Below are 70,362 nucleotides of genomic sequence, written 5' to 3'. Positions count from 1 at the left end.
TCCAATGTTCCTTCTCTGAGTGGCAGTACCTTCCTTCTCTGTAAAGAAATTGCCCCCCTTGCCCACCAAGAACTGTCATTTTGCTACTTTATCATGATTCCAAAGTTCTGATCTCTGCCAGTCTTGTTATGTATTTTCTTGCTGACTGTATCCTCTACTCGAGAATATCATCTCCATGAAGGCAAGGACTCTGTCCCACTTCCCTAGCACCCGGCTGGCACATAGTAGGTGCTGTAAACGGCTAGTGCATGATGCTTTTTGTGAAATGGAGGCATCCAGGAAGGGTGGAAGTGGGAATCGGTCTCAGCCCCTCATCAGGATGGCCTGAGACTTTCTGTCTCAAGGAAAGACACCTCCCCTTCTTCGGAAAGGACTCAGGAGCCAGCCTAGACATTGTCTAGGACATCACAGGTGTTTAGAACTCCCAAAGGGAAAGAACTAATCCTGTGATGTCAATCAGACCTGGGGTCCTGCTCTGGGAAGAGGAGCTAGAAGGAAAAACCCAGAAATGACAGAGAGGAAGGAGAGCCATTTGGAGAGGAAAGCAGAGCTGAAGAAGGCTTTGTTTGAAAGAGTAGAAGGGGGTTTCCTCCTGGGTGAGGACACCTGGAAGGCCCAAGAGGAAGGGACCAATGGCCCTGTGGATGCCTGCAAACTTTCCAGTGCGTGGGTAAGTTGACACAGGAGCAGAAGGGACTTGTACAACTTAAAGGCCAGTTCATGGTTATAATATATCATTTTTTAAAGCTTCATGGAGAAGTAAATGATATCACTCTCATTCTCTCCCCCAGGGTCATTCCCTGGACATCTCTCTGTATTTCTCTCTCTGGCCTTTTCTGTCCCTGTCTGTCTATCTGTCTGTGCCCATCTCTCTGATGTGTTTTGCCCTTGACATCTCTCTTTTATACTGCATTCAAATGTCTGTCTCTCCTTCTGAGATCCTTTTACAGTGGATGTGGGTAAACGGATGGCTTTACACGTGAGCACATCAACAGCCATTTGAGTGGATTCCATAAAAACTTTCTGAAACCAAATCAAATGAAAAACAACCCATAAACTGGGTAAAACAAAAGGGCTCTTTGGACTTGAAAAGGTTAGAAAAGACTGCAGGGGCTGTGCATGCCGTTCGATAGTGTTCCGAGCTGGGGTTTTAATTTAGTTTTCCTATTTACCCCATAGAAGTTTCTCACTGCTCAACTGCTAATGCATTTCCAACTGAAATTTTGTAAATTATATTGGGAAACATTCTCAGCGAGAATAGATTGTGCGAGCTCTCATAATGGCTTCCCGCTGCTGCTTCTGGCAATACGGGGCTCTTTGGGAGTGAGGCGTGTGTTGGCGCACATCTTTAAGAACTCTCCATTTTCTCTCTCTTGGCCGGCGGCTTTGCACTCTCAGTGCCTGACTGTGAACAGACCCAGACTCTCCATCAGCTTTAAAAGCTGGTCCTCGGCACTTCCCCTTTGCCGTCCTGCCAGGGCGTCCCCTAAACCCTTTCTTGTCTAACTTTAATAAAATCACCTTCCCCACTTGTCTGTAAGAGGACACGAGGCTTCCATGCCATTCCTCTGCTCTAAAGCCTCCAGTGGCTCCCTCTTGCCTACAAAAGAAAACTCTTTGTTTACTATTATTTTATTAAGGCATATGAAGCTATGCAAAAATTTTACCTTAATTTATTTTCCTAACAATACATGCCACCCTTCTTCTTCATGGATAAAATGTATCTCGTCACTTCTCACCTCTCCCTGCTTTCACCGTACACTTAGGGCCTTATCTTAGTTTGCCTACTCTGCTATGACAAATACCACACAATGGGTTTTTATTGGACACCCGCAATCAAGGTATCTGCCCGTCTTGCTTTCTCCTGGAGCCTGTTGTGTCTTGGTGCTGGCTGCTGGCAGTCCTTGGGGTTCCTTGGCTTGTAGCTCTGTTTCCCGTCACACGGCAATAACCTCTCCTTGTCCCTGCTCTTCTAGTTTTCCTCTGAATTCCGGCTCCTCTTGTGTCTCTCTGACTCTCACTTCCGGTTTCTTCTCTTCATAAGGTCTCAAGTAATATGGATGGAGACCCACCCCAATTCAGCTGGCCACACACCTTAACTAAAAATAACGTCTTCAAAAGATCCTATTTACACGTGAGTTCACACACACAGGAGCTTGAATTAAGATTAGGAACACACCTTTGCTCCTCTTTTACCTGGACAAATGTGCAGGCTCCTAGTGGCTTCTGCTTCAAGCTTGTGCTGTATGCCCTGGCACACACACACACACACACACACACACACACACAAACACACACACACACATACATGCAACCACTCTCCACACAGCAGCCGCAGGGGCCTTTTGAAAACATGAGTCAGATCGCATCATCCAGTGCTCTCTGACCTCCAAAATAAAGCCCTCCCCCTTCCTGTGACCCCAGGCCCTTTATGATCACCTCTTGCTGCTTTTTTCAAACTTGACAAGCCCATTCTCACCACCAGGGTCTTTCATTTGCTCTTTCTGCTACCTAGAACCCTCTTTCCCCAGAGAGACTCAGGGCTGGCTGCCTTACTTCATTCAGCTTTCTGCTCAAATGTCATTTCCTCAAGAGAACTTCCCTGTCCCCCTCCTAAAATAGCAGCTTCACTTCCATCATTTTCTACTCCTTTACAATACTTTGTTTTTTTTTTCACAGCATGTACCCCTACCCATCTTAGGAAAAAAGGCATTTATTTATTTTTGTCTTCCCCCTTGTGGCAGAGAATACCATCCTCAATCCATTCTTCCCTTCTCCCTTTCAGTAATAAAACTCCCAAGTTTTATCTGGGCACATGGGCACCCAGCTAGAGACTACCGTTCCCAGCAACCCTTGCAGTGAGATGTGACCATGTGACCAAGATCAGACCAATGGGATGTGCGTGGGAGGGACAAGGTCTGTATCCCCACAACTTAGACCACTGACTGGCACAGAGTAGATGCCAAGAATGTATTTGGTGGCTGAAGTTGTAGGGTGCAGGTGGGAAGAGAGGGCAGGCTCTGTGGGCTCAGGAATGGCAGAGAAGCAGCATCTTAAAGGAAGCTTTCCTCTGTCCACCGGCTTTCTCACCTTGGACACCTGCAGTTGGGGCAGGAGGGCCCTGGATTAGGGGTCAGGAGAGTCTATCTGGGGACAAATGTCTCCCAGCCTGGGCAGCCTCTGTCAGGTGTTGTTACCCTTCCCAGTCTTATTTAGTCTCCCTCTGTTCAACAGAGGCCACGGTTGTCATTCAAGCCTCATCAGGAGGTTGTAAGGACCAATTTGGGGCACCCACCAATGCCTAGCATAGAGTCACCAGGACTCAGACTCTTGACTGCATCCACTAGGGCTGTGCACGTGACCAAGATGCTTCCTGCAGCTCCCTGGGGAAGACTTCCCTCCCGCTACCGCCCACCCCACAGACTTGGCCTCGACTCGGATGGTGACAAGGGCCTGGCTGCGAGGGAACAACCAGGCTTCATTCCCCAGGGAAGGAAAAGGAGTATGGGGGAAAGCCAGGCTATTGCCTCGTGTGCTTTGCTTCAGAGGCAGGCAAGGAAAGCTGGCAGTATTGATACAGGGCAGTTTCCCCAAGACCAGTTGCCAAGAGCCACAGGGAGCTCTAAGCTGGCGAAGGGAATAAATATCCTTCGGGCAAACCAAGGCTTCTAACAGGAGTGAACTCCAGAGCACAGGGGGAGCTCTGTCTACATCTAGGTAAGAAGGGAATTTATTCATGTTTTTACTTGTGTATCTATTGATTTAGGAGGCTCAGCCACTTAGAGAGCAGTCAAATGAGCTTCAAAAAGGCTTAAATGCATCCAGCATTTATTAGGTACCTACTGTATACCCTGCACTGTGCCAGGCAAGGAAAAGAGGAAGAGAACAGGCTCTTACTGAGTGCACATTTGGTCCCAGACATTGTGCCAAGCTTTGCATGTATTTTCTTATTTTGTCCCCAAAGCACCCTTATGAGATACATGATATTTGTACAGGCAATAAGGCTGAGGCTCAGAGATGTTAAGCAATGTGTCCAAGGCAACACAGCAAGGAAATGATGGAGTCAGGGCATGTGTCCTGGGCTAGCTGGCTCCAAAACCCATTAGCTTTTCACAACAAGCTCCTCCCTCCCAGAACTTGCTATTAGTCATTTATTAATAATAATTATCATTCTTCGGTATGTACTTTCAAAACTCTTGTTGAAGTATAACATCCATATAAACAAATGCATGTGCCATGGGGGTGTGGCTTGATGGATGTTCACAAAATGAGCACACCAGTGTAGTCAGCATCAGATCCATAAGCAGAACCTTGCACCCCCATGCAGCTGCCCCCCTCTTTGCAGTCACCACCCTCCTCACTCTGCAGGGAACCGCTCTCCTGACTCCCAACAGCACAGATTTGTTTTGAACTTGATGCCAATGGAATCATAACGAATGTATACTTTTGCATCTGGCTTCTTTCCTTCAACCTAAGGCTTGTGTCATTCGTCCCTGCTGTTGTGTGTGGTCCCATCATTCCCGTGGCTGTGTAGTATTCCATGGTGGGAATATGCCACAAGCTCTCCACCACTGTCGAGCATCCGGGCACATTCCAGTTTGGAGCTATGATAGAGTGCTTCTCTGAAAAGGATCGTTCCAGCCCCTGTCTTGGGTGGACACATGGATGCACTTCTGTGGGGTGGACCCCTAGTGAGATGTGCCCAGTACTCTGAGCACTGAAGGCCTCTCACTGAGTTCCCACAGGGACCCTATGAGCTGGTGCAATTATCAGCCTTTTTACAGATGACGGAGCTAAAGTTTGAAGAGTTTCGGTGACATTCGCAAGGTGCCTGGGGTAGAAAGTAGAACAGCCACCTGTGAATCCAGGTCTCTGACTTCAGCACTGAACCCTTAGCCACTGCATTACTCTACAACATTCTGCACCTCAGTGTCTTCACCTATTAGGTTAAACAAGGCACCCTGAGCAAACCAACCAACCCATTGTAAGAGACGTGGTGGAGCGGAGCGGCAGTCAGCATGGACTTACCACTTACCGGCAGTGTGACTTTTGGCAACTCGTTTCATCCTCTGTGCCTCAGTTTCCTCACATGTAAATTAGGGATTTTTGTAAGAAGTAGATGAGTTGATTCATTTAAAACACATAGAACCTGCCAGGGCTTGAGAAACTCAGAATAAACGTTGGCTGGTATTAATAACACAGGGTGAATAACACTATGTGGTTAGTGACCAAAGCAACAGAGCCCTGAGTGTGGGTTTCACATGTGTGGTACACACTGCATCTGGTCATTCTAGCTGCAGGGAAGCTTGGTGGTTCCCTGAGTCCAGAGTTCCCACTTTATAGAGGGGAAAGCTGAGGCAAAAGGAGGGAACCTCTCTAACTCCAGGTCACGTGGCCATTTTCATGACATCCCACAGGGCCATAAAATGAGGGAAATAGCCCTATTGATCTGTTTGCCCCATTTAAAAGCTTTTACATCAATGGCAGAACTCTTTAGCCCTCTTTTCCCCTTCCAGCCCCTAATGTAAGTGACCAGAGAGGGTGACCAGCTCATTCCCGTTTGCTAGGGTGGTCATCTGCCACCTGGCTGCTATGCTCGGTTCCCCAAATTAACCCCTCCTTGGGTCTGTGGGTTTGTGTCAAAGCCTCAGTGCTGCTGGAGAGCAGGAATCTGGCACCCAAGACTTGAACTGCAAAAGGCATACACTACCTTTCAGAGAAAAGAGGAAATGCAAACCATTTCCAGAAAAATGTAGGTGAACATATGCTTATTTGATGTTTGCACGGCCTTCTGCGGTTTATAGTTACTTCACAGTGTGTTATCTCAGGTGATGCTCAAGCCAGATCAGTGAGAATGACTGTGGGTGCTGAGGCACATGCGTTTGCACACACATGCACACACCTTCACATACACACACCTATTTGTTTTCACCACTCCCCATCTGTCCCAGCTTCACACAACAGGTGCTCAGTAAATATTTGTCAGATGCCTGCTAACCTATAATTTTACATGTTCAGGCTTGTGTCATGACCCAGTGACAGAGCCTCAGAGTTGGCATCTGATGACCTGGCTTTGAGTCTCAATTTTAGAGGAGCTCAAACAGAAAAGCCCATGGGAGCCAGCAGGTACTATAAAAAATGTGAAAGAGGGGGATTAGACTAGGAACTGAGGTTTCCCACCAGGGGAGCAGCCTCTACTCATTTCCCATGATTGCTGCCAAAAAGCAAATCTGGAATTTCAGAAGGTCAGGTTTTCTGATTTTTAAATGTTGGAAGCTAATAAATAAAATAAGATAAAAAATACCGTGTGTGCCAAATAAACCAGAACTGAGGTCTTGCAACGTCTGCCCTACACTTAACAGAAGCTCAGGCACATCACTGAAATTCTCGAAGCCTCAGTTTCCTCAGCTGTAAAGCAAGAAGACTCTTCCCTGCCCTGCTTTGTTTTCTGAAGTGCTGTGAGGCACTCATGTGAAAGCACACGTAAGGTATTATTACTCTGTGCCACCCAGGGTAGCAATTGACTTTTGGCATTCTGGAGGAAGTGATACACTTATTATTGACTGTCTAAATATATTTGAAAGCTATAGTGCTTCTCCTACAAAGGAAACTTGTAGTGGGATAGTTTTCTCCTTATCTGCAATTCAATAGAAATGTTGAGCTGCTGATTTTAGGTAGTAAATATACCAGCTCAATGGCTTTGCAAGGAGTTGTTTTGTTGGTGTTAAAACTTCTCTGAATTTAAAGCAAACCCATCTGGTAGACGGAATGGAGAGAAACTTTATATTTTTAGTAAAATCCAGTCCTTTGGGTCAGATGTGGGAGCAAATAGGTGTTGCCAGGTCTAGGAGATCTCTCTTTCTCCATCCTCTCCCTCTCCATTTCTGTGCTCTCTGCCTCTATCCTCCATCCTCTCCATCTCCAGCCTCCCATCTCCAACTCCCTATCATCTCCATCTTCATCATATCCATCTTCCATCACCTCCACTCCCATTATTTCCATCCCCATCATCTCATTTCCTTCTTTTCCATCATCCTTTCCATCTTCCATCTTCCATCATCTTATCTCCATCCTCATTCCTGTCCATCTCCATCTTGCATCATTTTCTTTTTTCTTTTTTCTTTTTTTTTTTTTTTTAACTCTATATCTAGTTTTCTAAGGAACTGCCAGACTGACTTCCAGAGTGGCTGAACCATTATACAGTCCCACCAACAGTGAATAAGAGTTCCAGTTTCTCCACATCCCCTCCAGCATTTGTAGTTTCCTGTTTGTTTAATGGCAGCCATTCTAACCGGTGTTAGATGGTATCTCATTGTGGTCTTAATTTGCATCTCTCTAATAGCTAGTGAAGCTGAACATTTTTTCATGTGTTTCTTGGCCATTTGTATTTCCTCTTCAGAGAACTGTCTTTTCATATCTTTTGCCCATTTTATAATTGGGCCGACTGTACTATTGTCATTGAGTTGTAGGATTTCTTTATATATGCAAGATATCAGTCTTTTGTCAGATACATGGTTTCCAAAAATTTTTTCCCATTGAGTTGGCTGCCTCTTTACCTTTTTGAGAAATTCCTTTGAGGTGCAGAAACTTCTAAGCTTGAGGAGTTTCCATTTATCTATTTTCTCTTTTGTTGCTTGTGCTTTGGGTGTAAAGTCTAGGAAGTGGCCGCCTAATACAAGGTCTTGAAGATGTTTTCCTACATTATCTTCTAGGAGTTTTATGGTACTTCCTTTTATATTAAGATCTTTGGTCCATTTTGAGTTAATTTTTGTGTAGGGGGTGAGGTAGGGGTCCTCTTTCATTCTTTTGGATATGGATATCCAACTCTCCCAGCCCCATTTGTTGAAAAGACCATTATGACTCAGTTCAGTGACTTTGGGGGCCTTATCAAAGATCAGTCGGCCATAGATTTGAGGGTCTATCTCCGAATTCTCAATTCGATTCCATTGATCTATATGTCTATCTTTGTGCCAGTACCATGCTGTTTTGGCAACTGTGGCTTTATAATAAGCTTCAAAGTCAGGGAGTGTAAGTCCTCCCACTTCGTTTTTCTTTTTTAGAGTGTCTTTAGCAATTCGAGGCATCTTCCCTTTCCAAATAAATTTGATAACTAGCTTTTCCAACTGTGCAAAGTAGGTTGTTGGAATTTTGATTGGGATTGCATTGAATCTATAGGTGAGTTTGGGTAGAATTGACATCTTAATGACATTTAGCCTTCCTATCCATGAACATGGAATATTTTTCCATCTTTTAAGGTCGCCTTCTATTTCTTTTAGTAGAGTTATGTAGTTTTCTTTGTATAGGTCTTTTACATCTTTGGTTAAGTTTATTCCTAGGTACTTGATTTTTTTAGTTGCTATTGAAAATGGTATCTTTTTCTTGAGTGTCTCTTCAGTTTGTTCATTTCTAGCATATAGAAACATTATTGACTTATGTGCATTAACCTTGTATCCCGCTACTTTGCTAAATTTGTTTATTAGCTCTAGTAGCTGTATCGTCGATTTCTCAGGGTTTTCTAGATAGAAGATCATATCATCTGCAAACAATGACAGTTTTACTTCTTCTTTTCCAGTTTGGATGCCTTTTATTTCTTTGTCTTGCCGGATTGCCCTGGCTAGCACTTCCAGCACAATGTTGAATAACAGTGGTGATAGCGGGCATCCTTGTCTTGTTCCTGATCTTAGAGGGAAGGCTTTCAGTCTCTCACCATTGAGTACTATGCTGGCTGTGGGTTTTTCATATATGCTCTTTATCATGTTGAGGAAGTTTCCTTCAATTCCTACCTTTTGAAGTGTTTTTATCAAAAAGGGATGTTGGATTTTGTCAAATGCTTTTTCAGCATCTATTGAGATGATCAATTGATTTTTTCCTTTTGACTTGTTAATGTGTTGTAATACATTGATTGATTTTCTTATGTTGAACCATCCTTGCATGCCTGGAATAAACCCCACTTGGTCATGGTGTATGATTTTTTTAATATGTTTTTGGATTCGATTTGCAAGTATTTTGTTGAGGATTTTTGCATCTATATTCATTAGGGAGATTGGCCAGTAGTTTTCCTTTTTTGTAACATCTTTGCCTGGTTTTGGTATTAGATTGATGTTAGCTTCATAAAATGAGTTAGGTAGTGTTCCATTTTCTTCAATGTTTTGAAAGAGTTTGAGTAAGATTGGTGTCAGTTCTTTCTGGAAAGTTTGGTAGAATTCCCCTGTGAAGCCATCTGGCCCTGGGCATTTATTTGTGGGAAGATTTTTGATGACTGATTGGATCTCTTTGCTTGTGATGGGTTGGTTGAGGTCTTCTATTTCTTCTCTGGTCAGTCTAGGTTGTTCATATGTTTCCAGGAAATTGTCCATTTCCTCTACATTATCCAGTTTGTTGCCATACAGTTGTTCATAGTATCCTCTTACAATTTTTTTAATTTCTTCAGGATCTGCAGTTATGTCACCTTTTTCATTCATTATTTTGTTTATATGGGTCTTCTCTCTTTTTGATTTTGTCAGTCTAGCTAGGGGCTTGTCAATCTTGTTGATCTTCTCAAAGAACCAACTTTTGGTGCTATTTATCCTCTCTATTGTTTTTTTGTTCTCTATGTCATTTATTTCTGCTTTAATCCTTGTTATTTCTTTTCTTCTACTTGGTTTAGGATTGGTTTGCTGTTCATTTTCTAGCTTCTTCAGTTGATCCATTAGTTCTTTGATTTTGGCTCTTTCTTCCTTTTTAATATATGCGTTTAGTGCTATAGATTTCCCCCTTAGCACTGCTTTTGCTGCATCCCATAGGTTTTGGTATGTTGTGTTCTCATTTTCATTCGTCTCTATATATTTAGCATTTTCTCTTGCTATTTCTTCTTTAACCCACTGATTGTTTAGGAGTGTGTTGTTTAACCTCCAGGTATTTGTGAATTTTCTAAGTCTCTGATGGTTATTGACTTCTAATTGTATTCCATTGTGGTCAGAGAATGTGCTTTGAATAATTTCAATCTTTTTAAATTTATTGAGGCTTGTTTTATGTCCCAGCATATGATCTATTCTGGAGAAAGTTCCATGAGCACTAGAAAAGTATGTGTATCCTGGTGATTTGGGATGTAATGTCCTGTATATGTCTGTTAAATCTAATTCATTTATCAGATTGTTTAGGTTTTCAATTTCCTTATTGGTCTTCTGTCTGGTTGATCTATCTATAGGAGAGAGTGATGTGTTGAAGTCTCCCACAATTATTGTGGAAACATCAATTGCTTCCTTTAGTTTTGCCAGTGTTTCTCTCATGTATTTTGTGGCACCTTGGTTGGGTGCATAGACATTTACGATTGTTATTTCTTCTTGCTGAATTGCCCCTTTTATTAGTACGTAGTGGCCTTCTTTGTCTCTCAAAACATCCCTGCATTTGAAGTCTATTTTATCTGAGATTAATATTGCTACACCTGCTTTCTTTTGGCTGTAGCTTGCATGAAATATTTTTTTCCATCCTTTCACTTTCAGTTTCTTTGTGTCCCTGTGTCTAAGATGAGTCTCTTGTATGCAACATATTGATGGTTCATTTTTTTTGATCCATTCTGCGAATCTATATCTTTTAATTGGGGAGTTTAATCCATTTACATTCAACGTTATAACCGTGAAGGCATTTCTTGAATCAGCCATCTTATCCTTTGGTTTATGTTTGTCATATTTTTCCTTTATTGTATTAATATCCTTTATTGTACCCATACCGAACCTCTTTAGTACTGAACCTTTCTCCAAGTCTCTCTGTCCTGTCTTTGTTTCTCTGTCTGTAGGGCTCCCTTTAGTATCTCCAGTAGGGCAGGTCTCTTGTTAGCAAATTCTCTCAGCATTTGTTTGTCTGTGAAAAATTTAAGCTCTCCCTCAAATTTGAAGGAGAGCTTTGCTGGATAAAGTATTCTTGGCTGGAAATTTTTCTCACTCAGAATTTTAAATATATCGTGCCACTGCCTTCTCGCCTCCATGGTGGCTGCTGAGTAGTCACTACTTAGTCTTATGCTGTTTCCTTCGTATGTGGTGAATTGCTTTTCTCTTGCTGCTTTCAGAACTTGCTCCTTCTCTTCTGTGTTTGACAGTGTGATCAGTATATGTCTCGGAGTGGGTTTATTTGGATTTATTCTATTTGGAGTTCGCTGAGCATTTATGATTTGTGTATTTATGTTGTTTAGAAGATTTGGGAAGTTTTCCCCAACAATTTCTTTGAATACTCTTCCTAGACCTTTACCCTTTTCTTCCCCTTCTGGGACACCAATGAGTCTTATATTTGGACGTTTCATATTATCTATCATATCCTTGAGGTCCATTTCTATTTTTTCAATTTTTTTCCCCATTCTTTCTTTTATGCTTTCATTTTCCATTCTGTCATCTTCGAGGTCACTGATTCGTTGTTCAACTTCCTCTAGTCTTGTACTATGAGTGTCCAGAATCTTTTTAATTTGGTCAACAGTTTCTTTAATTTCCATAAGATCATCCATTTTTTTATTTAGTCTTGCAATGTCTTCTTTATGCTCTTCTAGGGTCTTCTTGATTTCCTTTGTCTCCCGTACTATGGTCTCATTGTTCATCTTTAGTTCTTTGAGTAGCTGCTCTAGGTGCTGTGTCTCTTCTGGTCTTTTGATTTGGGTGCTTGGGCTTGGGTTATCCATATCGTCTGGTTTTTTCATATGCTTTATAATTTTCTGTTGTTTTTGGCCTCGTGGCATTTGCTGAACTTGATAGGGTTCTTTTAGGATTTGTAGACCAATTGAAGTCCTTATCTCTAATTTATCAGATCTACAGCTTCGTGGAGTACACTTTCTCTAACTAACCAGCAGGTGGCGTCCACAAGCCACCTGTTCTCCACAAGCCAGTTCTCCCCTGCTTAGCCTTTTTGGTGAGTGGGGGAGTGAGTCTTGTGGGGTCCAATTGGTGTACCAAGCTTGCGTGTGTAGTTGGTGTTGCCTGCCCTGTATATGGGGCGTGTTTCTGGGCAGTCGGGGGGGGGGGTGGCTCTAACAATCAAATCTCCCTGGTGATCCTAGAGTTTTAAAGCTGCTGCAATAGTCTAATCCTTCAGTTCAGTCCTGCCACAGTTTGTCTCTGCCACTGACCCACAAGTCCTTGGTATTGGCGTATGGCTCCTGAGACTTGCAAGTGGGCCCCTCTTCCAGGCCGTGCACCCCGGGTCCTCTGTTGAGGGATGACTGTGCTATGTCACAGGTGAGTGCCGTCCCCCCAGGGCAGTTCTGGGCTGCTGGGCTGTGTAGGGAGGCTCCCAGTCTGCTGAAATGATGGCTGAATGGGGCTTTGTTAATTCACACTGCTCTACCTTCCCAACTCTGGGACAATCAGCTGAGGTTGCAGGGAAGGCTAATGTCCACGCCCAGTTTTGTGGTGTGTGCCTGTTATTTGAAGCACTTCCGTCACACTGGGTTGTCTGGGGCAGTTCTGGGCTATGGGGCTGGCGATGGGCAGGAGTGTTTCCTGTACACCAGGATGATGGCTGTGAGCGGACACCCCCCTTTTCTTGGGAAGTTGTGGTGTTTAGTGAATTTTCTCAGCCACTGGATTATTGCGTTTTGTCTCAGAGCTCTCCTAGTTCTGCTCTTGACTTGACCTGCCCAAATAGCAAGTCTTTGAAGCTTTCTGTATTGGGCTTCTTAGAGTAATTGTTTTAGAAAAAGAAAAAAGGATTAAAACAAACAAACAAACAAACAAACAAAAAAAAAACGGGCCCTCCTCAGAGATCTAATGGGTTATTGAAATGCTAAGAGACAAAGCAACCAGGGCCATTAAGGAAAGGTCCACAGGGCAGAGAGATCAGCTTTTCTTCGGGATTTGCATATGCGCCTCAGGGCCCTTCCCCTTTCTATGTTCACCAGAACTCCAAAAATCCTCCGCTTTTATTTTGGAGTTTTTCGTGTTGTTTTTTTTCTATGCCTGTCTCCTCTCTGCTGGGCTGGCTGCTCTCAGAGTCTCTGGTGTCTGGTCTCAGTCTATCTATGGTTGGAGTTTGGATCAGTAGAATGAGTTTCCGATAAGGGCTGCCACTGCAGTTCTCCCTTCTCCTTCCCGGAGCTGACAGCCCCTCCTCCCCCGGGACTGAGCCTGGCAGGGAGGGGCGCGGGTCCCCTGGTCGCAAAAACTTACAGATTTCGCTGATCTCAGCAGTTCCACGTTTTCATGAGTGTTGTATGAAGTATGCCCAAAGTCAGATTGCTCTGTGGTGTCCAGTCCACGCAGTTCCTGGCTTTCTACCTACTTTCCTGGAGGAGTAACTAAAACATACAGCTCACCAGTCTGCCATCTTGCCCCGCCTCCTTGCATCATTTTCAACTTCACCTTCTCCATCCTCCATCTCCGTCATCCCCATCTCCATCCTCCGTTCTCACCTCCACCTCCACCTCCACCTCATCTACACTTACTTGTTTCAGGGATTTGGCCTTACAGTACTGGGGGAGATGTTAAGCAGTCTCTGTGAGGCTGTGGTCCTGACATCTGATGCTGGAGACTGAAGCCCACAGAGCAGCAGCTGGGAAGGGAAGATGGATATAAGGTGGGAGAGAGCAAGAACAATCTGGAAAGCACAAGTACGAGCTGGAGCCCATGACAACAGGCTGAAATCTTTGTGTCAGTTCTTATTGTCTTTAGCCTTGGCAGTATGGACATCCTGCAGAAGCTGGGGGCCCTTCACTGGGGTTGGAGATGCTGAAGGAGGACCCGGGGGAAAGTGGAACTCTCACAGGCCCAGCTGCTGCCTCATACCGATTGGGCGGGCCAGAGGATAAGTGTAGACATGTGTGAGCTACAAAATGGCTGCCGCTTCCCTTCCATTCTCTAAATCTCCCACAAGAATCTCCCTTCTGGTTCACCCTTACCAGAAACCCACAAAGAAGAAAGTTCTGGAAAATGTAGTTCAGTCCAGCTAAATCAGCATTACAAAGCCACTGCCGCAGGTAAGTTGGGATGAAATTATGCTGAACAAGGAAGACTTTTTCATCCCCAGTGGAGGGTCTGGAGAGCTGGGTTGGGGTCGATTGGCCAACATTGCACAGGTCCCGGGATGGGGAGAGGCAGGAGCGGAGCAGAGCAGAGGGAGGTGGGCCGATGGTGTGTCCAGGAGCCCGTCAATCCAGAGTCCCTCAGGAGCCTCAGAGAAGGGGAGAAACTGGCCCCTGCATCAGGTCCTGTGAGGCCAGAGGAGGAGCCTTGTTGAAGGAGGCAAGCAGCAGGGAACTGGGGTGTCTTACGTCTGAGCACCCCATGTAGGCCAGAAGTAGAAACACAGAGAGATCTTGACCAAGAGGGACGCCTGTCAGGCCAAACTCTTCAGAGAGACTTTGTAGGGGACGGTCACTGGGCTGATTGACTCACATGTGACACTGCGCTCGGCCCCAGAGGGAGTGACGACGTCTAACTCTTGGTCTCCTCCACTAGAAGCTTATGGTGTGTGGGAGAGAGAAAAACCAAATCATGATCCATAGACAATAGCCTATGACAGAGATAAAGATCAGTAGGGTTAAAAAAAAAGAAAGAAAAGAAATAAAACAAAACAAAGTAGCCTTTGTATATAGTGTTTTGTAATCACCCGTCCTTCTCAGGGGAAATGCCCACGGTCCTGTCACCTGGTCTCCATGCTCACCTTGCTGATGTGCTGGGCCAGCCCCACTCCCCTCTCTTCTGGGAATTTGAATTCAGACGCTGAGAGCCCTGAAGAAATTGGGCAGCTGGCTGTGGGGGTAGCAGCAGACAGGTTGGCAATGCTGAAAGGGAAGCAGTTGGCTAGAGAAAAGGACTCTCTTGACCCAAGCTGATGTGTGGTGGGAGAAAACCACCGAGAGGGCCAGCACAGGGCAGGGAGAGGCAGAGATTCCTCAAAAGCCAACCTCCTCCGCCTGCTTTGCCCCACCCCAAGAGACCTTCTAACTCCCACAGGCCATTCTTATTTGGAGATGCAGCCACGTCCCTGTATCCTTATAAAAAGTCCCATGCCACCTCGCTCCCTTTTCTTTAGCTAAATTAGGAGAATTTTTGTTAATTAGCAAAAGCTCCTTGGCTAGAACAAGGCCACATTTCTACACCATCCAGGGTTACAGCAACCGTATGAGACAAACACCATCAGAATCTTCTTCTTCCCATAAGGAAACCGAGAGTCAGGAAAGTGAGGTTGACGTGGCCGAGGTAGGCCGATGAGCAAGAAAACCAGGGCTCACGCTCAGCCCTCAGGGCCCTAAATTTTTGCTCTTCTTCCTTGCCACCTTGTCCCTCCAGAGTCTGGAAGGCTTAAAGACTCTAGATAGTGGTCAGACAGGGAAGGGGGGCAGGGGCCAGGCTGGGGACCCCTCCAGGGCTCAGGAAGCTGGAAGCTCTCAGCTTCTGACCTGCCCAGTATGCAGGGGACACGTGTGTGAACCAGACTCAGAGGACTCTGGGAATGAGGTGACAATTCCTGCAGTCCCAGTTCCCGGCACGTGCCCCCGCTTTCCTCTATCTGAGGATGGAGAACAAATTGGTCCTCACATCTGCAGGATTTCAGGAGGTGACCAAGGTGGTCAAATTGGTTCAGGACGAGGCATAAAACAAGTGGCCTGAAGAAAATGTTCAGGGCCTTATGAGCTCCTTCCTGGGACTTATTTTAAGAAGCAAATCCTCAAGAAGGAAAAAACAAAATCCTGCATGCAAGATTTCCAGGGGGACTGCCATTCCCTCTCTGCGCCCAGCTTTCAGGTCTGTAAAATGAGGTAAGTGAGGTCAGGGAGCTGGGAGTCCACAGTCTTACCCCCAGCAAGTGCCAAGTGGTGCCAGGACTTGGAGCTCCTGCCTCCCAGTCTGGGCGCCATGGCCTCCTGTCCCAGCACTGGGCAGGCCAATGGCCTGGGGTCCTCAGACCTGCAGCTTCCCCTCCCTTGGGTGGTGCCCGCTGCTGTTTGCAGCTGCATGCCCAGACATCGCGGTCTACAGCCCTTCAGGAGGCCACGGCCTCCTTCCACCACTTCGGCTCCCACCTCTCTGCCTGGTTTACTAGATCCAGCCCCACTGGCCACATTTCTGTTTCTTAAACACAGCAAATGCCTCCCCTCTTCCAACCATTTCCATCCACAGTTCCCTTTGCCTGGAATTTGGCTGGTTCCTTCACACCCTTCACGTCTGTGCTCAAATGTCACTTTTCCAGAAGCATCTGCCAGGTCCTCCGTGCAGCAACGTGTAAAGTGATGCTTGGCTGAATGGGGCTGAAATCCAGTCCTGCTCGGCAGCCTGGCATGTGCCGCGCCTAGAGCTGCTGCCTGTCCAGAGGGAGAGGTGGCTTTCTCTTCGCCAAAGGCACCATCTGCTCACCAAGCCGTGTACCCCTCAACTGGGTCTGCCCAGAGAGGACACCTTTCTTCTGAATCTTACAAAGCCACTACACAGACAAGTGGGGGCACTCCTTTCACCCCACCCCACCCTGCCACCTGCATCTTCACTTCTCCCTGCATCACCTGTTTATTTTCTTGAGTGCACTTACAACCACCTGTCATGGTGTGGCTTGGTGTTTTTGTTTGTTTGCTTGTCTGTTCTTGCTATTGACTGTCTCACCCTCTCTAAGGACCCTTGCCTTCTTCAGTGCTGCATCCCCAGCCCATCGAGCAGAGACTGATCCTTAAATAGATGCCCACCAGAAGCCGGAAAGTGTGTTCCTGACCCTCCCGAACCCTCCCTGGCCGATGCTGGGACCCTCCCTGCTCCCCTTTGCTGCTGAGCCCGGTAAGCTTGTGCCACAAAGGAGAGGGCACTGGAGCAGGGGGAGGACCCAGAGGCTTTCCAAGGAAAGGGCATGGAGACAGGTTCGCCAGAGGTCAGGAGGCTGCTGGCTGGGCTGAACACAGCGGGTGGAAATGCTGAGTGAGTTGGAAAAATGTCTCCAGCAGAGAGGAAGGAGCAGAGTGAGCCTTGGAGACACATAAGGTGAAGTTACGGGGGTGAGTGAAAGCAAGCACCGCAGACCCGTGAAAGAGCCCACAGTCTGCATAAAAATGCCAGCGAAGGCAGACCTGGCCTCGCACTGGTGGGTAGCGTGCAAGGCCCGGAAGTGCAGGGCCGTGTTGCTGGGAGGGCAGCCCATAATACCTGCACAATAAATCATTGCACAGCCGGCCTGTCGCAGAAGACATGGCCCTCCAAGGGAAATATTTCCTGACCCACCAGTTCATCTATTTCACGGTGTTGTTTTTGGAATAATTGCAGGCATGTGAGCTGGCAAGAGCATCGTTTGGATATTTTTCTTGAGGCTGGGAGTGTCGGAACCTCCCGGGGCCCTTCCCTGCCACGGATTGCCTGGCCGGGTCGTGGCTGCTCCAGAGGAACGTTTCTAAGATTTCCTTTTCATGGCTCAGTGGGCCACAGTAAATCCAGAGTAATATTTTTCCTTGCAGGTGGACATATTCATTTTTTGGGTTGTTGTTAGGTCACACAGAGTCCTAGGAAGTGGCCTATTGTTCCAAGCTGGAAGGCAAAGGCGCGTAAGTAAGGAGTGGCATTCTTATTAGAGCTTTGATGAATGAAAGGCAATCGTGAAGTTGCTTTTGTTCTTACCTATGGGGCTCACGATTGTTAATCTATAACTTGCTTTATGGATTCAAACTTATTAATCATTTTAAAGCAAAATTCTATTTAATGACTGAAATGGAAAATGAGGCCTTGATGAAATGAAATGTCAATCTGGCCCCATTGGCCTCCCCGGCTGTGGCAAAGTGGCGGAATCTGGAGTTGCCTCTGCCAAGAGGGTTTGGGGGAGCTGAGGTGGGCAAGGCTGGGGAAGGCCGGGATGTTTCTCTCCACCGGGCAGAGCTCCTGGGTGGGCGCAGGCAAGGCCTGCCCTTCACCACGTTGGTGCAGCTACTGCCTCCCGGGAAGGTGGACCTGGCTCCGTTGCCTGCTCGGGACTGGAAAGCTGAGCTGAAAGGGTTCCGCCTCTCTGGCCAGAGCTCATCTTGAGAATTCTCGTTTCGTCTATCAGTAGGACATTTTAGGCTGCGTGAAATATTTTTTACCACCACGCTTCCACTTGGCCATCAGAGCACTCTGGCGAGGTAAGCAGGGCTGGGTTCACTGTGCCCCGAGGTGGGTGAGCAACCCAAGTGTGGAGTGGCCGGGTCATCCGCCCAGGTGGCCGAGCGAGGACTCCCGCCCAGGTCCCTGCAGTCTGGTGCTCCCTGTGGCCCCGCTGAGGGCTGGGCGGGAGCACCCAGGGGATCAGGCCTCGGGGCAGAGCAGCGGGGGCTCAGGCCCTCAGAGCTGACAGGGGTCCCCGTGGCTTCACAACTTGGTGGGAAACGGAGAAAGTCAGCCCTGGCCGCGCTGGAGAGAATGATTTAGCTGCTTTATTGCCCATCTCTAGAAAGGAAGGTGGGGCCTAGAGGAGCGTCTGGATGTGATGGGTGCTCAGTGGTGAGTGGATAGACGAGTGAATGAAGCCATCTATCTCAGGGTCCTTCTCCAGGAGCCCAGAGGACACCTTCTTTGGCCCCTGAGACCCATCTTGGCTCTTTCACCTCCGAGAGCTTTAGGTCGGTGGACCCGGGAGTCCTGTGGAGAGAGCACGGCCAGCACCTGCCGGCCCCAGCCAGCCCTGGAAGGAGGGTGCAGGTGGGCCAAGCTCCACCCCAGGCCTCCCCCACATTGTTTTCTCCAACTCTTAAAAAGCAAACCAGCAGGACAGTGGTTTGTGTTTCTTCAGAATCATGTAAAGCAATGGATACAGTTATTCTGCCAACAATTTGGGGGTGAGGCTTCTGGGCCACAGCTTGCGGTAGGCTCTGGAGACACCACAGCAAACGGGGGGCCACCATCCCACACGCAGGCCTGGGAGGGCACAGCAGAGAGAGCCGAGGCCAGTGGTGAGTCGACCCCCCTCCCCCTTTTCCTCGGGGGTCCAGTTGTCTACGGCTGCATAGTAGATAAAACAATGACTATTTATTATTATTTTCTTTCATGACTCTGGGGGTTGTCTAGATACTTCTTGCCTGGGACCTCCCAGCAGCTGCAGTCAGGAGGTGGCTGGAGCTGTCTGGAGGGCTTCTCAACCCATGTGTCTGTGGTCAAAGTTCGCCAGGCAGGGCCCACGGGGCTTCCCCTGCGGCCTCAGAGAGTGGGCTCCTGAAGTGAGTGTCCCCGAGAGCGGGCCGGAAGGAGGCCAGTTGCCTTCTGTGACCAGGTCAGACTCCATCGGTCACGGCGACCACAGAGACCCCCTTAGGAACCAAGGGAAGGGACAGAGTCCACTGCTTGATGGGGCAGTGGCAAGACCACGTAGGAGGCATATGTGTGGCCGTCTGGGGCAAGACAGTCTGCCACCCCCAGAGAGCCCAGGTGGAGGAGGGGCCTTCCTCCCCAAGCCTCTTCTTCCTCCCTCCCTCCTTCCTTTCTATCCCAGCACACGCCAAGCCAGGTTGGGTGGGAAAGAATCTTGTCACCCATTTCTCTGAGACACGTGGCATCTCCCGGTCCAGCCGGCCAGTGCACCTGCCGCCAGGTCAGCCCTGGAGGCCTGTGGGGGCCTCGGCTCCTCTGCTGTGGATTCAGAACAAGAAGGACAAATGTCCGTCCTAGCTCCGTGCCCCTGGGACAACCACAGCAGCAACGATGCTATTTTCACATTTGATGCTACCGCTTGTTAAGTGTTTGGTGAGCCTAGGCCTGGCTAAAGCGCTTCATGTTTATTTTCCTACTTAAACTCCACAGCAACCCAATGGGTGGGCATCATTACACTCTTTTTATAGATGAGGAAACGGAGGCTCAGAGAGGCTAAATAATCCATTGAATTCACACAGCTGAGCGGGAGAGCCAACTTGAAGTTTGAGCTGCATCTTTCCAGCTCCCCACTTACTTGACGGCTTTGATGCTCGGTTCCCTCATCCCAGACTCGTAGGGCTAAGACTTCCAACTGCGCCGGCTCCATCTGAGGACCAGGGTTACGGCAATGCTGGACAGTTGGCATGGGATGGTGTCCCGGAGGATACTGGTTGAGACAGCCCGGCTCTGTGTCAAAAGTGAGAGGTGAGTCAGGACCCTGCAGTGACTTCAGCTCCCTCCAAGTGATTTCCAGATGCTTGGCCAGCTCTTTGCTGCCTGTGCCCTTCCCCTTTTCCACCCGTCACCCCTGCAGCCTCCATCGTCTGTCGTCTGGGCTTCCCAAACCAGCAGGGCCTGCAGGCTCCTCCACTGCTCCCACCAGCTGGGGAAACAGCCTCGAACGGCCATGGTTTTCAGGGGGAAGTGCCATGTTGAGAGGGTCTCCAAAGCCAGGTTGGAATAACAAACTGTGTCTGGAATTTTATTCGGTTTTCTTGATTTTTCAGTCTTTTTTCTTCAAAGCTGATGGGTCATCGGAGGGGGGAGGAATCCATCTATGGGGTCACCTGTGGTGACTGGGCCAGCTAGACTTTACTCAGAGTCCTTGAGAAGCACACGGCTGGTTAATTCACAGTAACTGGTGGCTCCCATTGCCCCAGCACTGCCTCCTCCCCACCAAAACCCAAACCCTTCCTCTAAACCCTCCAGGGGCCATCTGTCTCACCATCATCACAGATAAAGTCCTCACACGGCCGACCACGTGGTTCTCTGGCCACCTCTTCAGTCTGACTTGCCTCTTCTCCTCTCCCTGGGGCCACTCCAGCCACACGGACCTTCTCCCTTTTCAGTCTTCAAGCCCACCAAGCTCAGCCTCACCTCAGGGCTTTATATGTGAACTTCCCTCTGCCTTCTCCATGCTGTTTTTCCCAAAGCTACCTCTGCTCTTATGTCACCTCCTCCGAGCAGACCTCCCTGACCCCCCTGCCTAAAGTAGCCACCCCTCCTCCAGCTGTTTCTATTCCCTTCCCTTGCTTTATTTTCCCTTGTGGCTTTTATTATGTATCACCACCTGAAATAACACTTCCATTAGGTTCATGTCTGCCTCCTGCAGCCCCTTCCTAGAATTCAAGGGGCAAGCGGGGCCAGCATCTGTCTTGTTCATTTCATGGCTGGAACATAGTAGAACCTCAATAAATATTTGGCAATGAATGAATGAATGAGTGAATGAATGAATGAAAAAAATCCTTTCTGGACATTGACTGAGGTTCTGAAAAGGAATCAAGAGGTGCCCAGGAAGTCATGGGTGGGTGGGGCCGGAGGAGGAAGGTAACTGGAGAGGGAGGGAGCTCGGTAGCCCTGCCAAGGGGGAGCCCTAGAAGCTGGGAGACCACAGTGGAGCCTCAACCCTTTACAATGCCAGGGTCAGTCCTCTGCTGCAGGAGAGCCCTAGGGCTTGGGGGATGAAGAGGCAGACCTGAGTTTTACATCCCAGCCCTGGGGCTTTCTTGCCTTGTTGGCTCTGGAACAGTTAATTAACCACTCTGAGCCTCAGTTTCCCCCTCTACCAAGTGGTATTCATAACAAGGCAGTTCTTGTGAGGATTAAACAGCAAGGTGTGTGTAAACCCCGGGCACTGGGAGTCTTACCAGTTCATAGAGATGATCATTATTACATTCATGGCCTCTGTCCTCTGGGAAAACTCCAGAAACCCAGAGCCCCTCACCCCATCTGAGGGTGTGGATCTGCTCATCAGAATAAGTTTCTCTTTCCTTTCAGATTTTACAAGAGTTTGCCTGCTTTAGGGGAAAACACAACCCCTGGCTCAGAAAATGTAGGCAGGGTCCTTGCTTGGCTGGGTGGCCTGGGACCCATCACCGAGCATCGCTGGGTCTTGCCTGCAGCATCTGCAACTCGGGACTAAGAGCAGTTCCTGCCCTTCCTGCCACCCCCCAGGCTGCTCGAAGGATTACATCCTCAGTCTTTTAGTCTAAAATTATGTACATTTCACTGGATCTTAATGATATATTTATTTCTACAAAATAGAAAATCATGCTTTAACTGTATATGCAGACCTACATATTCTGTAAATTATTGTATCTATTTATGGAATCTCAGCTATTTATATCCAGGGAGGTGGTTGGAGATTATGATGAAGAGAAGGGATGCTGGAATTAGGCAAGGCAGGTTCAAATCCCAGCTCTGCCCTTTACTGGGTGTGATCTTGGGCAAGTAGCATTGCCTCCTGTCCAGCTCAGCTTTCATCATCTAAAAAATGAGAAAACAATAGGATCTACCTCATAGATTTGGTTTGAAGATTAAATGATGAAATAGTATATATAGAGAGAGTACTTACCATGGTGCCTGGCGTAATGAATGCTAGGTTTTTAAAAAATTAAGATAACATGTACTTTGCAGAATTAAATAAACAGATGATGTTAAAGTGCTTTATAATTGGTAACGGTGTCATCAACATATCTGACTTTCCCCCCACTTTCCACTTCTCAACCAGGGGAGTCCCCTGCAGTTTTGGTGCATTTGTCCCAAAGCGACTGTCAGTCATTTCTGGAAAGATGTCTTCCTCCATCTCGCCAGCCACCCAGTCCGTTGGCTGATGGGCAGCACGTGCATCTGTAAACCGACACAGTTGGGCATTTGAGCAGCTCACTCTTTACGGGAAACCAGAAGCGAATCACCCTCTAATTTGTTGGTCTGGCGAGTTCAGATCTCCGTGATTTGTGACTTGTTGGAAGTTGTTTTTCAAAGCAGCGCTCAGCAGTGTGTGGTTTTGGTGGTGCGGGGAAAAGGATTTGTCCAAATGTGGGTAATTTGAGGAGCAGAGCCCCCCACTTCAGTCCTCGGCAGCTTCTCCAGTGTCACTGTGGACCCCCAATGCCCATGTTAGAATTGCGTTTCATGACCTGTGTCCATCCAGGAGGAAAAGTGGCCAGACTTTTCGGCCAGCTCTGGGGAGAACAGATGCGGTTCTATTGTTTTAAAACTATTTCTTCCTCCCTTACCTCCAAAGGATGCAGCCACATCCACACTGGCCCGGAATTCCTCAAGCCTAGGAGTGTCCCTGGGGGCTTAAATATCTTCCTTTTTTTTCTCCTCAAAGCTCTGAGGTAGCTCTGCCACCATGTTCCTGAGAGACCTGCAGAAACGCATCCAACTGTCCAGGGCCATCGTCCCCCTCCCTTTGAATCACTCTGGTGCTCCTTCCAGGCGTGGGTGACTGGGATGCTGGGCTGATGGGCTGCTGGAAATCATAAAATTGGAATCAGAGTCGGGGTAATCTTGGCCAAGTGCTTCACCCTTTCTTTGCCTGAGACCCCACTTTGGCTGGAGAGGCCGAACGGCAAGGTTAAGCGACATTATAAACTCTGGAGGCAGATGGCCTGGATTTCATATCCCGGCTCTGCCACTAACTGACCTGCCTCAGTTTCCCCATCTGCAAAATAGAGATAAAAATACTGCCTACCTCACAGTGGTGCTATCAAAATTAGCTAAGTTAATATTTGTCACAGTCTGGTGCCTGGTATACAGAAAGCAGTGTGCAAGAGCACTGCATCCTTGCTCCCCATTCTACAGGCAGGTTCAGGGTTGCAACCCACAGAGGGTTTGCTGGCTGGAGTGTGTCTCTCTCCCCTTCCTGTGTATGGATCTGCAATGGGCCTCCAGAGGCGCAGAATGACAGGCCAGTTGGGATTGGGTGGAAAACACATCATGAAAGGGAGAGCTACCCAGAAGCTGCCTGGAGATTTTCTAAAAGGTTCTCTTATTCCTTTCATTAGCTTCCAAGATGAAGGGTGGAAATCAAATTCAATAAGTTTAAGAGAGAATGCTGCTCCCTGGTAGAAGAAAATGGGCTTTGATGTAAAAAAGTCTTAAGTACGCATGGACTCTCTAGCTGTGTGGCTTTGGGAAAGTTGCTTAACCTCTCTGTGTCTCAGTTTCTGCATTTATAGTGTGAGGAACAATCCTTTCTTTTCATGGTTCTTGTGAGATTTAAATGAAGTGGTGCAAGTAAATATTTAGCACAGCACCTTTGTGATAAATTAAATATGGCCACAAAATCTTTCCACTCCTCCCATCAAGAGGTTGAGTCGGTTTTCCCACCTTTTGAATCTGGGCTGACCTTAGTGACTGGCTTTGACCAATAGGAAACAGCGGAAGTGATGTCATGTGATTTTGGAGGCAATGCTGCTTCCAGCCTGGATCTCTTGCAATGCTGCTCTGGGACTTCCAGGTAGGGAAGCTTGACTAGCCTCCTTAGAAGATGAGAGCCAAGCCATGTCAGAGAGTCATCTCAGCAGAGCCTTCCTGCCCCACTGACCTTTGCAGCTGAATATCACTCCAGGTATCGCAACTGGGACCAGGTGAAATGAGTAGAAGAACCACCAACCAACTTACAGAATTGTGAAAAATAATACATGTTGTTGTTTTAAGTCATCAGGCTTTGGAAGGAAGTTTATTACCTAGCACAGGCTGCCTGAAACTGTTCTCAAAAGAGACTGGTTACATTATAGACTATACATGTGAATACATAGACTAGCAGATGTGAAAGGCCTTTGAAAAATACAGCAGGCAATTTTAAGCACTAGCTGCTATTGTCATTTTTGTTGTGACGATGATGATTATTCATACTGATTAATTATAATAATAATATAATAATACAATAATCATTATTGTTTGATTACTTCTTATTTCCTGTCCACTGGGAGAAAACCACAGTCAGCTGGAATAGGCTCTGACAGGCTCAAACAAGCAGCAACCTTCCTTGCACACAAACATTTTAAAATCTGCCTTTTCATTTCGGTAATGGCTCGGCATCACTGCTTTCGGCCACCTGGGATGGCGCCACGGCTCCTATTAATATTGCCATACGTGGCAGTGCTGCAGCCGAGTGCCACGCTCCCGCTGCCTGTGTGGGGCACAGAGCCTATTTTTAGTGTTTTACATCTATAATTATGTATGTTTCACTGCCTCTCCAATGCATATTTGCTCTGGGGAGACGTTATGGTTATGTAATCTCAGTTATTTTTGATAGGGAAAATTGTGTTATACTGACCTGCTAGGTCTCATTCAGGCAGAGAAAACTGTCCAACTGTATCTTCCTCACTCAGACTCCCATGTAAGCAGGGGTGATTTTAAAAATGTTTAAGTGCTGGAAAGCACAGCCACTCACGGACAAATCAGAATGGAGCCAGCCGCTACATCACACTGGTGTTTATGGGCTGGATATTAGCTCTGCTCCTAAGGGACAATTTGGAGTATGAACCAATTTGTGATTTATATAAATTAAAGCTCCCCTCCAGGAAACCAACCACCTGGGAAATGGGGCAGAGTGTAGCCCAGGTCTTAACCCGGTAGCATCAGCATTGCTGGCTGCCTGGATCAATTCCCCAAGGGGTCAGGCCCTGAGCCAGGAAGTTTCCCCAAGGGGGCTTTCTACCCCGGAAGGAAGAGGAGCCAGCAAAGCCAAGGCAAAGTGAGTGGGACCCAGCTAGAGAGAGGTGGGGCCCAGGAACAGCAGGTGCACCAGGAAACCTGGGGAGATGCCACCGGGGAGCACGGGAGGAGGTCAAAGCAGGGAGACCAGAGGGGCAAGGCCACCGAGCGGTTGGCAGCAGAAAACACGTAGACATGGAGATCTCAGGCCTGGAGAAACCAAAGAGCAGAGAATGCTCCAAGACAGGCTCTTCTGCCTGGGGAAACATACAAACTTTCATTCATTCATTCATTCATCCATCCACTCATTCATTCATTCAACAAACATTGACGAAATATCTATTGTAAGCCAGATGGTGTCTTAGGTGCTGGGGAAACATAAACATTTCCCTCAACATCTAGCTTACCTACATATTAAACATTTTTCCTACATATTAAAATATTCAAGTAGAAAACCTGGAAATTAGAGAAAAGCATAAAGAAGAAAATAAACCTTTTGGTGTATCTTGTATGTATCCTTCTTATTTTGTATATAATATATATTTTTAACCTTAGAATTAGGATCATATGTTATAAATTATTTTTTCACTCAGAGTTATATTGTGAGAAGTTTCTTGTACCATGAATGCCCTTTCTGAATATGACTTTTGATAGAAACAGAGAAACATGTCCATCTTAGGGACATGCAGTAAATTGTATAACCAGCTCCCAATTGTTGGTGATATATACTGTCTCCATATAAAGACGTTTATATACAAAAAAGTTGTCATTGATTTGCCATAAATCATGCCACTTAGTATTTATAACATAAACAAAAATAATCTGGATAAAGAGCAGAGGTCTCTCCTATTTGAGAAGTATATCAGAGCATAATGAGTGAGGGTTATAGTATCATAGCAAAGAACCTTCAATTTGCTCTAATTTGTACAAAAATTTTCGAACTTATGAACCCCTAACACCTTGTTTTAACTATTATTACTGCAGAATGATAACCCGCATTGGCAAGGGTGCAGAGAAATGAATACTTACATATTTCTGGTGAGAGTTCAAACTTCCATTGTGCTGAAAGATGTAAAAATGTTCAGACCCAGCATTTCAACTTCTAAGAATTTATGTTAAGGAATTAATATTAGAGATGTGTACAAAGATTTATGAAAAACAATATTTATATCAGCATTATTTTTGTGCTTAATAGATAGTAACTTCTAAAAATGGAAGCTATAATTACCCATATTATCATCATCATTCCTTTTCCAGCCCCATCTGGCTTCTAGAATAAGAATATTATAATTAATATATTTATACATTGTGTGTCATCTCTTTCCAGAATTATTTTTTGACACTTGCATTGTTTCATAATCGTGTTAACTGCAATTATTGGGAAATTAACTTTAAGTTTTTTGGTTCTCTGCTCGGCAATGTTTCCTTTATTCTGCTTTTCCTCGTCTCTGAATTATTTATTTTGCTTCATTTTTCAGCCACCTGGAGTATTTCTTTGATCTTTTTTTTTTTTTTAGAAAGTAATAGCCATGGCATATGTTCCAAATCCTTTCACATAAGATTGCCCACATATAGGAATGGCAGATGGCTGCACGTACAATTATTACTTCCCAATCTCATTCCTTTGTATGTCCTTAGATTTTGATACATTTTAGCCTAGAGTTTACTAAGACATGCAATGCCTAATGGAATTTCTGCCTTCCTTCTTCAGTAGGTACTGTAACTTGAGATTGTCCCCACAGAAGATTTATATAGGATTTATGTAGGATTTAAAAATCCCATATAAATTTACAGAATTTACATAGGATTTAAAATTTATCCTTGAAATTCCATTTTTAACCCAAGTTTGTCTCAAAGAAACTTCGCATGTGTCGACAAACCTTCTCTTATTAAAGGGCCATATAATCTCCGTCACAAGTACAGTTGTGCTGTTTTAGTATGAAAGCTGCCATAGACAAAATGCAAAAGGAGGGGCTGTGTTCCAATAAAACTTTGTTTACAAAAACAGGGACAAAGTCTGCCTTTAGACGCTAGTGGCACAAGTCAACTCGGGAATTTTCCATCATACCTTTAATTACTGTTTTCTTGTCTGTTTGTTCTGTTGTCACCATTTGGTATTTCTCTTCCATAGATATTTGATCCTTAGCATCTAGCTTCCTTTCTTTTCCTTTCTCTTTTCCTCACTTTTTTTCTCATTATCTCTATTTCTTCTCTCCTTTTCATTGATTTCTGGGAGAGTTCCTTGAGCTCAATTTTTAATGCACAGATTCTTTTTATCTGCTCTATTAAATCTGCTCTCTATTGCCTAACTGGCAGTAGCAAATTTCCATGATTATGTTTTTCATTGGAAAAGGATTTCAAAGTTTTCCATTAAAAGAAGCAAAGTCATCTCTAATCTTATAGGGAATACCCATATCAGAGATCATTTTTTTTTCCTTTTTTTTTTTTTTGGTATAATTTTACAGCATGGTGGAATATTTATCTTGATTTTTCAGAACTAGTCCCATTTCTTAAATCACAGAAGCTTTTCATCTGTCTCTTAAATTATCTTTCATTGTACCTTCTTGCAGAGGGTAAACTGAGATTAGAAATTGAGATTGGAATTCTTATTGAAATATTTTATTCCCACAAGGAAAAAGAACTTGTCTGTCTATTCCACATTTTTTGTTTTTCTAGTTTAGGGGTTCAGTTGGCTGTGATGAGCAAGAACTAAGCCCCCGGTAAGGTAAATATAAAACACAGAAATTCAAAGTTCACTGGTAATTTCTTTACACCAGATTTGAGAGCAGGTGACAGGGCAGCAGCATCTGAAGTCATCTTTAGGACTGAGACCTGCTCACCCCACTGTTTTATACCTCTGCCAGTCCCTCTCACCTTCAGCCTCTGCTGCTGGAAAATTTCAGGTGAGAGTGCCATTTGTTGTCATATGACAAGGGAGTCTACCGCTGCCTCCAGCGTTTCTTTCAGCTGTGACTATAGTAATGGCCCTAAATGAGGATGTCAAATACCTTCTCTAGCTGGCACCCTGCTCTCCTTCTGAGTCCTCTCCGCAGTACCTGTTCTTGGCTTCACATTCTTTTTGTGGCATGTGGAGGCAGCTTGCTGGTGCTGAGGCTGTTTCTTGTGTGGGGCAGTGGGACAATTCCCAAAGTCCTTGAATTTGTCCTATACCAACAGCTCTGTGGTCCACCTTAATAAATATCACAGTGCTCCAAGTCTGGGAGTTTTTCAAACTGCTTGGGAATCCCTTCCATTTCTGATTGGGCATCCCTGTGCCTGCGTCAGGCTGCACCTGATTCTGTCACTCAACCACCTTCCTTCTCCATCCTATCTTTTAAAAAGATCCAAGTTTATAGTTCATCCATGCCTGGTTTTTTTTTTTTTTTTTCACTATAAGAGATTCTTTTTCCACTATAAGAGATTCTTTTTCTTTTTTCTTTTCTTTTTGAAAAGAGAGAAAGGGGAATTAAAAACCGGCAAAGATAAACTCAGATTGTTATCTGGAAATAAAAATCACAGTTTCTTCTTGATTCTTTCTGACATCTTGAATTAGCAATCTTGGAAAATTTTCTCTTGCTTCTTGCAGTAACTTCATTGGAAGCCACCTGTGGTCCCTTTTTTGAACAGTTCTAACTTCTCCTCTGCCCTGTGATTTTTCTTTGTCTCCGTCACTAGGCGTTGTATTGGAGATTGTGTGGGTTCCTGTCTGAATCATCCATACCAGGATGCTGGGAGAAGAAAGGGTTTAAATTCAGTGGAGTTTTTCTTTGCTGACTCAAAGATCCAGAAACTGAAGGAAGAAAGAGTTAGAAAAGGACAGGGTGAGAGAGTTCACCCTGGAGCTAGTTGTAGCAGGAAGTTTGGACTTCTACTTAAGAGTTCCTTTTCTCTGCTTGCTATCGGGTCTGGGGTCTTTCTATTACACAAAATCCAACTCAGACTGGGTTAAGTGGGGAAAAGAATTTATTGCTTCAGGAATCTGAAAATCAAGGGATGGTTCTGTTTTCAAGTAAACTGGATTCACAATACAAAGTCCTTGAGAAACCAGCTTCTTGGTTCTGCTTTCTGCTAAGCTTCCTTCCTTCTCAGGTTCATGTTGTGGCCCCTGAAACTTCTGGGTGGTAAACGGGCAGTGTCAGCTCTGGCCTCAGTCTCCCCAGTGCAATTCAGTAGCCTGGAGCTTGGGTCTTCCCCATGGTTTCCCACTAAACTTCTTTATACAGTAACTTTATTGAGATATAGTTCACACACCATACAGTTCAACCATTTAAAGTACAAAATTCAGTGGTTTCAGTATATTCACCAAGTTGTGGAACCATCACCACAATCAATTTTAGAATATTTTCATCACCTCCAAAAGAAACCCCATAACTATTAACAGTCATTCCCCAATTTCCCCAGTCCCCAGCCCCAGGAAACCACCAATCTACTTAATATAGATTTGCCTATCTGGACATTTTCTATAAATGGAACCATACAATATATGGTCTTTTGTTATTGTCATCTTTCACTTAGCATATAATGTTTTCAAAGTTCCTCTATGCTGTAGCATATATCAATACTTCATTCCTTTTGATGACTGAATAATCTTCTCTTATATGGATAAACCCCATTTGTTATATGTTCATCAGTGGATGGACATTTGGATTGTTTCTACTTTTTTGACTACTATGAATAATCTGCTGTGAACATTTGTCTACATTGCATGGGCTTTCATTTTCATTTCTCTTGGGTATATGCCTAGGATGGAATAGGTTAACCCAATATTTAACCTCTTGAGGATTTGTCAGACTGTTTTCCAAAGCAGCTGCACCCTTTGCAGTCTCCCCAGCTGCCCCTCACGCCCCGCATCCGGCTGCTGTTGTGAACCACCTGTAATTTCCTCAATGCACCGTGCTGCTCTTGCTTCTATGACTTTGCGCAGTGCCCTTGCACTTCTGCTCCCCACCCCTTCACCTCTTACCATGTTCTCTTCTCCACTCTCCTCATCCTTCAAGGCCAAATGTGGGCAGCGGCCATGGAAGATGCTGTTCTTGAATCCCACTGCCAGCTCCACAGCCATCGGGCCTTTGTGCAGCAGAACAGCCTTGGAGTCCTCGAGCCTACCAGCCTGCTTGGCAAACCTGCTTACGAGAAGATCCTCAGGGTCACAGCAGCAAAACCACCAGGGTCACCATGAAGACCTTAAACCTTTCCCTAATGGAAACCAAAGATTCCACCTTGTCTAACTCATTTTCCCTGTGGTGCTTAACAACCCAGCACATATGGAACCTCGGGCTGCTTACCACAGTTTCTCCAGCTGCAAAATGCAACAGGACATTTTCCCAGGTAAACCCCAAGGCCCCTTTTCCCCTCTAAGTTTCAAGATTCCAACAAATATCTTACTTCAGGGTCTATACTAAGCGAAGTCTGACCTCACATTTCCCCCTGACCCTTCCTCTCTCTCTCTCTCTCTTTCTCTCTCTCTCTCTCACACACACACACACACTTGGTGACTATTCCTGGGAAACCATCGGTGCTCTAAAGGAGTGGCTTCCAGGTGAACACTATTCACAAGTCACAGCCCTGCAGATGGAGGTTCTGGGAGGGGGTCCCCAGCAAGCTGTGTGTCCTACCTGCAGAAGAATGAAAGGTTGGGTGCCTGCAGGATGGGTAAACAGACCCATACATTTGCTACAAAAAGAGAAAGAAAGAATGAAAAGAAGTATTGATTAGGTGGCATTGAAATGCCTGGGGCTTCAACAGACATTCAAAATTGGATGCATTGCTCAGGATCAATAGTAGGTTTTATGCTTCTGACCTGAAAAGTGCCAGTGCTATGTAATTTAAACGCAGACAGCTATGAGTACACCTCCTAACATCTGGTCTGCTTTCCTCATGTACTGCTGGCACATCTGCTTGCTGCTCCATGGCCATTTTCCTTTTGGCCAGAAGATGACAGTGGACAAATAGTAGAATTTTGAGGACTGTAGAATCAATTGTTTCCAATACTGTTTCTTCAGTGGTAGCCTGGTGGAACAGTGTCGAATGGCTGGGATTGAACCTCTGGGAAAGGATGGCTGAGGGGCAGGAGGGGTGTGGGGTGCTGAGTTGGATATGAAGGAGGGAAGGCTTGCATGCCCACCCCTACCCCATGCCCGGACCCATGCTGAGTGCACTCCCAGGGGCCCCGCTGTCTCTGTAGCCCTCCTGTGAGGGGGGAGGCTCAGAGGAAGAAACATAGTTGCTCCTTGGTGTTAATGCGGGTTTGGCTGCAGCCACAGGGGTGGCCAGACGATTTTTAGGGGGACATTTGTGCCTAGGCTTTTTCATACATGCACACATCCACGCGTGAGCACACACAAACACACGCTCATGCATTCTCATTTTCATTGTCAGGGGAACAAACAACCAAAGAGTGTCACCTTTACAGGTATGGGCTCTAACTGCCTGAGGTTCAATCTTGGCTCCACCATTTAACAGGCTGGGGTTTGGACCAGCTACTTAGCTTACCTGTGCCTCTGTTTCCCCATATGTAAAATGGAGATAATAATAAGATCTATGTCCTAGGGTTCATAGAAAAATGAAAAGGGGTTAATACAGGTAAAGTGTGGCAGGTAGCAAGCCCTCAATAAATGTTTGCTCACTTGAGCACCAAGCAGGCAGGCAGCTCTAAGCAAAGAAAGTCGCTGTGTCTCAAGCACCAGCAGCCAGGTTTATGTGCTGATTTTGACTGAGATGTCAGTTCAGTAAGGTGGGGGTAAGCCTAAAGCCGTCCCTGACATCCCTGGGGTGCCATAAAAGCTGAAGCTTGGTGCCAGCTTCCCATCGGTGGATTCCGGCCTGATGCCTTCGACACCCCATCCCCTGCCTGCCTCAGCTCCCCATTACCTTGACCAGGGCCCCTCAAGGTACCAACCAGAGCACAGCAGCTGGACAAGTCTGTGGCTTTTCTCAGTGCCCCAGCTCCCACAACCCCACGGGGACAAACTTTGTCCCGTCCATTCTCACTTTGTTGACAGGCACATGTGCATTTGTTTGGCAAAGTTGTACAAGGTTCTTTCCCTTAATTTTGTGGCAGGGTAAGACGGCTAATCTGTTTTGACGTGCTATCTAAACGGCCCTCAGATCAGTATACGGAAGAAGTCATCCATAAGTCATGTCTTTTATACACATGTACTGGTGTGTACAAGAGAAAGAGTTATATTGGCTGCAAGAGGCAGGATAATAATGGCCATTATTATGGCGAATTCAGGATCGCCACATTCACTCCACATATCAAATCCTCTTTCAATGAGGCCAGTTCCATCAGCTGTCAGATTCTATTAAATATATCCCTCAGCCCTACTGACCAGCTGACAGGAGAGAAACTCAAAACCATACACCCACTATTAGCATTATAAAATGTGAAATCAGCTGGAAGGAATGATAACAGAACTGAAAACAGAAGAGATGAAAATCTGTAATGCCCTTATGTCCTCCTAAATAGAAACCCCAAGAATTACAAATCCACCCATAAAATACCAAATACCGAGGTAAAAAACAAAACAAAACAAAAACAAAGAAAAAAACAAAAGTTGTCCCGTCGTGTGCTTCATAACATTTAATGGTTCCTTGACCTTTTGTTAATGCGAGATTTGCATAAATGTTTCATGAGGTTAATACAATGCATGCACTGAAATGTTTATTAGGCAACATCTGTGCCGTTTTCCCAGATAATGCAGTGTTTCCTTCAAGTCAATGAAATATACCCTATCATAAGGTTGGTTTTGTTCAAATACTCCTGGAAGGGCTGTGGTCGTATTTTACACTTTTGCAGATGCTCTGGTCCTACCAGAGCATTTCTTAATCAGGCAAGAGCTGGCAGTTGATGCACCCTAGAAGAAGAAGCAGAGGTTCCCTTGGAGACAGAGTTCGGTTGCCCAGAATGGTTTTCCATTTCTTCAGTCCAACTTTCTGAGTTTGGGTTTACTTGCTGGGATATTGACTTACTACTTAAGAAGGAAAAATTAGATCTGTATTTACAAAGTGGGTCAAAATGCCTAATGGCTTTGTGCAGCTATAATCCTATCATGCTATTCGTTCCATATGGGGCTCTTTAAAGTAAAAAAAAAAAAAAACAAAAACAAAAAAGAAAAGTTATGAGACCAATAATTTTTAATGAAACTTGGCTTCGTTTATAAGCAGGTCCAGCAGATGAGACAGCAGCCCGAGCTGGAAACACAAATTTTCTTCTTCCTGGCCCGGATGAGAGAAAGCATCATTTTAATTAAAGAAGACCCTAATGGAGATATGTTTTATATTATCAGTTTTACACAAGTATGGATTTAGGCATTGTCTCTTTCACCACGTATCTCTAAGCGAGTCCCCCACTTTCTCTGATGGATGTATTGGGCCATTTTGAATGTGGGCACCTTCCTGGCCCTGCTTTTTTGAGTTGGATTATTAACTGAAGGCATTAATAGAAGGTTGTTGAATGTTCTTGTCTCCATAAAAATTCAGAAAGATTCTGGGAGTAAAGGATGTCTCCAGAAAATGAGGGTGGTGAGTCTTTGTCCATAGATATCATTTTTTGTGGGGCTCCTAAACCTCAGCACTACTGCCATTTTGGGCCAGATAATCCTTTGTGGTGGGGGGCGTGCCTGCACATTGTACGCTGTTTAGCAGCACTGCTGGCCTCTACTCACTAGATGCCTTTAGCATCCCTCTCCCAGTTGTGACAACCAGAGATGTGTCTACATATTGCCAAATATCTCTTGGGGAGCAAAATTGCCCCCAGTTGAGAACCACTGATTTAGCATTTTCCAATCTTTGGACATTTGTATACTGTCATATCTGTGTGTCCTCAGATAATAATAATCTGTGGGATTATTTACTTAAGGACAAAGGTGACATTTCTTTTAGGTATCATCTAACTCAGCTTGTATCTAATGGTCTGGCTCTATCTGTGTCGGAGACTCCCATGTGCTGGAACACAGAGGAAGAATGCTGGTTGTAAGTGGTGATGAGTGCAACCAAATAACCGTAGACTGAGAGAGCCATGGAGAATCCTCTTGTCCCCAGCCTCCTGCCTTCAGATGTGACAGCTAGCTCCAAGGAGAATCAGTCCTGCCTTCACAATCGCTAAGTCGGGGAAGGAGGACCTTCCCAGTTACTTCCTCCTCATCAATGTTTCTTATATCACTCTGTTTTATGTTCTCTGGAGATTTTACTGCTATTTGAAATTTTTTTGCTTATTTATATGTTTACATTTGTCTTTATTGTCAATCAACTCTCTTCCCCACTAGAATGCAAACTCCATGAACCCAAGGCCCTTGCTTTCCTCAAGCGGCAATATGGTCGTGTCACCAAACTCGAGGGCTTCAGTGTTAGACTGCCAGGGTTGAAACCCAACGTCTGCTGCTTTCTGGGCCACATGACCATGGGCAATTGTTGAGCTTCCCTATGCCTCAATTTCCTCCTCTGTAAAATCATAAAATCAGATAAGTCTCATTCCTGTCTGCTGGGACTAAATGAGATAATGCTTACCACGTAATAAGTACTCAACAAATATTAGCTATTAGCATTTACCACTATAATTACAACACCCATGGTACTCTCTGGCACAGGAAAAAACACGATATATATATTAGTGAAATGAAGGAATGAATGAATAAGTAAATGAATTAATTCTCTTGTGCCATCTCTGTTTTTAAATTCTTCCCTTTACAGTTGATAATTTGCTATCAACTGTAATTTTTTTTTTATTTTTTTAATTTTCACTAGAGTTGGGAAACAAAGGTCTAATCAAATGTTTGTTTCTAAGCAAGAAATTAGAGCAGTCATATATAGGTAAAAGGTCAAGGCTTGGGAACAAGGTACCCTAATAACTTTTCTTGGAAACACCCCATTTGGTAGCATGTTTTCCCTGAGGAGCCTCCATTCTCTACGAGGATGTCATCGTTTACTGAAACTGAACTTTGCGCTGACGCAGACACTCCCTGCCTCAGATTTGTGGGGATCTGTCCATGTCCCAGAGCAGGCACAAGTTGGAGAGGGACAACAGCAAGTGGGATTCGGGGTGATGTGGCTCTGAAATGGAGCGGCCAGGCCACCGGTGCCTAGGATATCTGCCCACCCTCCTCCTGGCATCCACATGGAAAATCACCATTTGCAAGAAATGTGCTCGATCAGGGAAGAAAAACAGATGCAATTATGCCGCTTATAATGAATTCTGAAGGAAACAAAGAATTTAAGAAGAAAAACTCTGGAGATGTCCTGGAGAGGACGCATAGCTGATCAAACATTTGAGTGGATCGTAGGAGGCCGTCCCAGCCCCTGAGAATGCGTGGAAAGAAGCACAAGTACTCAGGAGCCCGGCAAACACAGCCCGACTTTTATTACATAAATTACACGGTCTTCTCAGCTTCCACTAGCATCAATAATATCAACTTGTGGACAAATGGTTCTCTCTGGGGAACAGGTTCTGAGACTCACACCTAATCTTCTCTCTTTGAAGTATCCAAGGGCTTAAAGGCATGCGTCGATATCTGGGGCCTCTGGCCTTTGTGGGAGGGCCGTGAAGGGGTCCTGCTCCGAGGAGAATGGGACCACCGGTGTCCACATCCCCTCCCTGCCGGTTTCCATTCCGCCGGTTTCCAGGCTGCCCCAGACCGCCACCTGCCCACACCAGGCTAAAAATCCCAAGGATCTCTCCAGCTCTACCACCAGCTGTGTGCAGATCTACTTCAAGAGAATGGGCTGAAATGTCTACCAATTTCTTAAAGATCTGTTATGGTATTTGTTATGCCATAAGATATGGAATAGTATTAAATGCATTCTTTGAAAATTAATATGAGTGATGGATTTATCAATACCTTCCTCTGTACTCTTTACCTGTGTTTCCCAGGTGCATTGCCAGTTCTCATTGCCAGCATTTAGCATGGGCGTCTTATGTAGCAGGCTGGGTACAGAGCACTCTGCAGGCTTCGTCACACGTGTACTTCACATCAGTCCCATGAGATAGGTATTATTATTCTCATTTTATTGGATCCAGACCCTATGTTTGTAACCTATGAGCTATTAATAGTTTTTGTGGTCAAGTGAGTTTATAAAACTTGGTGTTAACCAAGATTAACAGGTTTTGTTACTGTGGGAGTTCTCAAGCCTTTGAATATATTTCTATCCATTAGGAATCTCTAAGAACATATTGGAATATATAATTTCTTTTGCCCAAACATATTTTAACCATGGAATTCTTTTTTGGCCCGTGCATTTCCAAGGATCACTGTTCTCCAGGAACTCTGCTAAAGAGGGTTAGACCCCAAAGACGCTGGAGGCTCATCGTTTTCTGGATTAGACATAACAGCACAAAGCTGATCATAAATTTTTTTTTTTTTTGTAAAATGGATCATTATATTCCTACAAACCACTTTCAAAACTGCAAACATCAGAATTGAAAACTTGATGCCAAACCAGGCTCATGACATGCTGTATAGCAAGTAGCAGGAATGTAGGAAAACTTGGCAGAACTTTTCAATGCTTACAAAAGCTCTCACCCCTCCCTCATCTTACACTCTAAGCAATTTCTAACCTATAGGATCTTCTTCCATGCCTGGCCTTTCCCACCAGTCAGAAGAATCTCTACACTCTTACCCCAGAGCAGGGATCAGCAAATTATGGCCCACAAGACAAATTTGGCCCACAACCTGATTTTGTAAATACAGTTTTATTGGAACACAAGCATTCTCACTCATTTCCAGATCATCTATGGCTGCTTTCACATTACAACTGCAGACTTGAGTAATTGTGACAGAGTAGCCTGCAGAGACTAATATATTTACTATTTGTCCCTTTAAAGAAAAGGTTTGCTGACCTCTGCCCTAGAGTTACATATTTACAATGGTTATAGAGCCTGGCTGCAGTACAAAACTTCCCCAGTAGGGGCCACTGCCTAATATACAGCGTTTTCAATTTGAGGCAACCTACCACCATGACTTATCCACTCCTTAAGTTCAGAAATTCTGTGGTGTATATTGTCTCCTGTGGGGAGAAGGGAAAAGACACCAGCATGTTTTGAGCTATGGCTATTGTTCCAGTTTGCTCATGCTGCCTTTATGCGAAATACCAGAAATGGATTGGCTTTTATAAAGGGGGTTTATTTGGTTACAAAGTTATAGCTTTATGGCCATGCAAATGTCCAAACAAAGGCATCAACAGTAGGGTACCTTCACTGGAGAACACCAATGGCTCTGGAAAACCTCTGTTAGCTCAGAAGGCACATGGCTGGCATCTGTTTGCTCCTAGGTTGCGTTTCAAAATGGCGTTCTCCAAAATCTCTCTCTAAGCTGCAGCTGCTCTGATGTCCTTCTGTTTGTGAGCTTTTATAGGGCTCCAGTAAACTAATCAAGTCCCACGCTGAATGGGTGGGGCCACACCTCCATGGAAATAATCTAATCAAAGGTATTACTCACAGTTGGGTGGGTCATGTCTCCATGGAAACAACCTAATCCAAAGAGTCTAACCTAATCAACACTAATATGTCTGCCCCCACAAGACTGCATTGAAGAACATGGTGTTTTGGAGGACATAATACATCCAAACCAGCACAGCTATGTATCTGGAAAGGAGCACATGTGGCTTCATTTGCAGCAATCTGGACAGGTCAATATGACCTCATTTTACAGAGAAGGAAGGACATTCAAGGAAGTGAAGTCATTTGAGATTACACAGTATAGAATCAGAATTTGCATCCAAACGTCTCCGATTCGGAGGGCAGGCTTGGTTCAAATCCTAGCTCTATCACAGACTAACTTTGTGACCTGTGCAAGCAGTCTCACTTTATGCCTCTCTGTCCTCACCTGTGAAGTGGGAAGGAAAATAGTATGTTCCTCTTAGGGTTGTTATGAGGAATAAAGAAAGATCTCATGTATAACTCTTGGAAGGGTGTCTAGCACCTTAAAGTCATGGAATAAAGGTTAGTTGTTAGTGTCCGATGGGGAGGGAGAGGGAAGGATCAAGGATAACATCTAAATTCCTGGCTTGCACAAGTTGGATGGTACATTTGTCTTTTCACGTATAGAGTGAACCCCCTGAAGGATGGGGCTCTTTCCCTATTTCTTCTGTACCCCCCAGAATGCTTTGAACAACACATCCCATCAACACTGGCAAATTGAAGGCAGAACTGGGGGGAGAGGACTGTCAGAAACATGAAATCTCGAACTCCTGAAGTTGTTGATGGTAAAGTTGATGTGAGGAGCTTGGTCAGCATGAGTGATTGACTTTTGCTTCGACTTCAGAGGACTGAGCCTGTGTCTGGTATTTCAGTTATCTACCATCTCAAATTTAGTGCCTTAAAACAACAACCACGTATCATCTCTTGGGATTCTATGCATTGACTGGCTTGGTTGGGTGGTTTTTCTGCTCAAGGGGCTGTTGACTGGAGCTGGAGTCATCTGGGAAGTCAGCTCTGCTGGAACAACCTTGATGTCTCCCTCATATGCTGGCAGTTGGCACTGGCTGTAGGCTGGGGATCCAGTGGGGCTGCCGAGCAGAATGTCTTGACTTTCCACTGCATGGTCTTTCCATTTGTCTTAGGCTTCTTGCAGTGTGGCAACTTGGCTCCATGAGAGAGAGAGCAGTAAATGTCCTCTCAAGGTCTGAACTCAAAAATCAGATAGTTCGTCTGCTTCCCACTGGTCAAATCCAATCACAGGGACAACCCAAATTCAAGAGGATGGGAAATAGACTCTGCCTCTCCAAGGGAGGAATGGAAAAGAATTTGCTGCTGTCTTTAATCCACCAGACCTAAACTCCTTAGACCCCTGCCTCATCTCTCCCTGCATCTGTTCGGCTATAGCCAGTATGATCCTGCCCAGATGGGATACTCCAATGGTTTTGTGTGGTGACCCAAGACCTAAAGTGCACTGAACATCTTAATGTTTTCCAAATACAGACTGTTCAGGATCCAAGTATTATCACATTACCACCCCTCTTCCTTGAAACTTCATTGAGCTTCCTAAGGCTTGAGCTTCAAGTTTGAGCTCTGTTTCTTCAGGTCTTCCTGAAGAAATCCAATTGAAAAACACCCAATAACTCTACTTGCTCTTAGGGTTTCCATTTGGGGCCACCTCCTCCAGGAAGCATTCTCTGCTTTACCCTAGTCCTATTAGCTCTCTCAGCTTGTGGTTCAATGCCATCCTCCCACCCACTCAGTCATTGCTTTTAAGTTATCACTAGCTGCTCACTTATTGCAGACAGGAGGTTTATTGGGAGTAGAAACTGTGCTTTATTCTCTGAAGCAAATCAGAGCTCACACAGTTTCTGGCACTGCTTGGTGCTCAATAAATGAACTCTCCCCACTGACTCTTTCCCACCCTCCTGCTCTCAGAACCTAGACCATCAAGAATGCTAAAGTTTGAGGAATGGAAGGAGCAAGGCTGAGAGGAAGTCAATAGGAACTCTGTGGGCATGGGGCAGGGGAGTTTGAGGACAGAGGTAGAAGCTAAGATCAAGATAGCAAGTAAAGTGGGTGGCCTGGCTGAGCCAGGAATCTTAGATAGTATCCACTCATGTTTAGGCCCTTGCAGCGGTCCCAATGGCTTTCCAAGCTAGAGCAAAGACTTAAACTCCAAAAAATGTTTTTATTCGCATCCTTACTCATTGCGATGGCTCAGAGACTCTAGCTGGGAAGAAAGGGGGTTGCTGGAAGGTCATGTCTTTGTGCCCCACCCCCCAGAATTGCTCTTCCAAAGCAAACACATGTGAGTTTATAAAGGTGGGTTCATAAAAAAAAGAAATCAGAGGGAAAGCAGTGACTCTAATAATGCCTCCAATCCTTTATACTTTTCCAGAGCCATCTGGGGTCTGACACCCCACTCAGGTTGGGCAGCCCACCCAGATGACAACTGGATTCCAAGCCGAGGAGAGGGTGAAGCCTGCAGCAGCCCTCCTGCTCAGCAGGTCTGTAACCCCCAGGCCCAGGAGGTGAGTGTTAATTCATAATAGGCTGCACCTGGCTGAGCAGGCAGCCTTCTCCCCACACCCCCCACCCCCGCACACACACACCTTCTAGGCCCTACAGGCAATGCCCAGGCTGCATCCTTCTGGGGACATTGGCCTCTGGCCTGTAGGTTCCAAAGCACCTCCTTGAAGTCCTTCTCTCTGGGTTTTAAACAAAACTGTTGCTTTTCTATCCTGCTTTCCCCCACTTCCTCCCTAATGATATGTTGCACATCCCCAGCTCAGAGCCTCGACCTCTTACCTCTTCTGTACAAAATACAATTGTGTGTTTCCAGCACTCCTTGCCTCCAAGATCCCAGGGCAGAAGAGAAGAGGGTCTGAGCTGTAACTTTTGGTGGGGGTGGAAGGAGGGGCAGAAACAGCAAAAGTTGACTTCCTGAGCTTCCCAGGCATGGCAGGCACACACCGACATTTGTCACACGCAGATGAATGTGCTATTCCCAACATGATAAATTTCACATCAGTTCTGCTGACTTGGGCTTACTAATTGCCCGATAGCATTTTCTTTGTTAAGCTTCACCGTGATCATCACACTTTTTGTTGAACTGACAGTAGAAATATTCTGCCACCGCAGATCCAAATCCAGCCAATGCACAACTGCCTAATCTTTCATAACTGGGGTACGTGCAGGTGCCTTCATCCAGGACCCCGAGCTTCCCATCCTGGAAACTGATCCCTCAGGAGGCCTCCCCAGGGCTGTCATTCCACCCAGCTCCAGAGAAAAGCTGTTCACACTGCGCTGTGTGTGTCCGATGCTCCCTGGAAGTGGGCAGACCCAGCCTGGGCACAGTAGTTGGTGGCCCTGGGCAATACTGTCCTGAATCTAGAGGCGTGGATGGCTGAGGCTCAGGATTTGCTTTGGGGCCCAGCAATCTTGTTTATTAAAAACCATAGCAACTGCAGGGGCCCTGGGAGGAGAGCTCCCACATCCACATTCGTCTGTTCTGTCCCAAGGCCCTTCTGGAGGCATCTTTGGTTTTAGATGGCCACGTTCAGCTGTTAAATGACACGCAGGGAAAGGAGGGTAGCGTGGCCGCCCCCAGCCGATTAGAACACAACTGGTGTTTTTGAGGGTAAGAGGAGACCCTCGGAAGATGGGGTTGGCTTCCCTGGAGGGGTGGGGACGGAGCGACTGCAGGGAGGTCTCCGGTCCCCAGTGCACATGCCCCCTCCCAGCAACGACAGTGAGGGGGGCTGTTATCAGCTGAAGAATTCCGCCAGCCAGTCAGGGCCGCATTCCACATGGTGGCTGGGCCTGGCCAGGCCGTCTCGCCAGAACAGGGGGTTCTTTGTTCCCCAGGAGCGCTGCTTGGGGATGGGGGACCCAGCGTTGGTGCAATTATGGGATTTTTTTAAAAGGTATAGAAATTGTATCTCCCATCTTGAACCTCGGGAAAATAAGCTGAGGAAGGGAGCTTGAGGTTGGGAGAGGGGCAGGTGGGGTCACTTTTGTGGCTGGCATCTCCTCTTCCTTCAAGTGACCCCATAAGCCACAGGCCTTCCTGGTGCAGCAAGGAGCCAGCATTGGGGTCACCACGCTATGACTAACTCTTCCAAACCAGCTCGCCTTGCCTTGATGTCTTATCCTCCGAGGACTCGGAATCCTCAAGGCTTGGAGTTTGGAGCATCCTTATAAGTCATTGTATTTCTTTCCTAGGGCAGGCCTGACAAATTGCCTCAAACTGGGTGGCTTCAAATAACAGAAATCTATTCTTTCACAGTTCTAGAGGCCAGAGATCCAAAATCAAGATGTCGGCAGGGTTGTGCCTTCTGAAGGCTCAAGAGAAGACTCCTTCCTGATCCCAGCTGCTGGTGATGCGGGGCAATCCTTGGAGAATCCTGGCTGAGAGCTGCATCACTCCCATCTCTGCCTCCGCTTTCACAGTTTTCCTTCTCATGGATCTCTGCATGTCTGCGTCTTCATCTTACAAGGACATTAGTCATTGGATTGGGCCCATCCTAAACCAGTGTGATCACATCTTAGCTCATTTCATCTGCAAAGCCCTATTTCCAATTAAGACCACATTCTAAGGTTCTGGGAGGACATGAATTGGGGGGAGGAGTCACTATTCAACCCACTACGGTTATCCGTCCTTCCATCTATCCATCCCTCCACCATCCCTCCATCCGTTCATCCACCCTTCTATCCATCCCTCCACCATCCCTCCATTTGTCCATCTATCCATCCATCCATCCCTCCATCCATCTGTCCATCCATCCCTCCATCCATCCTTCCATCCATCCCTCCACCATCCCTCCATCTGTCCATCCATCCATCCTTCCCTCTACCATCCTCCATCCATCCCTCCATCCGTCCATCCAACTGTGCATCCATCTGTCCATCCGTCCATTTAACGGGCACTTATTGAGCACTGACTCTGTGCTACCCAGTGGGGAACAAGAGCTCTACAGTCCCTAATTCTCATGGGGCTGACATATTGTTGGGGGAGATGGGCAATAAATGAGCAAATGAATAAACAAAATAATTTCAAGATTGTGGTAAGTACCCCAAATGAGAAAGTCAAGGGGACATGAGAGAATAAAGGAGTTGGCCTGGGATGATCAGAAAAGGTCTCTCCAAGGAGGTAACTTTCAAGCTGAAAACTAAATGCGAAGAAGTAGCCAACCTTACTAAACCTTGGGAGAAGAGCATTCCAGAAGCGTTGATTGGATTCTCTGAAGTGGGCACAAGCCTGGCTAGTTTGAGCAGCAGAAAGAAGGCCAATGTGACTGCAGCAGAGTGAACTTTGCAATAATCATTTGTTCAAATGAGATAGTACATGAAGACTAATATAAACTTTAAAAAGAGGAATTCAGAAAAAGCCCATTTAAACCACGGATACGGTTTGCCTACTTGCTGAAGCTCAGATCTCTGTCATATCCCGCATTGCTTTGAACCCTTTGGTGATGCTGAAATCACTGCCTCCAAAATCAGCCCAGGCCATGGGACCTGCGGAGCATGTTTGTCTTGTCGGGGAGGATGTTAAGACAAGCAGGGCAGTAACATCTTCCTGAACATACACCCTGCAAATGAGCTGAAGGGTTGACGCACTGCCAGCCAAACAGCATCACACTGTGGACCCCTCACTCCTGGCTAGCTGCAGGCTGATCCCAGCTGGTTCTTGCTGAGCAGCATACGGGACATATTTCAGACCAGGAGACTTTGAAGTATGTGTTCTCTTAAGGCTGAACAATGTCAAGCTTCATAACCCAAGAGCTGGCTTGCTAGCTTCCTACTTTAAATTGCTCATAATTTGAAACATGCAAACATTTCCACTTTATCAAGCAGGGCTACTAAACATGTTATTGCTGGAACCTACATGTTTTATGGTCTCCATACAGCCAGGGAGCTGAGTTTTATTAAAATAGACTGTTAAGGGGCTCAACCCATTACGGAATCTCCCAGGCTCCAGAATGAAAGAGTTTTGTTTATTCTAAGGGCAGGAAAAAAGGGCTGGGAAGAGGGTGGGATGAGTGTGTGTGTGCGTGTGTGTGTGGTGGGAGAGGCGGGAAAAACCAGAGACCACCAACAGTCTTGGTGCTGCCCCTCACTGCCCTACTGCCCCACTTCTGGGTCAGCTGCCTGTCAGAGAGCTAGCATTTGTTTGCAGTCTGTGAGTCTGTTACTTTAGGAGGTTAAGATCCCCTCCTCCTTTTCCAGAAGGACACTGGCCACAGGAAGGTGTGTGTGCCTTGGGCGATGGCAGAGCTGGGTCTGGCTTCAGGACAACTGGGATTTATCAAAGAAGGGTGATTCTTCACCTGAAAACAACAGACTCAGGGCCTCCCCTGGGGTCAACACACCACAGGTGTTAAAAATGGCGTCTGATGAACAAACATGAATTGTGCACAAAGACTGGGATGGTGATGGTGTGAACACAGGTGTGGCTGCCTCTGTCCTTTTAGCATGATATTAAAAGACTCTTCCTGTCTATTCAGGTAGGAGGCTATCCCCGGGAGAGCAGAGACACCAAGTTGCTTATAGCAGCCTGCCAGAGCCTGTCATCTCTCACTGCCATGCTAGTCCCTTGCAGCCCCTTCCTAGAGAGCTGGGAGATGCTGGCACTCTGGGTAGGGAGAGGAGTCCATCTGTCCTCACCTCCCAGTCAAGCCTCTGGATAGACTCTGGCCCCAGATGCCAATTGGCAGCAATTGCATGAGGGACTCCAAGTGAGACCAGTAGAAGAACTGAGTGCAGTCAACCCGCAGAAGAAGGAGAGAGAAGTAGTGGCCATTGCCATCCCAAGTCACTGAGGTTTGGGTGGTTGGTTATGTAACAGTGAATAACCTAAATGCCACCCATTGCTCCCTTCCTTTTCTTGTGGGTTCTAAGGGTAAAAAAAAGCAGTTCTTCAAAGGCCGATGGAGATGTCTTCCAGCCTCCCATTCATAGTGACGTTGATGATGATGAGGATGAAGACGTTGATGATAGCTGTCATTTACTGGACAGCTCTGCACCAGGAACCATTTCTGTTTTGTATGTTTCCATCTGTACTCTGAGGTAGATTCTACTATTGTCCCCACTGGCAGTTGCAGAAACTGAGGTGGTAAAACCAGGATTCAAGTCTGCAGCCTGAGTCCAGAGTCCACGTTTTGAATTCCTACCTGCACAACTCCATGGTCTGGCTCGAATGGCCAGGCCTTGCACTCTTGGCACCACAGCTGCCAACCTCAGGTCCTGCACACAGTAAGTGCTCAATACTTGTTAGCACCAATTACCCCAACATCTCCTCTAGATTCACCCTTCATCCCACCAAAATTTATTAAGTATCGTCCGGATGCCAGGATCAGTGCCAAGTTCCAGAAATGGCCCCAGGGCCTGGTGTGAGACCTGCTCCCCTCCCTCCAGGAATCCTGGAGCTGCCAGTGAGTGCCTCTAACCCCTGCAACCCCAGGGCCTGATGTAGTAACCGACCTTGTGTTTATAAATTATATATGAATGAGCAAGGGATGGGTGGATGAATGGATAGACAGATGATGGGTGGACAAACAAATCAGATTCTGATGCATGTACATTTTAAGGAGGCTTCTCTGGAGTATCACTCATAACGCTTTTAATTTTATAATAAATGTCATTCTCTGCTCGCTCTGATTTTTCATTCAGCCTTGCTGCAGGGCTACGATGGTTGGGGAGGAAGGATCTGGCAATGGAGGGGGTCCAAAAGGTGTTAACAAGCTATAAATGACCTTCCCCGGCCTGTTCAGGCATAAGTAATGTCCTCAAATTGCCTACAGTCAAAACTGCCAATTCCAAGCTGATTGCGATGAATCAGGCTCCCCCTATATGCAATAATGTGATCAATTTCTCATTTCGCTGAATAAATAAGCTGGAAGATGGGAAACTGTCTCTGACCCACCATTAACCTCCTGCCTCATTATTCATATCAGACCTATGACATGCATGTAAGAAATCCCCGGTTCAATTTTAGCTAATTATTTGTTAGGCCTGAAGGCTCCGTGAAGTGTTACTGATGGTACAAGAGCCGAGGGACCCCAGGGCCGAGAGAGGGGCTGAGAAAACCTTTGTCTAGCGGCAGGAAGCCGGGAGAAGCCCGGGAAGGCTGCTGGACAGCGGGTTCTCTTGCTTGCACACATGTATTTGCCTGCAAGTGCGATACCTGGTAATTTATGACCCCTCCAACTATTATTAACGTCACATCATTTTATCAGATTTAGTGAAGATCACCCTTGCGATCAGTTCTTTCCTTGGGAATAAATCCTGTGATAGTCTTTCCCCTCCCCCTCTGCCCTGCACTGAAGCCCCCTCCTTGTGGACACTGAGGGACCCCCGTGCTTTGGGAAACATTACAAATTTGCATTTAATTGGTTGGCTGCCTCTCCAGAGATTTCTGAGGTGGCTGCAAAAATGTGTTCTTGTGTTGAGAGGGATGAAGCCCCTGTGGGGGCTTTGGTGGGAGCTGTCTGCAGAGATTCTGGGGGCTGCCACCCAGTGCAGCCTGGAAGAAGCTGCCACTGGGAGATCTGGGCCTGCCCCAGGGGCCCTAAGTGGAAGGTTTGTGCTGGGTCATCCTTGTCAAAGATCCATCTGAAAATCAGCTTAGGTGACTCCTAAGGACTCTCCCAGGGTTTGAAGTGCACAGGCTACTTTTTAGGGGTGTTGGCATTTCCTTAAGAGACCAAAGGAAAGAGTAGGGCGTCCGATGGCATGCTGGCTGCTATACTGCCTTTATAATCATCTAACCCTTCCCCAGGTTCAGAGATCTTGAGCATTTTCCCCCAAGCACGCACACTCTCACTTTTGGAGACTTATTTAATGAGTATGCCAATTCATTTCAAATTCAGTATAATTGTTGAACTGTGTCAGGCACTGGGTTCGACCCTGGAGGTGCAGTCAATGAAGGGATGGGCTTATCAGGCAGAGCCCTGTCCTCATGGAGCGTTCAGTCTAGTGGGGAGACCGATCATGGAACCCTCATTTAAGACGACATTGTGAAGAGGAGTGGAAGGAGTTAGGGGAGATTCAGAAATCAATGGGGTACAGAAGAGGTGATGGATTGAGGAGGGGGAGGGTGGTCAGAGAAGCTTCCTGGAGGAACCTTGAAGGATAAAGAGCTGTGGTAGCAGGAAGAGGTGGAAGGAGACGTAGGATGGAGGGCAAAGTAAACGTGTCATTAGGAGCAGCAGCATATGGGATAGCGCAGCGGTAAGGGGCAGCACGGTAGGCTGGAGGACAGTTTGGGAGACATGGTCAAAGAGAGAAGAAGGACCAACTCGTGAAGGGCTTCATCAGTCCACTTCTGAGATGTGAATTTTCCAATTTTGAGAGAGGATGTGGGCTGTTAGTAATCACTCAGGTTCTAGAGTCTGGGATAACAGGTTGAAATCTTGACTGTCTCAGACAAACCAGTGTGTGGGTCACTCTATTTAAAAGTCATGTTCAGGAGATTGCATTTCTTGCATTTTATTCCAGCGTCCCTTAAAAGAAAGTGACAAGATCAACTTTGCATTTTAAGAAGACGTCCCTGTGTGCCCGTGTTTGATGGTTTGGGAGAGGCTGCGTCTTCCATGAGGTAAGTTGGATGTGGCATGGAGGGTATTATCTTCATCTTACAGGTGCACACACCACAATTCAGAGAGACGAAGGGCTTTGCCCAAGGTCACCTGATCGGTAGGAAATAGAGTTCCAGCATGGACCCAGTTTTGCTATTCTCTGCCACGGAAAACCTATTTCCTGTTTGGGAGATGGGAACAGTCCCAAACGTAATGTCCAGTACGTGAAAACCAAAGGAAGGGGGAGAATCTGTCAGTTTTCAAAACAGAACGGCTACCTGGAGGCCAAAGAACGGCTACCTGGAGGCCAAATCCTGTGCATCTCAACGAGCGAGCTGAGGAATCTGTATTTCTGCAAAGCAGTGACCGAATGTCTTAGGTGATGAAGAGAAAAAGGTCTCTTCCTTTCCCTGAATCTGAGTCAGGGCGCTGACTCCCAAAGGGCATGCAAAGAGAATCTCCTGTGGGACGCTGCGTGTGCTTTTCTCTCTGCCCAGAACATTCCTCCACTGAAGAGTTGCATGGCTCACTGCTTAATTCCACTCAGGTCTCTGCTGAAATGTCCTTTCCTGGAGGAGAACTTGAACAGGGGTGGAGCCTGTTCAAATGGATCCACCCTTCCTCTGCAATTGCTTTGCTCTCTCTGACATCAGGTATCCTAGGGTTGTCCATTGCAAGCTCTTTCCCCTGCTAGAATCTGAGCTTTTTGAGAGCAGAAAACTGTGACTCATTCACCCCTTTATCTCCAGTGCCTTGCATACAGTTGGTGCTTAATAAGTATATGAAATGAATATATAAAAGTGAAGGACACTGCCATGAGGGGTGACTCTCAGAGCTGAGAAGGTTGGGTTGTATGAGGACAGAGCATGGCACTCTGCTGCCCTTGGGGCTGCACTCAGCACATGTACCCCCTCCTTCCCCCTCCCCACTCCACCCCCCACCAGGAGCTCCCTCCCTCCCTCCCCAGTCAGCTCTGTGTCCCTGAAGCTGAGCAAGGGCTGGGCACATACATGCACACATGGGTTCAGTAGAGGTTTGTTCGGAAGAGGAATGACTGAATGACTGAATAACTGGAAGACCAGCCCTGTTAAGTCTCTCCTGGGGTCAGGACCGTGGCAGGAGGGAATTTGCAGAGCCATAGGGAGTACCCAGCATTATCATTTTTAGAGCTAACATTCATTGATTGCTTATCATGTACCAGATGCTGTCGAATCATTTTACAGCAATTGTCTCACTTAATCCTCACAAACCTTCCATTATTATCATTAGGGATTAATAACTACTCTAATTAGGACTATTATTATGCCCATTTTACATAGGAGGAAACTGAGGAAACTGGTTATAGATGAGTAACCAGCCCATGATTATATAGCAAAGGTACAGATCAGCCAAGATTTGAACCCAAACCCCTTGCCTCCAGAGCCCACTCTGGGCTGCCCCATGAGCATGGGGCTGGAGCAGGCACTCAAACGCTGTTTCGTCCAAAGGTCCCATTTGATATGCGTGGGCCATGGAGCAGGGTCTTGCTAGATAGCTAACAGTAAAGGGAGAAGACGGAATTGTCATGCTGGTGATTTGTGTGTCTGATGAGGAGACAGAGCTTGCCCCTGTCCTCCCCACAGTGCCCTGGCCTGGAAGATCCCAGCTGGGGAATAGAGTGTCCCTTCATTCATGCTGACAGCTACAGAATAGCCAGCCCACTCAAGAGAAAAATACAAATACATTTCGACTTTCTCCCTTGTTGGTTGAGTCATTCATTCAGTCATTTTATGGAGGTCCTACTATGTGCCAGGGACTGTTTCAGGTGCTGGGGCTCCAGGAGGACACTGCGCAGATAGGATCCCTGCTCTCTTGGAAATTGCCCTTTGCTTGGAAGAGGAATTGATCCTGGGAGGTTAACATGGTCTGGGAACAAGCCAGGAGCTGAGGGGGCAAAGAACACGGGGCTGAGGCCCCTCTAGAGGTGTCAGTTGAGGACTGAAGGTAGAGCGGGTGGGCACCACAGGTGCTGGGGCCTGGAGAGGAGGAGAGGGTGACAGGCTGGCTTTAAGGACCTCAGGGCACCGCCCAAGAGGTGAGGCAGAGCAGGTGGAGGAACTGGGTCTCCATTTTGAAGAAGGAGCAGAGCCTAAGCTCAGACCACTAAGGGAAATCAGTCGCTTAAAGGCACCCAGGCCAAGGGAGCAGGGCTGATGTACACTGCTCAGATCCCGCTCCACACTGTGTGCTCAGAGGGCTGTGCCACCCCGAGGGGGCGTCTTTCTCCAGTTCACACCACGTCCCCTAGGAGCCAGCACACACAGGGGCCAGTGAGGGAGCAGCCCGGTCCCTGGAGAGGCCGCAGGAGACACTTTCCTCTCTGAGCCTGCCGTGGCTCCACGGTGGGACAGTTTATGGTCAAGTCGCTGACCTTGGGTGCTTGGGGCTCCAGGGCCACACTGAAGCCTTCTAGCCCAGGCAGGGTGGAAAATGCCTCCTTACCTGGTGTTGGTTTGCTAACGCTGCCGTTAAGCAAAATACCAGAAATGGATTGGCTTTTATTAAAGTGGGTTTATCCGGTTACACAGTTACAGTCTTAAGGCCATAAAGTGTTCAAGGTAATGCATCAACAATTGGGTACCTTCACTGGAGGATGGCCAATGGTGTCCGGAAAACCTCTGCTAGGGGAAGGCATGTGGCTGGCATTTGCTCCAGAGTTCTGGTTTCTAAAATGTCTTTCTCCCAGGACATTCCTCTCTAGGCTGCAGCTCCTCAAAAATGTCACTTTCTGTTGCTCTTGGGGCATTTGTCCTCTCTTAGCTTCGCCAGAGCAAAAGTCGGCTTTCAAAGCCATCTCCAAAATCTCTGTAAGCTGCAGCTCCTCTCTCAACTCCTGTGCATTCTTCAACATGTCCCTCTTGGCTGTAGCAAGCTTGCTCCTTCTGTCTGAGTTTATATAGTGCTCTAGTAAACTATTCAAGGCCCACACTGAATGGGTGGGGCCACACCTCCATAGAAATTATCTAATCAGACTTATCACCTACAGTTGGGTGGGTCGCATCTCCATGGAAACACTCAAAGAATTACAATCTAATCAACACTAATATGTCTGCCCACACAAGATTGCATCAGAGATAATGGCGTTTTGGGGGACATAATACATTCAAACCGGCACACCTGGTTATGCAAAAAGCTGACCTGGCACCATTTCTCTTTAAGTTCCCTTTCAGAAAGTCACACCTCATATGTGTTGCACGTCCCCAACAAATTCCATCTTAAAATTTGTCCACATCTTAGGATTCCTCCTAAAATTTATGATAAGGGTTCACTAGCGGGCTTAGGTTGTTGCAGATCAGGCCCTGCCCTGAGTGCCCCGGACGAGGCTGGGTCCTCCCAGGGCTGTGTCTCGGCCAAGACAGGAAGGGAGCAGTGACCAGTTCATGGAAAGACAAATGAAGGCCCCTTTCTCCACCATTCAGCGCCCACCATCTGCTCTGACCTGGAGCCAGGGGCCTGTGACCAGTGTCTCAGGGGCTGTTTTCCACGACAACTTTCATGCCTGAGCTCATTCATCAATTTCTATGCAAGAAAATCAGTTTGTGGAAAACTCACATGAGTCCCTGAATCCGGGGGCGGGGGTGGGAGAGTGAGATCCAAGACAGACTTTTCCCAGTCCCCCCACCCCCCCCCCACCCCTGCCCCTGACCCCAGGCCTCCCTTCCTGTCCCCAGCCAGAGTCTCACTTTTTCCAGGACCTTATCAGTTTCTGACAGGCAAGGACTAGTCCAGCATTCCAGAGGGAAGGAAACACTGGGAACCACAAAGCCCAGCCAGGCCCTCCCGCAGCACACATCGCAGACCCACCAAGGCTGGGGAATGGCTCTTGGGAATGCAGCATCTCAAGCTCAGCCACATCTCCTCTTTCCCCGGCTCGTGTGGACTGTGGAATACACAGGAAGCAGAGTGCAACAGGGAGTCACCAGTGACAGAAGGCCTCTGATACCCTGAGACAAGGCCTGGCTTTGGCCTCCAAAATGGCGGAGGAAGATGGGACTTCCTGGGTGGGTCTGCTGGCAGCCATTTGGTGTCACCGTTAGTCATTTGCGCTGCTCACCAAATACCAAATATCTCCAGTTCTCTTCCTTCCAGGGCAGGAAGTAGGACTGTACTTGCCAGTTCCAGTGTGGGTGAGTGAGACCATGTGACCTGTGCTAACCAGTGAGCTGCTAGAGACAGCGACTTAAGCTAAGGGCTTAATTGCCAATGGGAGGCCTTCTGGACTGTCTGTTTTCCTTCTGGTGTTATGACTGGCAGCACTAGAGATGGTGGCAGCTCTGTCCGATTGGATGCCTGGGTGACTAGCACAAACAGAGCCCTTCCACCTACCATGATGGATGTGAACAAGATGAATGCTGTTTGTTACTGCCATGTAACCTAGCCGGTCCTGACTGATACAAGGGTGTGGACCCACAGAGACTTGGTGGAGAAGAGGAAGTTCTGGCTTCAAGTTCTAGAATCCGAGGGTCGACACCTAGATCTCAGGACTCCTAGTTCAGTGCTCTTTCCTCCTCATCATGTCCTCTTAACAATATTAGCTATAAGCTGAGTTGGTTCAACTTCTCAGAGTTTTGTTATTCTTATCTACAAAATGAGGATAATGATACTTGCCACTCAGAATTCTATGGGATTCAATGAGATGACGCATGTGAAGTACCTGGCTGGTTGCCTAAGCTATTCTTACTGCATTTCTTTGATTCTAAGATGACTGTATTTTCACATTTAACGTTTCCGTTAAGATTCCACATTTAACATTTCTGACATTTACAATCAATGCTATCTTCCCATTAATTGACAGCATTTTTTTCCTTCTCAGTGGCACATAAAATAATGCCGGCTTACTATCAACAGTGTTGTAGAGTCAATGAGACCCCAAAGCGGGCACTCAGTAGATGGTAGAAATTATTCTTATCTTATACATCATCCCACTGAAATTTCCTGGGTTTGTTTTGCATTGGTAAAGTGGGAATCGTAATCTGTGCCCACCTGTCAGGCTTGTTGGCAGGCCCTAAGGAGTCAGTGAAGGGGAAGTGGTTCTGGAGTTGTTAAGCACTCTGGCAGTGGAGTGGGCAGTAACCTTCCAGGGGCACTGCCTCCAGGAAGCCTGCCTGATTGTGCCCTTCACAGAGACCACACAAAATTTTGTCCACAGTTATAGCAGAGCAAGGATGCCAGCACCTACACTGTGGTGGGATATGGTGAGAAATGGTACAGCCAGATGGGCGTAGCAGTGCTCAGCTGATAGCAGCAGGAAAAGCAGAGCTGCTGGGCAGAATTACTCAGCCAGACCCATACTGAAATGCCAGTTTCATCTCTTACAAGCCATGGGAGCTTAGACAGTCTACTTATCTTTTCTGAGCCTCAGATTTATCATCTGTAACATGGGGACATTTATAGATTTCTTATAGGATTGTTGTTTAAGGGCTGAATTAATATATACAAATTCATATATATACAGAGAGAGAGAGAGAGAGCGCTCTGCTGTCCAATGTGGCAGACTCTAGCCACATGTGGTTACTAACCAGTTGATATGTGACCACTCCAAACTGAGATGTGCTATAAGTGCAAAATATGCACTGGATTTCAAAGATTTAGTATGAGAAAATGAATGTAAAATATTTCATTAATAATTTTTAAATTGATGGTATGTTGCAACAATAATATTTTGGATATACTGGGTTAAGTAAAATAGACTTAAAATTTTTGACTGTTTTTACTTTTTTTTTAATGTGGCTACTAAAAAATATAAAATTACATTTGTGGGGTGTATTAGGGTTCTCCAGAGAAATAGAACCAACATTAGATACATAGATGATTTGCATATATAGATACAGATGTAGATGTAGATATAGGTATAGATACAGATACAGATATAGATATAGATATATATACAGAGAGAGAGAGATTATAGGAATTGGCCCATGCAACCCTGGGGATTGGCAAATCCAAAATCGGTAGAGCAGACTGCAAGTTGGAGAAGGTGGCATTAAATTCCCCAGGAGAAGCTGACTGGCTGAAGCAGATAGAGAAATTCTTCTTTCTGACTTCAGAAATCCTCAGTTCTGGCTTTAAGACCTCCAAGTGACTGGATAAGGGGATCCCCCTCATTGCTGAGGGCAGTCTCCTTTGTTGATTGTAGATGCAATCAGTTGTAGATGTAATTAAGTGACTATGCATGCAAATCCATCTATAAAACACTCTCACAGTAACAATCAGGCCAGAACCTGCTGGACCAAACAACTGGACACCATAACCTAGATGTGTGAACTTAACCATCACAAGGGACTTTCTTCTCATTGGTCTGTAGCAATGTTTGGCCCCTAGTAGGTACTCAATAGATGTTGAACAGAGACAGGTTAGGGTGCCAGGCTCTTACAGGAGACAATGTGAAAAATTGTCTCCTGCATCAAGGAGAAAAAAGAAACATTTTAATGTGGGTGAAATTGCCTTGATGGCTCCGACATGAAAGAGGAAATGCTTCCCGTCTTGATTGTGAGTAGAGATGGGTGGCAATATATGTTCTCTTTTATCTCCTGCTCCTGCACTCCCTCCCCTAACCAGGCAGGCAACCACGCTTCTTTGGCCTCGGAGAATATATTTTCTGAGACCTTGTTGACCTGTCCTCCTCACTAAATGGCAGCTCCATGAGGGCAGTGTCCCTCAAGGACGGTATCTCTTGGGGTCGCTCTCTGTTCCCCAGCAACTATCCTGGTGCTTGGCTCAAACTAGGTGCTCAATAAACATTTGTGCACAGAATAAAATAACATCTCCTGAGGGTCCTAACACATTTGACTTTTACTGCTGTTTGTTAACCCCAAAGTTTTAGTATGTGTGCAGTGTTCCATAGGACAAAGAGGTTGGTTTCAAGCTGAATAGTCAGGGCTGTCCCCTCTGATGCCTCAGTGTTCCCATCTGTCAAATGGGATTATGCTACTTCCCTTAATATTCACTTCACAGGGCTATTGTGGGGGTCAGATGACAAAGGGGGGCAGTGAATGAGGAAGGCAAGAGGTGGGGAGTGTTAACTCGGCTTACAGAAATAAGCCTTTTGGGACCACCGTTGGGTGCATGCTTTGCTCCTTCCAGACTTTTCCTGTGTTTTGGGCTGCACGGGGCTAAGGGAGAAACACTGGGCTAAGGGAGAAGCACTGGGGTCTTTTCTCTGTGAAGAGTAGCTTCCTTATAGGCATCAGAGCTGAAAGCCACTTTCTTCTGACAGTGGGAACATAGACTCTGGAACATTCTCTGTGTGACACCATTGAATACACACTCTCCCGCCACACATGCACCTGGGTTCAACAGCTCAGAGCGAGGGTGGGCATTTCTGTTTACCATTTTATGTCCATTTGTGTCAGGAAGTATTTTGTAAATGACGAACCTCTAGGTATATGAATGTGATAATGATGGTGGTGACAGTATTCATTTTTGTGGTAATAGAACAAAGAGTAGAAGTAAATCAATGGATGAAAGTTGTAGAAAGATGGATTTGTTGTGGTAGACGATCACCCAACCAGGAGAGAACTGAATTCAAGCCTGGGTTCTGTGTGTTAGGGTGTCGTTTCCTCAGCTGTAAAACAGGGGTGAGGTGGTTCTGGTATTCCCATCTTGAAGAGTCATTGAGACGATCAGACAGGATGCTGGATGTAAAATCACTTTGTATATGGAGATACCCTTTACAGACCTCACTGATTATTCATTATTGTTAGAGCACCAGTCAGCAAAATAGGCTGCCTCGTGGAACAGTGTCAATTGGCCAAAGACAATGTGGAGCGAGACTAGCACTTGAAAACCAGGTAACTTTATGACAGCTGAGGTCTAGCTAAGAAAGCTTCCCAAACAGAGCTGAATACAAATGGGGAGCTCTCCCTGCATGGGGGCCTTGGCTTCAGACAGCCCACGTTAGCAGGTCAGAGCCTCTCTGACCCAAATTCCACGTTCTAGACTGGACATCATGCCCAGCAGATGCGGGATCCCTAAGGGACCCAGGGGTGTTTCAATTTGAGGGAATGATGTGTTGAGTGCTGGAGCAGAGGTCTCTAATAAATGGCTGGCATGGATCTCTGGACTTCAAACAGTCCTTAGAAATAATATTTTGAGGAAGTTAAGTGTAAATGAATGGGAAACACATGGATTAAATTTCCATGAAATACATATGCATGCAAAAATGAAAGAAAGGCTGTGGGCACTGCATGCTGGGGTTAATTTTACCTAGAACATAACTAAAATAAAATAAAATAAAACGAAATAAAATAAAATAATCCTTCTGAGGCCGTGGACACATCCCAGAAGGATTATTTTCTTTTAGCCCCCAACACCAGCCTCCAGTTCTGTCAAGCTGGGGTAGGAAGTAGAGATGGAGTGGAGGGAGGGAGAAAGGGAGCTGCCCAAAGGGAGAGATTGAGAAGCTGACTTAAGACATGGCTGTTAACCTCTTCCTGCCCCTCATTGCACTGTGAGCGCTGCCTTGGAATTGGGGGTGGGGAGACAGACATGAAGGCCTTTCCCAGGTCTATCTGCAGAACTACAGGCAACCAGGCTACTTAAAAAGCCAGCAGCCAGCCAGCTACTGGTCCCCGCGCAGCAAGCGAGCTGCAGAGCTGACCGCGATACATCTGAAGAAATGCATGCTAAATAATGTTTAATTGACAGCACAGATTGTTTACTTTCAAATAATTGCACTAAATTGCAGTGCTTAAAAAGTACTTAGACTTTGCCACTTGGCTCTGCTGGCCTGCTCCAGTGGGCATGGGGGGAGGGGGAAGACCCCCGGAAGGGGAAGATGGGGGTATCAGCTGCAGGAAAGATCTGTGAGGCTGGCCCTGAGCCCACATCTTTCCTGGCTTTGTGTGAGCCCCTTAGTTCACCAGGGTATTGGTTTCTCTGGAACCCCAAGGACTGAGTGCTTTGTCCTTGGTGAATGGGCCCTCCGTGGGCAGCCCTAGAGTACTTGGCACCCACAGTGATTGCCCACGGACTGGTGCCTACAGTTCTGAAAATCTGCTACTCTCGGCAGAAGCAGTATTACCTTCAGGACAGGGGGAGCCAAGGAGCCAGGCACTGACCAGGGGCCCCCCAGGAGACGTGAGCAGGCATGCAGCCAGGGTTGCTTTCCAGGAGGCTGTTAAAACATTGGAATGCTTCTGTACTGGTTGGGACACAGCTGCTGCCTGAGGTCCTGAGGGCCCCCTACCTTCCTGGCTTCCCTAATTCCTTCTCTGGGACCCCCAGGAGCCCTCCACAATCCAGAAATGAAAGAGGCAACACCTGGCACCATCGGGGCCCTCCAGGACCCTGCTCCAACATGTCTATTCTGCTAGTCGATGGTCACCCCTTAGCAGTGGTTCAATGGTGACATTTTACTCTGACACACAGTCTGTGACTCCAGAGACAGCCCTGGGTCACGTGTAAGCCAGCAAGGTGGGGGACATTTGATGGAAGGAAATGTGCCCCAGATTATAAGATCATCCCGGTCAGACCCTCGGCCCACAAAATCCCTCCCCCATCCCTGCCACCTCGACACCAGGCTCGGCTGTTTAAGGCATTTGGCACCACAGGCAAAATATATGAGTTTTATAATACGCTTCTCAAGGGCCTATGAAAATATCTGAGAAGTGAAATAACAAAGTATTTCTGGCTCTAAAATATGAAAAGAAAACCGCGACATTAAAATTAATCAATGTTTAAATGTCTACAAACATAACATTACGTCAACTATTCAATGGTGAGCCAACTCAATTTGTATATGGTTATATAAAAATTACGTTTAACCTGGACTGTGGGTGAGTTTTAATGTGTTCGATACGACGGGGGCAGGCCTTCAAAAGTAAGAGTCACTGGGGTCAACCAAGGTCTTCTATGGCCTTGAGCCCAGTGCCGAGAATGCAGTTCTGCTAATCAGTCCCCTGCTTCTCCAATCGCCTCCATTCCTTGGTGCATAGGCCATCCCAGGTCGCCTCTCCTCCCACTCCTCCGACCATGGGTTCCCCTGCAGTGATAATTTTCGGATTTGATGTAACTGGGAGCTCAGCCTCAACCCTCTGCTCCTCTGCTCTCGCATTCTCTCGCTCCACAAGATCATGTGCCCTAACAATGCCAAATGTCACCTAGAGTGGCCGGCTTCCAAATCCCCATCCCCAGCCTCAGCCTTCCAATGAGCTCCAGACCTGTATCTCCAAGCGCAGAACAAACGTTTCCTCTCGGATGTCCTGCAAATGCCTCCACTTCAGCACGTCCCAAAGCCTCCTCGCCTTAACCCACATTGAGGGTCTTCTCACCCCCATCAAACCCCGTCTGTCCTATTTTGACTATAGCGAACACGTTTGTCAGTCACCCTAGTACTCTAAGTCGGTGCTGGCACCTCCCTCTTCCACACCCTTCACGCCCATTGGACGGACTCACACTGCCCACCCTTTCCTATATTACCAGCCTCTGTCCCTTGCTCTTCATCCCCAGTCCCACTGTCTTAGTCTGGCCAGAGGCAGCAAGCAGCTTTTCTCTCCAGTCCTAATTCTAATCCATTGGTGGGAGCTACCTGGAGTACGGGGTGGAGAGAGATGTCAAGGCTACATTTGGCCGCGGTGGGAAAGACAGCTGTGACCGATTGGCAATGTCTGCCATGGACACAGGAAGAGGCGGTGATTTTGCCATCCTCATCTAGGCCTTTCCAAGTTGGCACCTGAACTGAAGCCATTGCCTGCTACCGGGACTCCCATCCTACAATTGCTCCCTTCCTTCAAATGGTCTTATCCATTGCCACAAGATCAACCAGGAACAGAACTTCCATTCAGCAAGTCCTCTGCCCGGAAGCCATCTGTGGCTTTTTGTTGGCATGAGGTCCAGCCTGGACTCTTGGGCTGTTGTTCTGAGCCCATTTTGTCGGACCCCAGCCTCCTCCTGCTTAATTCCCCCTAACCCCCAGTGCCCACACCTTGCTCCAACTAACCTCACCTCATCATTGGTCCCCAACCATGCCTTGCTCCTGCCACCTCATATTATTGCCCAGTCTCCCACCAGCCTGAAGTCCCCTCCTCTTTCCACTTGACATCCCCATGTCTTCCACCCAAATATAAGGCTCAGCTTCATAAGAGCTCACTTAGAGAGTGCTTATTCTGTGAGTGTGATTCTAAATCATTAACCCAGATTAGCTCACTTAATCCCATAACAACTCTACTAGGGAGATATGAAAATTATCGCCATTTTACAGGTGAGGAAACTGAGGCACAGAGAGGTTAAATCAAGAGCATAAGGTCAGACAGCTTGTAGAGATCAGAGCTGGAGGAAGAGCCCAGGAGAGTTGGCTCCAGGGTGTGCCCCTTAGTTATGTTTTCTTGCCCCTTTGTTCTCACCTCCCCCATGCAGACCTCCCCAGCCCCCCTGCCCCTCCTTTGAATGCTGGCAGCACCCACTGTCCATGCTGCTTGGCTCTCACCACTAGCTGCCTTTGTTCATGGGTCCAGGTTGCTTCTTCTGTTGTCTTGCCAGATATCAGTGAGGACAAGAGCAGATGGAGCACATGAGCCAGCAGTGAGAGTAGTGATAATGCAACGACTAGCACATTAAATCCCTCCCAAGTATTCAAACTCCCTCCCATGGTTTTAAATACATGATTTTATTCAATTTTTCCTGTGGGAAGTAGGAGGCTATTATCATCCATATTTAAGGAAACTGAGGCTGGAGAAGTTAAGAAACTTGCCCAAGTTCAGGCAGCAATTAGCTACCCTTTTCCCCTACCCAACAACTTCCTTTATCTGGGTTATATGGACAAGAAGAATGGGGGGAGGGCATAAATGGTAGGTTTCTTCTTGTTGCCCCAAACACATCTGTACCAGGAGGATGAGACCCCCGCATGGTGCACGTGAGGACTCTAACGTCCGGAGCGGGAGAGAACACCCGTGACCACTGGAGTAAGTTGACACGAGCTGGGCTGTGTCTTAGCAGAGAATCTCCTCGTCTTTCCTTCTCCTTTCTCCGCTGTGCTTTCTTCATCCCTCGCTGCCCATAATTGTGATTTTAGGTACCCCTGTGGGAGACCCCCTCGCACATCAGCCCTGTGAGGCTGCTCTCTGATGGGATAAGTAGGTTGCCTTGGCCACTGGTGCCATGAGACGTGTGCCAGGACACTCACGACGCCAGTGTCTGTGGGGTGCTTAGCACACAAGCTTCCAGTAATCCCAAGAGAGCAGATATCTCAAAATGGCCCATCGGCTTCATTTCTAGGTTGGAAATTACATTCATATCTTTTGAGGGAAAGGGGAGGCCAAAAAAGACCAACACTGCCGAGCAAACTCCAACAAAGTGAGTGCAGAGACCTTTCGGATCCAAGATAGTTTGTTACCTGAGTTTCCCCTAAAATCCTAAATGAGGGCAATTGCCAGCTTCTAAATTTAGGTGTTTGTGGGCGCCTGTTGGCAGGGAGAAGAAAGGCTCGCTTCAGCGCTGTGGTTTGCCTTGAAACCCAGTCAAGCCCCAAATTCTAAACACAAAGCAGCTGTTTGCCCAGAATCTGAGCCGGGATGTTTCGTATCGGTGGCTGTGCCCCCGCCTCAGCCCCCACCCCTTGTCTTTTTTCCTCTCTCTTTTTTTCATTACTCAAGTGCCAAAAGGTCTCAACGTGAATGAAATTGGGATGGGTGCAAATTCAGTCCTGTATTATCTGCCACAGACGATCGGGGGTTCTGGGGCGGGCCTGCGGGCGAGCCATCCGGGCAGCCCTCCCCAGCACCACTGTTTACAGAAGAAAGGAAAAAATAGAAATCGATCTGTGGCTTGCTGGGGGCTGGGTCAGGAGGGGAGAAGTATTCCGTTGCTGCTCTTTCAGCCCCACGAAATGCCAGCTGATCTCTATCGGGCCCAAACCGGGATATCTTTAAGGTAAATCTCCTGTTCCATGCCGGGAGCCAGGGCTCTGCTTTCCGATGCCGGGCAGAGAGCTCCACCATTGAATCCAGCCCGATCGGATGACACCGCAGGTACGGTAGCTCACGGTGCATTCTGGCACCCCTTTCACGGGTCTTTTGGCCCTCTCTAGAGGAAGGTTCCGGACCCAGGCCTGTCCCCAACTGTCTCCACAAAGCATGGTCACGTTCTAGCTGGCAAAGGCCTGTGGAGTTTGGTCTCCTTTTAAATGCCCTGTGCGTAAATTTATGAAAGCTTAACATTGGGGGATGATATGCACAGATGTCAACTGATCACCTGGAGAGAGAAGTTGTATTTATTGGGCACCTACTACTTGTCAGGCTCCATGGATGGTGTTTCTATGCATCATCCTCATACAGATCTGTATGTTATCTCCCAACTTACAGATGAGAAGGTTGAGGCACAGAGAGGTTCAATAACTGTTCCAAGATCAGGCAGCTAAAGTGGCAAATCTAGGATTTGAACAAAAGTCCACGCAATTCTAAAGCCGACTTCTTTTCCCACAGCCGACATCTCTGACCAAATCAGTTCTTCTTTATATTAATCTATATTTTATTTATAAATGTAGATGTCTAATTCCCTGTGCAACCACCTCCTTGGCCTCAGTTTCTCTACTCATAAAATGTGGCCGTTGGACGAAGGCGGCTCTGGCGTTTTCTTTCCCAGCTCTGACATTCCTGAGATTTTCTGTCTATGGATTTATTCAGAGGTGTTCAAGCCGTAAATCAAGTTGTTTGAGCATTACAAATAAGCAGGGGAAGTGGGGACTTGCAGTGGCTGGGCCTTTAAGCCATGTTCTGTAAAAATAAAGAGTGACTTGAGAACTTACTGTTGGCAAGCTCAACTTGAGCTTAACTGGGCTCTTGCGTTGGCGTGCTTGGCGCAATGCTCCCTAACATGGCTGGACAGATGGAGTCACCCTGCGGATTGGGCGCCTGGTTCGAGGTGTGCCCTCCTCGGGCCATGGGCTAGGGTGAAGTGGCTTCCTGTGGGATGGTGGGGAGGGGACTTTGGGGGGGGCCACGTGGGGTGGCGTCAGACCACGTGGCTGGTAGGTTTGGCAGGCCCCATGGTGTTTTCTTTGCACAGAGAGCTCTTGGGAGTCAGTTTTCCAATCCTCATTTGCTTCGGTCTATGACCCTTACCTTCCCTCTCCTGCCCACCCCCCTCTTCCCACTCTCGATGAGTGTGGCGGGAACCTGGCCAACTCCTGAAAGAAAATGAAGACATTTCTCAAATGGCATGTTCCAGTGGCTGAGCGCTGGCAGACAGAGCCTGGGGGGAAGTGGAGTCGGTTCGCTGTCCATCCCCTAAATATCCTAAGTATGTTCCCTCCTTGGCCGCAAAACCACGGCAATGTCTCCCTTCCTTCCCCTCCTCCTTGGGACCCAGGGTCTGCAAGGAGATCAGCCCACCGCAAGGTCCCAGAGGCGCCACTGCAGCCGAGGGCGGGGCCTCAGCCAGCCTGGCGCTCCGTGGGTCTCTGAGCTGGCGCTGGCTGTCAGGAGCACGTCCTGCCCAGGCTTCTGGCTCTACTGGCCCAGCCGCCATGCCCAGAGCTGCTTTCCAGGGGACAGTGTGTCCACCTTGTGGGGGAGGGTCTTCTAGGCCCCCTGTCACTCCTCTTGGGGAATGGGCTGCCCTCTTCCCCCTCTTCCTTAGTCAGCAACTCTGGGCAGTGTTAGGTGTGGTCATTCACTACCAGGCCTGGGCACTGACCATTTGTGTGGCCTCCTGGAAATTTACTTCCTTCTCTAGTCTTCTGTTGTTCCGTGAAAACTTGGGGGGATATGAGTGGTTTTGGAATTTTCTCTGGGCCATTTGGAGGGGGCTCAGACAAGTGGGAAACAGCCAACAAGAGGTGCCAGGCCTCCAACTCTCAGAGTTGCCCCACTTTAGCCTGTTTTATACTTCATTCACCCAACATTCATTGCCACACTTAGCTACATGTGATGAGACCACCGTTAAAGTCACAGATCCCTATCTTCATGGAGACTTTCAAACTGATCAGGGACATCATTCACACCAACAGAAATCATTGGCCATGGGGTCTCCTGAAGAAAGGGCTGGTGGGCCCTGCAGTAGACTTTAAGGAGGTGGGTCTTGGGCTGAGTCACTGTTTGTCTCTGTCTTTCCATTTAGGGTTGTCCTGGAGTCTTGGGGCCAGGAGGGATTTCTGAGGCCTTTCCTTGGATTGTTGCTCCGTTTCTTCTTTCTTAGCATGACCCTCCAAATGCAAAGGCTTTCCAGGTTTCTGGCATTCTCCTCTTGACATGCTGCTCTCTCATTCTTGGTAGGGTCAACCATTCTTCTGGCCAAAACCCCACCTTGAATTTGATTTCCTAAAATCTGCCTCTTCAGTTTCAGTCTACTAAGATCTAGACTTACCATTCCAAGCACCTCTGAACGTACATCCCAGCATGCCCTCCCCATACTTTTCATATAACATGGCGCCTTACTAAACCTGTCATCTTGCTCCCAAATCAGTTCTTCCTTCAGTGTCCCCATTTTGGTCCTTGGCATCACTGCTTCCCATGGTTGTCCAGGCTCAAATCTTAGGGTTGACCTTGGATGTGCCTTGACTCTCTCCTCAACCCTTGGCAACAAGTCTGCATCTCTTCTCATATCCACCCCCCCCCCACTGTTCCTTCCTCTTTATTTACACCTCTGCCATCTAGTTTATGCCCTTGTGGCTGCCATCTGTACTCTTGCGGTAGCCAGAGGAACTGAGTTTTTCTCACTTCCTTAGGGGAAACTTTCTGCTTCTGCTAAACTGTAATACAGGACAGTAGATTCCATTTCCTGGGGCAGATATCTCTTATACTTCTCTGCTTCTTGGCCTTGACTTATGGGCATAATGGAACTCAGATGTGGTACAGAATCTGTTTTCCAAAAGTGGTTGCAATACTATTTCCCGTCCCATATGCTCTTCCAGAACCTTGCTGCACTCCCCCATCAAGATGTCACATCCATGCTCCCACCTCTTCAGCCTGGGGAGGGGCGATTACTCTGTGACATCCTTGACTGATACAGTGGTGTAGAAGTGACTCTTTGTGGCTTCCAAGGCTAGGTGGGAAAAGGCAATGCTCTTTCTGCTTGACACGTTCCTCTTGGGACAGCTACCTGTGGAGCACTGAGCTGCTGTAAAGACAGGGCAACACTGAAGCCACCATCTGCAGAAAACACATGGAGAGAGCACACGGAGAGACCACACAGGAGACCACATGGAGGGTGGGGGATGCCCGAGGAACCATGGGTCTCCCAGCCTCCAGCTGCCCGAGTCTCCCCTGCCCAGGTGCCAGCCACCAGCGTGTCTGATCAAGGAGCTTGGGCCCCAGCCCCAGCCACTGTCAGCTGTTAACTGCTTGAGAGATGACGTGAGAGCCACCTAGCCAAACAAGTCAACCCCCAAACCATGAGATGGTAATAGACGATGGTCGTTGTTTAAGCCGCTAAGTTTAGGGTGGTTCTTTACGCAGCAGTGGGTAACAGGAACATCAGGCTTTGGAGCCAAAAAGACCTAGTTTCAAACCCTAGCTCCACCATTTACAAGCCGTCTGGGCCAGATCACTTAACTTCTGAGCCCAAGTTCCTGCGTCAATAAAGTGGAAGCAATAATACCGCTCAGCAGTCTTGTTTTGAGGATTACAGATGATGCAGGGAAACGTCTAGCACAGCATCTCTCACTCAGCTGGTTCTTGATAAACGACAGTTTGTATTATTCTTCCCTCTAACTAGAACATGCGCCCTCTCCCAGCCTCACTCTCAATTTAGGCAAATTCTACCCATGCTTCAGGGCCCAGCTCAAACCCTCTTGTCCTCTGATGCCTTTCCTGCCTCTCCTGCCAGAAGAAAACTATCTCAACTCAGAATTCAGCACCTTCTGCCTGACATTGTCACACACTTCCTTGTCTCGTGGGTACTTGGCGTACTGGGAATTGCCTGTGATAGGGACCATAGGGCACATCTCAGTCGTCCTACCTTCCCCAGGACCCCTCCTCATTCAGACCTAGTGGGCTGCAGTGAGTATTTCCTGACCAGGATCAATGGACAGTAGAGCGTTTCCCCTGGAAGTCCTATTCGTGTCGGAACTGAAATCCTCATGCAGCATCTTAGCTTCTCCAGCCTGCTTCTCCTCCCAACCCTCCCTCTGGCCTGTGTCTGGGTCTTGGCATGGCTCTTACCTGCTGCTCCGTGCTTTATTTAGCAGGAAGCCCACAGCCCACCCATCACCAGCCCTAGCCAGCCAGTCAGCACCTCCTGCCTCAAAAGTGCACACTGAGAAACAAAAAGCCAGAAAAGCAGAGGTTCCCTGAAGAGTGATTGAGACGTAGATATGTTTGGGGGCAGGACCAGACAGGTGCTGGGAAAGCTGTTATGTCCGCAAGGGGGCAAAGTTTCCCAGAAAGTGGGAAGGCCTTGACCTAGAAGACATTGCTCAGAAGGAGGTGGGCTTGGGCCCCTGAGGCTCCTCGAAGCCCCCACAGGCCACATCCTTCTATTAGTGGGTTGACAACAGTGTGCCATCCACAGCATTGATAACCACGCTGGGCCAAGGACAGCCGCAGTCGCCACTTCTCCCCCTGAGCTTCATTCATTAATTCAGCAGACATTTACTGCAGGCCTACTATGTGCAAGGTAAGTGTTTGGGTCCAGAATGGTGATCAAGACACAAGACCTGTCCTTATGGAGCCCCTGTGTTCTTGTGTGCATGTGTGGGGGTTGGGTGTGCAAATAATTAAGCAAGGAATTATCACAAGGATTGACGGGCACTGGGCACAGTGTGGAGGCTGCTAAACCAGCCTAGGAATTCAAAGAAGTCTCGTGGAGTAGCTAAGCCAAGCTGAGTCAGGAATAGTCAGCCAGGCAAGGGGGTGATTGGAATGAAGTGTGGGGAGCTGGGGAAGGGTGTTCCAGGCACGGGAATAGCAGGTGCAAAGGCCCAGTGATGAAAGATGGCGTGGTGCATTCTGTGGGTCTGTACATAACCAGCCTGCTGGCCCAGAGAGGGCAGATGAGGCAGAGTAGGGAGCGAGTAGGATGGAGAGGTGTCCAGAGCTCAGATCACCAAGGACCTCATGGATCACGTTAATGAGCTTGGCCTCATCCTTGGGTCATGGAGAGCCTTTTAACCAACGGGTCAGTTGTATGTTTTAGAGAGATCCCATCAGCAGGGAGGAGAATGGACTGGAGAGGCCAAGACTGGGGGAGGTTAAAGGATCACTGTGGTCACCCAGGCAAGGATTCGTGGTGGCCAGACCAGGGGATGGCATGAGGCTGGAGAGGAACTAGTGGATGACCCCAGAGAGATAGACGAGATGGAACCTACAGGGAGAGTTGAAGTACAGTGCAGAGAAGTACAAGAGAAAACTCCAAAGGAGAGGGGCAAAAGGGCTTTCTAAGGAAGGAGAGGGTGCTGGGGGCTGTGTAGGGAGGGAGGCTTTCTGGAATCTCCAGCTGGGAGCACATGTCTGCTTTGACCCATGTTTCTAACTCTAGAGTGTTGTAGAAAGTGGAGGCTTGGGTCACCACCAACCCACCCACCCCAGGTGCTCCAGCCCCCATGATGGGGGCTCTGCTGATGCTCCGCCCTTGGGGTAGCACAGCCTGCCATGGCTCTCTGGACCCCAGGGTAGGAGGGGCCTTGAGTCATAGGAGAGAGCAGTGTGCAGTGGGAGGAAATGGCCGTCCCGATAGCAGTGCCATGTGCTGCAAATCCAAGATTCAGTCAACAGAAATGAGAGGAAAACAAAACGGGGGGCTCGAGTGGTCACTGAGAAAGATGTGAGTTTCCATCTGACTTGTCAGGTGGTTTGGACACGTGGGGAGCAGTGTCCAGAATGCTTCAACCCCTTGCTCAGCAGTGGGACCTCAGTGTGTCTACAGCTCCTGGCTGGCATGTGTCCCCAAGGCCACCACCCCCCCTCTGCTTGGATTCCAGGAGGGTGGGCTTGGTCCAAGGTCACTGTCATTAGGATATTGTCAGTGTCCTGACCTGGGGAGATGTTTGCCCAAGCGGGTAAACATGAGTGTTTGTGTATGCGTGTGCTTGTGTTACATCTAAGCATGTCTCCACAATGTTTTGTTGATGTACACATGTATGTGCACTGGTTTGTGCATGCATGTGTGTGCCCATGTGTGTGATTACCAAAGTGTGTATACTTACCTTTCTGAGCATTCGTATACCAATAAATACAATAAGTGTGAGTGACTTCTTGTATCAGTTAGCTAGGACTGTGTAACAAGTCACCCCAAAACTTGGTAGCTTACAAAAACAAACATTTATAGCTTCTCATAATTTTGAGGGTTGACTAGGAGGTTCCTCTTGTCTGGGCCAGCCTGGCTGATCTCTTCTTTGCCTGTTCAGGTGGCAGCTGATGGCTCGGTTAAGGCTAGACAATGTACGGTGGACTCACACGTGTTTGGTGGTGACATTTGACTCAAAGTCAGGGATTGACTTGGCCGCACAGTCTCTGACCCTCCAGCAGGCCTGGCAGGGCTGGTTCACATGGTGGTCTGAGGGTTCCAAGTCCAGCAAAGAAAGAACAAGTCTCAATGCACACATGCTTTTCAAGTCTCTGCTTTCATCACATTTGCTGCTGTTGCACTGGCCAAATCAAATCACATGGCTAAACCCAGAGTCAGTGGTGGTGGGGGGAGTGGGAGGAGACTACCGAAGGCATGGATGCAGGGAGGGGACTTATCACTCCTATTTTTGCAAAAAAATTTACCAAGGATGCATGTATCACATTTGTAGGGGCTACTCATGTGTACCTCGGCGTGAACACACATGCCTGTTTGTTCGTGCACGTGTGTGGATGTGGACAGATGCATGTTGCAGATGATGTGATGTGAAGCAAGTGCAGAGGCTGAGCTTGTGCATGTGGATGTGCCTGGATGTGCCCACTTTTGCATGTGTGCATGGTGGACATGGGATTGTCCAGTGAGCACACACATTCACAGCTTGGGAGAGGAGCTAGGGCCCAGGCTGAATCTTTTTTACCAGTAGCTGGGTTCATGAAGACTCATCTGTGCTCTCCTACCTCTCTGCCTTTGCTCCACCCTCTGCCCCCGCCTAGCCACCCCTTCCCCCATCGTTGCCCACTGCAATCCTGCCCATTTGAAAGGCAGTCTCAGATTGCCCCTCCTCCTGGAAGCTTTCCCTGGGGAAAGGATGGTGCCCCAGGGCTCCCCAAATACTTGCCTGAGATGCTGAGATGGTGCCACACTCTCCAAGGCACCATTGTTACTTGTGTAGGTATCTGTCTTCCCCTGGTCCCAAGAGCCCCTGGAGAACAGGGGCCACATCACATTCAGTTCTGCAACTTCCCGCCCTCCTCCCTCATGAGGTCGCTTGTATACAGTAGGTGCTCAATCCACACTGGTGGTGGATTGGAAGGTGCTCGGTCTACCACTTCTCTGGAGGCAGGGACTGAGCAAAGAGGAGCAGGAGGACCTCCCCCTGGCTGAGACCCACTTCTCTCCAACCCCCTGAGTCCACCCCAGCCCCCCCCACACACCCCACAGACCCTGTTTCCTGCTCCCCAGCCATACTCTGCAGTACACAGCCACGCAGGCCACTAACAGAGCAGAAATCCCCCAAATGAGATGAGGGCTAGCCTGTAAGGACCACTTACCTCCTTGTTTCACCCATTCTCAGGCAACTTTCTTTCTTTGACGTCTCTGAAACTGGGCTGCATCTCACAAACGATGATGTCTCACACCCCCAGCCAACTGGCCGCCGGGATGTCACTGCCATTGCCTGGGTGTGGGCGAGTGTGGTCATGGCTGTCCACATGGTTGTTACCTTGGTGTATTTGCTGCATGGTTGTATGACCTGTGTGAGTGTAACTGTCACTCTATGCATCCTTGCACAGATCAGGCTATGATTCAGTGACGAAGCGAAGTTACTCTGCACTCAGAGGGGCACAGATGAGAACGGCGGCAGGCAGCTGGGAGCAGCGAGGGAAATGACTGCTGCCAAAAGGGTGACCACAGATGCCCTTTTCTTGCAAAGCCACAAGACAGGAAGAGATCCCCAAGGAGATGAAGCTGGGTCACTTTTTGTGATTGAGCTCCATACAAAAGGATTGTCTATTGCACGCCAAGCAATGCACTGAAGGCAGGAAAAATTGCCAAATACCTGGGAACACATTACAAATTTCAAAGTAACAAAAGACTGGTCAGACCGACTGTGGCCTCAGACTATTGTTCAGCTGCTGTGTCAGGGTTGAATGGGTGTTTTTCTTCCTTGGCAGCACGTGGCACAATGGTGTGTTCTGCAGTGGATGGAGTCTTAGATTAGATGCGCTATGGTACGTGCCCAGAACTTTATAATCTCATTTAATCTTCTCAAGATGCCGGGAGAGGGGTATTACTGTTACCCACTTTTACAGATGCTAAAACGGAGGTTCAGAGGGGCTAAGTGACATGCCTAAAGCCACACAGCATTAAATGGGGGGAGGAGTAGTCTATCTGACCTCAAAGCCCAGGCTCTGAACCATTCTGCAAACATGCACGGGGAGCTGAACAATTCTGGTTCAAGGACCACAGTGGTAACGGCTGTTTGTCTCTCTCCCCGCAACAATTGGATGCTCCATGCTCTATGCTCTGAGCCTCAGCCCGGCTACAGGGCAGTCAAGAATCCTGATGGTCAAGTCCACTGGGCCCACAAGCCCAGAGTGTGCCTCTCCGAGGCTGAGAAGGTTTGCTGAGGCTTGTTCTCTGCATTCCTACTCCTGGAGGGTAATCAACAAACCAAGTTGTCCCTCCACTTTCTAAATAAACTTCCTCCCTGTCAAAGTACCAAACTGTTAGCACAAAGGCTTTGTTCATTCTCCAAATATCAGTTATTTGTAGATGACTGTCTTTTTTGCCATATCTGCATGTCCTCTACAAATTGCTTAGTTGCTTTTTCTTTTTAAACAGCTTTCTTTTCATACATCTGTATCACTGGGCCACTAGGTTTACAATGCACTCTGTATTTGCTGCTGTCCCTGCCACACATCCCCACTCTGGCACTTCCTAAGTAAAATATTTGCCTTCAAATACCTGTCTCCGGGTTTGTTTCTGGGGAATCCCAAACTAACAGAGCTCTGAAATCCCAATGCATAAGATGGATGGAAGAGGCATCAGTCTGCTTGAAGCAACTCTCCTGTTCACCCTCCATTCCACGGCCCAAGCATCACCTCCTCCAGGAGGCCCACCTGCTTTGTCCCCTGCCCTTCCCCTGCCAGCTCTCTCTCGTCCTCCCGTACGTGTGTCTGCTGGGTCACCAGCTCCGTGCTGGCAGGCCTGTGTCTGCTCTCCACCCTCTCCCAGGACCCGACACAGGCCCGGCCCGCAGCAGGGGGGCCCTTGTGGAGTGAATGGATGTTGGCCAGGCCCACGCAGTACCACAGGGAGGAGGGCCAAAGGGCTGAGTGTACGGAGACAGGGGCAGGGGGCAGAAAACAAGATCCTCCTTTGATTGAGCCAACGAAGTCACTGGTGAGCGAGAACCCGAGGAGCTATAAATAGCCTTGGAAATCATGCATAGTACATTAGGGGTGTTGGTGACAGCTTAAGTATATTTCCATAAGGTTCCATTATATTTACGTATTAGTTAATGGATACTTAAAATATTATGTTACCGTAATGCTCATGTTTTATTAGCAAACTAGCACATCAAATGGAGTTGCTAAGTGTGATGGAAAATTGGCTGGGCGGTTAGATGTCTGTATTTTCACACTGAATTTTTGATTCCTAATTCCCCGCCCACCCATCTTTGGTGAGGAGAACATGTGTGATCTCTACTTTCCACCTGAGTGGGAGACTTGGAAGTGAAGAGGGAGGACCCCAGCCCCTCCTGGAGGGGTGAAGAGTCTTGGCCTGGGGGCTTTTTGAGTAGATTCGGATGCAAGTGGTGTGACACTGGTTGTGTCACTTGCCCTCTCTGTGCCTTGGCTGCCCGCTCTGTTAAATGGAGAGTCGGACTTGAGGGTGTCTACGGTTCCCAGGGTTTTATGGGTTGAATTGTGGGTTATCTGCAAGGGAACCTCAAACTCAGTTTTCTTTAGGTTGCGGAGGTAGCTGGAGGTGGCCATCCGTCCTCGGGTACCCGGGGCTTCCTGGGTGGTGTGGCAGGACAGGACTGAGGGAGCTCGTCCCCATGGTCTTCCAGGCG

The 70,362-nt window shown here is 47.3% G+C and overlaps 2 long non-coding RNA genes across 5 annotated transcripts in view; one reads left to right on the top strand and one right to left on the bottom strand.

The window, feature by feature from the left end:
- The first annotated feature begins 17,304 nt into the window (after positions 1 to 17,304).
- Positions 17,305 to 42,437, top strand: LOC119518923. Of its 4 annotated transcripts, XR_005213882.1 has the most exons (7): positions 17,305 to 18,046; positions 18,444 to 18,602; positions 18,694 to 18,853; positions 19,787 to 20,012; positions 30,254 to 30,584; positions 40,067 to 40,199; positions 41,957 to 42,437. It is a non-coding gene; the product is annotated as an uncharacterized LOC119518923 (long non-coding RNA). The 4 variants fall into 4 exon arrangements; XR_005213880.1 differs by having other exon boundaries at positions 17,305 to 18,602; XR_005213881.1 differs by lacking the exons at positions 17,305 to 18,046; positions 18,444 to 18,602; positions 18,694 to 18,853 and having other exon boundaries at positions 19,179 to 20,012; positions 40,067 to 40,175.
- A 27,388-nt stretch (positions 42,438 to 69,825) lies between these two features.
- Positions 69,826 to 70,362, bottom strand: part of LOC119518942 — a 12,546-nt gene continuing 12,009 nt past the window's right edge. The window contains exon 4 of the long non-coding RNA XR_005213898.1: positions 69,826 to 70,362. This exon is cut by the window's right edge and continues 74 nt beyond it. This is a non-coding gene — a long non-coding RNA (uncharacterized LOC119518942).

The sequence above is a fragment of the Choloepus didactylus genome, chromosome 22 (genome assembly GCF_015220235.1).
Source record: "Choloepus didactylus isolate mChoDid1 chromosome 22, mChoDid1.pri, whole genome shotgun sequence".
Lineage (NCBI taxonomy): Eukaryota > Metazoa > Chordata > Mammalia > Pilosa > Megalonychidae > Choloepus > Choloepus didactylus.
This window is presented reverse-complemented; position numbering and strand designations above follow the sequence as displayed.